This window comes from Mustela nigripes, chromosome 8 (assembly GCF_022355385.1).
Source record: "Mustela nigripes isolate SB6536 chromosome 8, MUSNIG.SB6536, whole genome shotgun sequence".
Taxonomy (NCBI): domain Eukaryota; kingdom Metazoa; phylum Chordata; class Mammalia; order Carnivora; family Mustelidae; genus Mustela; species Mustela nigripes.
Genome location: NC_081564.1, coordinates 81,842,261 through 81,914,349, shown reverse-complemented (window position 1 = coordinate 81,914,349; position 72,089 = coordinate 81,842,261).

The following is a 72,089-nucleotide window of genomic DNA, read 5'->3' as shown; positions in this document are numbered from 1 at the left end:
TATTAGCTGTCCTTCCCTCCTCCGCTTGTTTTTTTCTTTAAGTTGACCACATTGATTTTAAATTGTTTTTAACCAAAAATTCATAAGTGATATATTGGGAATTTCTTAAAGTTCTGTTTGTGTTATCTTACTCTGATAAATAATAAAAGCAGAATAAATTAGAGACTGAGCATGAATTTCAATTATGACAGGAAAGATATACTTAAAGCCCCATACAAATTATTTAGAAGTCAGTAACAAATTGTTTTGCTCAAATTGTTATTAAACTTCATTGCCCTAGGGTGGACAACACTGTTGAACCCAATTAGTGTCAAATTTCTAAAATGAGGAATTTAGGAGTAAATAAATCAATGAGAATTTATATACCAGTTTCTGTTGTAAAACCACTTGGAGATATAACAGCAAGATTCAGCAGATACTCCTGAAAATAGAACTGGGGTCGGGGAGGGATATGATACCATATGTGGATAGAATTCAGAGGACATATTGTGACAGTGGCTGCTGTGAACACCCTGCTTGTTTGCATGAGACTGATAGCCATCTAAGCCATGGATCTTTTCCATTTTGAATAAGCATCAAAGCCTCGATCCTGGAGATGCTGCTAGCATTTTCTCAAGTACTTAAAAGATAACACCTAAAACTGGAATGAAGGGGAAAAAATTAAATGTCTGGGAGTTGGGTGCCAGTGATTCCTTCTTTGTTTTGTTTTAATATAATAAAATACTTTTTCTTTATAAAATCTTGGGATTAAAAATGTTCAATTCAATCAATATACAAATTGGTTGGGGGAAAAATATAAAACCACCCGCACTGATATTCCTTCCCTGATGATAATATCTCCAGCTAAATCAGAGATAAGTGGCACACCTAGGACACACAACCTGTAACTTCACATGCCCTTTGGAATAGCTCTTAAACCTACTTAAATTAGTTACACTTTGCCCCTTCCAGTGGCTCTGGGGACTGTGTGGTAGTGTGTGGTTGTATTTGCATAGATGCACAGGTGTTTCAAAAATTGTATTAAATTCCTAAAGTCCAGTATGTTCTAGTATAATGTTATCATCCTAATTCCAGTTATTTTACAATGTTAAGTGTCATAGAAATAACCAAAGTTCCTTGTCAAGTCCATTCTAATGAACTCTGATCAAATATTTAATAATAGATTTTTTTTAAAGAGTCCTTTTATCACATACAGGAAGTGATATTTTACTCAGATTTTTTTTTTTTTTTTGGCAAAAATATCCCTGAAAAGGTGCTTCTTCAAGGAAATTTATGGAAAAGACACTGGCAAACACAGAGTCTTTTAAGATCATAAAAATAAACAATTTTCAAACAGAATGAAAATTAGTAACATGGGACTGAATGAACTGAAGAGTAGGATATAGTATTTGTGGCTTCTTGATGAAACATTGCTGATCTTTAACATCTGTTTTTCCAAATTAAGGAAATTTCTTCTCTAAAGCTATGTATGCCTCACAACAATTTAGTAATTATACCTGTGTAAACAAGAGGAAACGTTCACTTTTTCTTCCTACCTGATAATCTGCACAATTCAGAAAATCTTGAGTATTTTTTTTTTTTTTTTTTACAAAATAGTTATTTACATAGATTCAATGAGAATCTACTTTCCACATAACAGGACACAATTGGAAATTAGATTACTAAGGCTTTGACTGGAATGTTATAATTGAGAGATGTGCATGGATTCAGATATAATCAGGCAGTTTTAAAGAACCAAAGTTGCTTTACAGAGTCAATAAAGTCCCTTGGGAAAAATCGACCTGTTATATTGCTTATGAAGTTGTAGCAAAGGAGTCTTAAAAAAAAAAGGTTACATGGTCAATCACTGTTCTTGCCACATCTACATAAATAATCAGGCCAAGTTTAATGCAAACCAGATTAGTTTTTCTGTGATTATCCTTGGGAAAAATGGGGCTAACTGTAGAGAGAAATATTGTGTTTATACCTTTGTAGATACTAGATTCTAATCCTGTTAATTGGCTTTGAGGTTTTGCACTATACCTGTCTTGAATTCTTCCAGTTTCCTCAAATATTTGGCTACAATCCCCAAACCAATGTTTCCAATTTTCTCTCACTCTTCTGATTTGAAATCACTAAGAACAAAGACTACCTTTAAATCTTAAAAAGGACTATACCAGTTTTCCTCTCTACCCAGAAAGCGGCCACACTTCAGGGACTAGAACCTCAGACATATAATTTACAGTGAGAAAAGTCTTTGCCCGACATCTGGTCCTATGCAAACACTGGAGACCTTCAAATGAAATTGACAAGGATGAGAAGTGGTTGACATTGATGCAGACTGCTTCCTCCAAGACACAATCAAGACTTCATATTATAACTAAACCTGAGACCGTTTGTTATTCTATTTCTTTTCTTTACACTGGCATTTCCCTGAAAGATACCACCATCATCTGTATGTCAAGGCCATTGTTAAGGGCTGGGGGCTGTCTCTGTTAGCAATCCTAAACCTGGGAAAATTGGCATCTGTACAAAGGAAGGGACATAACATGGTCAGGGATAATGAGAGCAAAACTTCTTCTGTGGTCCGCAGACCCTTAAATTTTACTAGCCTCCACGGATGTCACCTTTCTGGTGCTCAGTCATATATGCATATAGGAATTACCAGGAGGCATTCATGATTCAAAATAAGTTTCCTTTGGTTGATCACTGCTCTCCTGCCTAGGAAGAAATGGGAATGAGACTCTGATCAGCGAAGGAACCGTTCCTCATTGTGGAAATCTCTCGTAAAACAACTGCTGTTCAACAAAAATACTTAGACTTTCTGTCCCAAGTTGTTCTTTAACTTAATTATCTTTTAGCTGAGGAAGAAGCTGTCTCTGCTATAGCTAACACAACCTACTGCACCTGGAGTAGCACTTGTAGGGAAGTTGAAACTCAGTTCCCCAAGAACTGAGATCCCAAGATTATGGAGCAAGCCATTTGCATGTGAAAGGTGACTCCTTTGGTGGGGTTTTTCTTTGGCTTATTAAATTTTGACTGGTTTGAAGCTCAAGACCATGGCTCCAAAGTACACTCCGAACACTGAGAAGCATCCTGCTTATAATAATTATATTAGTCTCCCTGATGTGTTCTCTCATAAGCTTTAAGTGGAGGTTTGTGACTGCTAACAACTGAGCAAATCATGTCCCCAAGACTGAGATGTCATAAGAGGAGCAAAAAGAACAACCGATGTCAAATTGTGAACCTAAAGCTGTGACCTGTGAAGATCACAGAGATTAAGGAAAAATCATTCCAACTTGTAAGTATCACACAGAAGGTCAAGAAAAACTGTGAGAACTCCAGAGAGGTAACTGCTAATGTCTTACATTTTGATCACATCCCTCAGTTAAGCTGAGAGTCTGATCAGAAGGCAGAAATTGTTAAAAAAAAAAAAAAAAAAAAAAAAGACCACAGGCCTAAAATGGAATCATTTGTGCTAAGCCCCACATCAGCAAACCAAGACTTAATACCTAAACTAATTGGAGTTTTAACCTCTCCCAGGAATGGAATTTTAAAATAGTAAATCTGGAAATTCCTGGGCAGCATGGCATGGTAATCCACCCAACAGACCCCTTCCAACCCCCAAAGAAGATGAGGGAGACTGTTCTTTCCTTTCCCCGCCCCATTCTGCAGATAAAAGTCTTTCATTTTGTTCAGCTTTTCAGAGCTCCTTTCTATTTGCCAATGGGAGGACGTGCCGTTCATGAATCATTGAATAAAGCCGAAATGATCTTTAACTTTATTCAGTTGACATTTATGTTTTAGCAATATCCTCTACTCTCTATTTTGAAACTGCTTTTTTTTTTTTTTTATTGTTTTTGTAAAGGGACTGTCTAAAGGCTAAGGTTTGTTGTGGGTAGTTTCACAATAGAAAATGCTCATATTTTCTTGCCAGGTGGGCAGCTCTCTTAATAAATATTAAATCATTTTTAGGTCTTTTGTTTATGAAACATTCCTGGTGGGATCCTCTTCCGTCCCCTTTTTCTGGCTCTGTCTTCCTCTTTTCCCGGGTCTCAGATAAAATAGTACCTTGTGAATTAGAGCCTCTCACGGCTATGCTCTATCAGAGTCCTGTACTTATGATTTCTAATTCTTTTTAATAATCATAAATTAATGTCCCCACTTCTACCGCCTACAAAAATGCACACTTTGAAAAGTAATTTTTAGGAGAATAGGAACCACCTCTCTCCTGTTTTTCATTCTCCCTAGACCTCAGGGCAGTGCCTGGAAACCTGTTAGGTATTCAACACATATTTATGGAATACTTAAATGAATGAAATACTTTCTAAATATTTTCCTACTTAAACACCAATTACTTTGTAAAGCAATTTAGTAATGTGATTCCCACATTTGTTAATCTACCAGTTCCTATAATTAACTACTATTTTCAACATAAGAGTTCCATTTTTATAAATGATACTATGTTTCTTATTTTCTTGGCATTTCTATTGAGTGTTCTCCATCAGGACTCTTCTGCTATCTGGTGGTTATACAATGAATTATAAGTGAAAGTTGTAGGGGGCATTTGGGCTATAATATAATCTCTTTCTAGAGAATTTTCCATCTTTATCTCAATGAATCAACAAGGCATTACATCACATCTGAATCTAATTATGCATTTTTCTTAATTGGATATAATGTGTGAACATTTATAGAGATTTATTAAGTCATTGCTGTTGATGTTAGTAAAGATTTAATCAAACATATGATTAAGGCAATGCTTGCAAATTCAATGCATAAAAAAAGACAAACTATTATTTTTCTACAAACTTAGGAATAAGTTTGCATAGTAAAAATCAACATGTTTTGGTGAAGAAATTCTTATTATTTTACCATGATACAATAATATAGCTACGATTTCCCCAAACTTGTGGAATCTGTTGAAACTCTTCAGAACAGACATTTATGGCAACAATTTTTTATAAACAATTCACAACACATATAGTACATTTTACATAGCAGGCATCTAAAAATAACAACAACAAAATCACTGAATAAGTGCCAGTCAAGAGAGCTGACTTCCTTCTTAGGTTCTACATATTGTACTAGGGAGGCGATTGCTGTATCTGCCCAGTCAGTATGGAGTTTAAGATGTTATGTTTACACAGAGGTCAAATAAAACTAGCTGCCAAGCAAGTTAAGTTTTTCTTCTTTCTTCTTTTAATCATCACATAAGAAGGATTTAGAACAATAAAAGCAGTGGAGGTTGGCTTTTCAATCCACAGCATGGTAATTCAGTAACAGCAAAAATGAAATCTGACATTGTTGACTATTAAGATTACTGGGTCATCAGCTAGATGGGAAGAAACATATAACATGTTTTCCTACCTGACTTATGTTTCTATTTCCTGTAAAATGTCAAATTGAAAGTGATGAGGAGCAACATTCCTACTTCAAAATGTAACAAAAAAGGCCATGTGGCCTGCAAAGACTTGTAGGATATAATTTTTACTGACAGCAAAACAAAGACTTTGGTTGTGTTTTGTTTCCATAAACACAAATTCAAATAAACCTATTGCATTTTTTATTACATTTATTCTCAAAAAGTCAAACTTACTGTTATTATCTTTTGGGGATATAGCTATTATTCTGTATTAACATATATATGAGATATTTGCCTAGATAGAGGAACCCATCTAATACTGATTTAATAGACTGTAAGGGAGCATAGTTCAGCTACTTTGATAAATCATTTTTTTCAAGGTGGTTTAGAACACATTCTTCCTAAACATATTTGTTTTTTTTTTTTTTCACCTATTCCTCCAGGGGGAAAAAAAAAAGGAAAAAAGAGAGATGTCACCAGTTATGCGCTAAGCTTTGCATAAATCTGTGGCAAGATATAATGCAATACAAAGAAGTCGCTGTCATTAAGAAGCTATTTCCTTAAGGAGAAATGTTATCACAAGACAGAGGAAGAAATACTTAAACAGGGGCATATGTGAGCACTGAGGAAGGGCATTAACTTCTGCGGTGCATGAGGGAAAGCTTCCCACAGTTAGTAATGCCAGATTTACAAAGTCATGAGCTTTGCCAGTATAGCAGCTACCAAAATAAATTATGTCCTGTGAGCTTAGACTTCCTTTTCATTATTTTATAATTATTGAATGTTTCTTGAACAGCCATATTTTGACAGCCTGATGGTCTACATTAGGAACTGGTAGAGATTTGAAGACCTTTGTCACACAATGATCTGAGAGATTGGTTTTTGGTTTTATTTAAATATATTTAAAAAAGAAGGCCAGCCATCTAGTTAACAAGATATTTTAAGTTAATTTTTTATTTGTTCAATTTCCATATTTAAACTGATCTTTTATTGGCTTAGAGAATATATATCGATATAATCTTTCAAATAAACTAGACCACAATATGTAGTCTCACATTTAATTTAGGGGATGGGGAAGTATCAGCACAGAATGTTTCAATTCCTACTCTACTTTTAGAGGTAGAGCAGTAACTGTCATGTTGGTTTCCCTTCTCCACTGTGATACCTGCCAAACCCTAGTCCGCTGAATGTGAATCACCTTACTTCTAACAGGATCAGGTTGAATGATGACTCATACACCTGTTTCCAACAAATCCACAAAAGCTTTGGTTCTTCCCCACATCTAATTACCCTGGTGTGGAGGATGGATGTGTCTAGACTTCAATCCTTCATGAGCACAGGAGACCTTAGACTCACCTTCAATTTCCTTTCCCCTGAAATCAGGTGAGGTAGGGCCGTATCACTGGACAGAGAGGGAGAGCAGGCCTCTTCCGTGAGCAACCTGGATTCACTTCCAATCGTTCGCAGCCTGGTGTTACTTACCGCTCAGCCAATAACTGTTCAATGCTTTTCTTGCTTCCAAAGCCATAAATTGGGTGGGTGGGTGGTAACATTGTCATTCCATATATCCTGGATCTTGCCTTCAGGAGCCCCTTAACTCAGCAATCACAACCAAAAACATAGCACTTTCTCTCTAGGACCCTGGAGTTTGCTCCCTTAAGATATTCTGAGTGTGACTCTCACCTTGTTCTTTGGAGGGATAAGCACATTAATCTGAAGAATCTGCTGTCTCATTAGCATGATAACATCTCTTCAATTTATGCCTGGATTCGATTTTGGAGCTGAGGGAATTTCCCAGAGTGGTCAAATCAACAAGCGTTTATCTAGAATTTGGGGGCTTAGTTCCTCAGTTGCCAGTGGCTCACCTTCATTAACCCTGTGAACACAGCCCAAGGGACTACAGCCTAAACACGAGTCAGTGGCTAGCCATTGATTGTTTTATCATTTATTTAAAAAAAAAAAAAAAAAGTCCGAGACTTTTTACTGTAACTGGCAAGTAGATCTAAGGTTGGCATGGTGGATCGCAGGAGGGGCTGAGCCGTAAGACAGCCTCACTGTTGCCATTCTTCCCTAACATTCAGCAAGCCCCTCACTGCCTCATTTCTCTATGGAACCAGACAAAATTCTAATAATGCACCTAGTTACTGTTCACAGCCACTTACAAGTTTGTTGTATCAGTCCTCATCTACTGAATGTTTTGTTTGTTTCTGAAAGAACTGGGAAGCCTTTCTGCCTCCCATGATGAATCTTAGTACTGTTGTTAAAATAGACCTGGGGCCACCTGAGAGTGTGGTAAGGAAGCTTTCACTCACCCGAAAGGGAGTGAAACATGCAGGACATGAGGTAATTGTCTTTGAAACACCTTCTCGCATCTCTCATCAAGAGGACAACTTACTACCTGATTGACCAGATATTTTGGTCAACATGTTTATTACCAGTTCTCATGGACTTTCTTCAAGCCATGCCAACCAGCCTGTGAGTTTCTCATCCTTCACTTTTAGAAATTAATGTTCCTCTCAGCATCGCATCCTCATCACCAAAATTGCTAAGAACTACAGAGAACTGAGATTGTACTTGACCTATGAGCTAACCCAGCAGGCTGCTGCAGTTTCATGAATGAGGACAAAAGACAGGAGAGTCCCAGGTCAAAGACAAAGGACTTTATTACTCACACCCACAGCCATGTATCCGAAGTATTAGCATATCATTATGCCAGTTCTTAGTGCTCCACTTCCCTCTGGTGTTATAAACAGGGCCAGGTGAGCCCTTCACATGAAGTCGGGCGTATTACAGGGAGGGGACCCTGAATCTTTGGTAACAGGCATTTACCCTGACTGTCTTCTGCTCCAGAAGGAGATATTGTATTTATTATACTGGTTGGTAAGCATGTCTACCCGTTGCTTCAGAAGACGACAGTACTTCTACCTTTCAATATTTTCTCATTCCTATCAGTTCAATATGGTAGTGAGCAAATGCCCTTTCTCTGCAATGAGTACCCTTTACCCCCATATTCCTCATTTAAGGTAGACTATCCCATCTTGAACTCTCTAAAAAGGTTGGGGTTTTAGTTGGTCATAGTTTTTTGTTGTTTTTCTGGTTTGTTGTTGTTGTTGCTTTTAGCATCGGCCCTCATCTTTTGAGACAACAAATTGTAAATTGATTTGGTTTCAAAATATCTGCCTAGCATGTTGTAACTATTAGCAAATACTATTAGATCTTCATCTTCTCAAGGAAAAAAAAATGAGGAATACAGAGAAAGTTTGAATCAACTAGTCGTAGAAAACGGAGGAAGAAAATACAAAAGAATACGCATATGAAACTGCTTAAGTGCATAAAGTTCAACAGATACCAAAATGGCACTAATGCTTCATTGAAGCTTGATTTTAAACTAACATTTTTCATCTCTTCAGCAAACATCTCCTCCTTTGCTCTTAGCCTTTTGTTTTAGGAACACGGTACCACTCTAAAGAACCCGCAAAGAAGGTCAGCCCCCATGCTCAACTCCTGTCAAAACCAGCTAGACCCTGTATTTTCTGTAAGACCCCTTACCCCACACCCTTCCTCCTGAGGGTTTGCAGTTTTTGAGGGACTTAGCTGGCTGCAGCTTCCTTTACCTGACAAAGCAATAAAGCCATTGTTCCTCTTTATCCCAAACTCTGTCTTTGAGTTATATTGTTATATTTTGGCTCCAGAAGCACTGGAGGTATGTATTGGACAACACATACAGTAAACAAATTTGTGAATGCTCTGTGTGTGTGTGTGTGTGTGTGTGTGTGTGTGTGTGTAGAGAACAAGAGGAAGAGAGGGAAGAAGGACAGGGGAAGAAAGCAAAGGAAAGGAGATGCAATGATGCAAATCTACTGATGTAAGGATGATACATCAAGAGAATTCTAGAACTGTGTTAAGACTTTTGGTTCCGGATTTTCATATGTATTTGATTCTGTGAAGCCAGGTGTTTGGTGTAAGCTCAGATTCCCTAAAATTTTTCTTTTCCTTAAATGATAAATTCTATAAATGACCTTCTATTATATGAGATTAATCAATAAATTATCATTTCTTCTAGAACCAAAAGAGCTTAACATTGATGGACAGCCTGACATTACCTTGCTTTGCATGCTGCTCTAACTAAAATTGTTATTGTGGGTATTGAAAGGGAATTGGGTGAATTTGTTTATAGCACACACTTTATACATGTAAAAATCCTCAGTTAAACATTGTTTTTTCCAAAGTCCCTCGTGTTTGCATAGTTATCTAGAATTTTTTTTTCTTCCTGTTTTGTTTCAAATGTGGAGTCTTTTTTTTTTTTTTTAAAGATTTTATTTATTTATTTGTCAGAGAGAGAGAGGAGCCAGAGTGAGCACAAGCAGACAGAGTGGTAGGCAGAGGCAGAGGGAGAAGCAGGCTCCCGGCTGAACAGAGAGCCTGATGCGGGACTCGATCCCAGGACGCTGGGATCATGACCTGAGCCGAAGGTAGCCGCTTAACCAGCTGAGCCACCCAGGCGTCCCGGAGTCTTTTTTTAAATATATTCTTGCTCCACCCTTGATTTTCCATATAAATACTTTGTGTTCTTGTGTTTGACTTATAGGGACACTCATTTCTTACTCAGTTCCTAATCCCAATACTTCTGTAGTATAATTTGTTCTAGGTCCTCAGCCAGACAAATGTGTTTCTAGATTCTTCTTGGAAGGCAGTTGAGAGGTCATTAGTATTATTTCAGTCTTGTGCTACTGAACACATCCAGAGCATAATGTCACAGTATTTCTTCCCAAACTATAGAGCTTTTTTTTTCTCAAATAGAAATTATTGAGTATGAAGTTCTTTGATTTCATTATCCACAAAATTTCATTTAGCTTTGAACGTTCAGTGAAATCATGTAATTTTTATTTAAATAAATATAGTTTATATTTTACAAACCATATAGTTTATATTTTATAGTTTACACTTAGGGTTTATATTTTATGTGGTTCATATTTTAGTAACAGTTAAATTATCTATAGTTTATAGTAAAGAAATAGTATTTGTAGTTTAACACATATTTTAATAAAACTAAAATTGGAATATTTGCAGAGAGTATTTCAAAAGGAGTGAACTTCAGTGTACTGAGTAGAAAAAAATAAAATCCCCTCATCTGTTCTATACATTTATAAGAAGTTAAAAATGAATAAAACTGAATAGCAGACCTTGGGAAATATACTGATGCTGAGACTATTTGACAAAGATGTATTTGAACTGTGTGAAAGGAAACTAGAATCTGGTGGGAATTTCTCCACTGGGAGAAATATGTGCTACCGTGTGACAGAATAGTTTACAAGAAAAAGTAAATACAAAAGAAAATTATTTATTTAAATATTTCTAAGCTACTTATGTATTTCAGTTGACTGAACAAGTGAATACTAAACATGAAAAAGATAAAGAAAAAAGTCCCTTTGATTTGGGTGTGTGGACAGAAGGAAAAGAAAGAAGCAGTATTCTTATCTTACCCCAATAACCTTCCCTACAGTCTACTGTAGAAAGATCTTACCATCTAGGCAGGCATATCCTCTTGGACAGAGCCTGGTGTCTGGGGGCATACTTTTTTATTACTTGCCTAATTATGGTGAAGAATACAGTTTGCTAAATAAATAAATAAATAAATAAATAAAAATAAACAATTTAAACAAAACCAAAACCCTGAGTCTGCAAATTACTTATAGTAGCTGCCAACTTTTAACTCAAGGGTAAAAACCTCTGTTACTTTCGGTCTTTGGCAAAGTGGACTCTAAGGTAGGAATTATTCCTGAAGTAGGAATAAATATATAAGAGATTTATTAGGGAAACTCCTGAAGAAAAGTAAAGTGTGGGGAACAGAAAGTCAAGAGAAGCCTCTAGCCACATGTCCTTGGGCAGAGAGAGGAAAAGAATTGGTTAGAAAGCATCAGACCATAGCATAGCTCCTAGCAAGTTTTTGGCAGGCCTCTGGGGAGTATGAGTGAAGGCTGCCTTCAATCAGTCTCATGTTGTGGGGGACGAGCCAGTCACAGCACTCTTGCTGTGATGCAGCTGTGGCTAGAAGAGCCCAGGTTTTAGCTGTTGGCCATCAGTCAGTTATACCTTCAGAAGCAGGTTCCCTTAAAGTAGATGGGAGTGAAGCCCTTCCAAATCCACCACAACCCACATCAAGAGCTCTCCCTACCCTGTCCTATTTATTATATTAGAACTAAGTCTCCCTTGTGTGATGTTCTGGCTTCCTCTGCTTCTTGATGTTAAGATGTCCTTTTCTGGGGCGCCTGGGTGGCTCAGTGGGTTAGGCCGCTGCCTTCGGCTCGGGTCATGATCTCAGGGTCCTGGGATCGAGTCCCACATTGGGCTCTCTGCTCAGCAGGGAGCCTGCTTCCTCCTCTCTCTCTCTGCCTACTTGTGATCTCTCTCTCTTTCGAATAAATAAATAAAATCGTTAAAAAAAAAAAAAAAAAAAGATGTCCTTTTCTTGTCTTTATCTACAGTGACACAATATAAATCTTTGTCCTTAATCCTCAATGCAAATATCGTTTGCACCAAGCATTTTGGGATTTTTCTACACTTTACACGAAGAACTTTTTAATGGTCCTGAAGAAGATCCATTTCTCATAACATAGTCCCTGGGACCATCCCCTGCCTGCCATATCTATTCTCTATCTCCCCACTTTTAATCACTTCTCTCCAGGTTGGTGTCCTACATTCTCCTACTTCAATTATCTAGAAAACTGTCTCCTCTCATTGGCACAAACCACAAAAGACTGAGTGATAGTCTAAATTCAACCCAAAACTATTATTAATTTGTGCATCCCAGAAAACTTTTTTTTTTCCCAAGAGGACCTCTGTCACAATTGCTAATATAATATACTATCATGCTCATCCAGAGACTTGTAACTTTAGAATTTTAATCATAATAATTTTCACCTCTATAAATTTTATTCAATAGCATGGCTAATTTAAATTCTTATTCAGAGTTTAGACAGTTTTGGGTCCTACATGCACAGGAAAGCAGAGATAAGCGTACTTTTTATTGCTCATTCCAGGCTTGAAATAATTATTTTGCTAATTAAAATTTTATTTCCAACTTTAAGACCTGTTACTCTAGTCCAAATAGCATACATTCTACTCCCTGTTGTGGATTATCTGCTGCTCCTGTTGCTGTTTAAAACATATAACCCGCAAGAGATAATAAGAACAAAATCAAACAGTCCTGTTGGTTTATCATGGAGGAAAGCAGAGGTTCGTTCACTCCAGTCATTGGAGATTTGTAAAAACGAAGTATCGTTAGTTGCTTGGCAACCATTTTGATATTGAAATACTACATGTGTAGTGAATTCACTACAATTCAGTTGTTGTTTGCGACAGAAAATTAATCTCATGGATGGAGGTTTGAAATCCGTACTTTTTAATAAAAGTGGATTTTGAAAGTCAAGGAGGAAAATAAGCTTCTCACCTTTTCTTGTTCTTCAGAGACTAAGGAAGGTTAAGCTTTTTCACCCTCGAGAGTCAAAACAAGCAGAGTTAGTGATGGCAATAGGAAAATCCCCTGCAAGGCATCCTGGACATGACTCCTCATTCTGGCGTACTTCCATGATAGCCACAGCGGGACTGTACCAGGCAGAGAGAGACAGTCCCATGTTCCTTAGTTGCTCACTGTTTTCTAGAACCGAAGGTTCTTTTCTTTTTAGAGGTAGGAAAAGGAGAGAAACATTTGATGATGGAAGAGACTTCTTCAGTCCAGAAAAAAAAAAAAAAAACAAAACCTACCGCCTGTCTTCTTACTCTCTCAAGGGTAATAAAATAAGGAAAAGAGAATATCTTGGAACTTTTTATTTAATTAAAGTTAACCAGTTAAAGGTCACAGTTGGGAAAATCTTTAAAATCCATGGTGTGGGGGTGCCTGGGTGGCTCAGTGGGTTAAGTCTCTGCTTTTGGCTCAGGTCATGATCTCAGGATCCTGGAATCGAGCCCCATGTTGGGAATCTGCTCAGCACGGAGCCTGCTTCCCTGCCTCACTGCCTACTTGTGATCTCTGTCAAATAAATAAAATCTTAAAAAAATAAAATAAAACCCATGGTGTGTTCTAAAATAGTATTTTGCAACTGTCAATTTCTGTATTAATGTTGATAACTTACTCAACATTCTCTGTTATTGTAAAACCTTTTCCTCCTTTGGTGTTATTAATTTCTCATGTGAGCAAAATTACCATTTATCTAAAAAAACCCTCAAATGATGAATAATTCCCTCAAAATTGAGGCCTAAATCAGAAACACAGATTTACTCATATAGTTAATACACATCAGTACCATCATTATTTACTATAATGTACAGTTTTAAAATAGAAATTAAAAAAAACTTACTAAAATGATTGTTACAAGTAAATTTCAGACATCATATTATTTTCTACTTATGATAATAAAAGGCCTGGTGCCACCATAGTTGAACAATATTTGGACATTTAACAGATATTTGAATGCCTTCATGTTGCTCAAAAGAAATCTTTTTCTGGATATACCTTTCGACTGGCTAGGTGATAAGGGCTAGAAAAACCATAACCTGAAGATAATGCCTATCACCTGGAGATATAGTTTTATTATCATGCATGTGACTCAATAAAGTGAAATTGATGTCTTCTTGACAGATTATTCTCTAATTTAGAAAATAAAACAAAAAAATCTTAGTAAATTATCTGCTTTAAGAAATTTACATTTTTAGGGGCGCCTGGGTGGCTCAGTGGGTTAAAGCCTCTGCCTTCAGCTCAGGTCATGATGCCAGGGTCTTGGGATCAAGCGTGGCATCGGGCTCTTCTGTCTGTTTCCTCCTCTCTCTCTCTCTCTCTCTGCCTGCCTCTCTGCCTACTTATGATCTCTGTCTGTCAAATAGGTAAATAAAATCTTTAAAAAAAAAAAAAAGAAATTTACATTTTTAAAACCTGAGCTCACATCTACTAAAGACATTTTCAGCACCCATAAGTCAGAGTGGAAATTTCCATTTTGCATACTGGAGTGGTGGCTTTGAGTGAGGGAATGTATTTCAGGCAGTAAAGGAGGCATGACCCGGTGTGGATAGGATGATGCTCAGGACTTGATGGGCTCTGTTTGGATGAGAATAATGTGTTTGGACCATAATTTCAGAAAAAAGTAACCACATAACTATCATGTGGTTTAATCACCCACTTTAGAGGTGAGGAAATTGAGAGAGTCTAGAATTAAGTAATGAACCCAAGGTCATTGTGTTGGGTCCATTTATCAAAGGAATGAGGCTGAGACAAAGTGAAAGTTATGTAAAGCTTTATCCTATGCCACGCATTAGAAGTCAGACTGACCAGCCAGGGCCACCTCCAAAGAGAGCTACGACCCCTTGGTCTTACAGGCTAGTTTTATAGGGCATAACCACAGACCTCTACATATGTGGCTTTGGCTGATTGGATGTTTCCACCTGTCCGGCCTTGTTTTAGGTGTGTGTTTTAGTAACAGATACCTGGAACCGATATCAATAACTGTTGAGGCATTTATTAAACAAAATGGCCTTGTTTTAGGTGTATGTTTTAGCAACAGTTACCTGGAACTGATATCAGTAACTGCTGAGGCATTTATTAAACAACAAAATGTCTACCTAGGCAACATGGGGTCACTATGGCTAAGTAGGCTCAGGCAGGCCCTAGGGGTTTAACAGGTTTAATGTGGAATTGGCCCCAACAATTGTAATCAGTCATTGCCAAAAAAGGAATACAATCAAACTCTTCAACTCCCACTGTAGGGCACAAGTCTGAAAACTGACGTCTTTGTGCATCTGGAGAATCAACCACAACCTATTTTTCAGTATTGTTATCATAAAAAATGATTTAATTCCTATCAAGACAACTGTACTTATTGAATGACAAAATATATTATTTGGATTTCGAGAAGGGTGGACATTCTCAACATTTAGGAACTTAAGACTGGTTTTAGAGTCACCAGGCTGTGGCAGGAGTTGGGGTGGCAGAGGGTGGTTGGTCGCAGATTAGGGCCAGAAGAGTAGGTGGAGTTTGCTATAAAGGAAATAAATGAGGCAGTAGGAGAAGGAACAACACACATTTCTGAAATACTAGAATAAAATACAGTAGCACTTACGATAGATAGCAAGAGAGGGAAGGCATCCACAGGGAGTAAACTTGATGGAATAAAGTCTTTTGCCAGACTATGTTATAGAATATCTATATCTATATCTATATCTATATCTATACAGATACAGATATATAGAGATATATATAGGAAGCAATTGTATACTGCTTTTAAGAAAATGACTTTATAATAGAAAAGAATCACTGTTATTATCACATCTGATAATAATTGTTTAATGGAAGATAATGAGAGGTAATGTAAAACTGTTAGAAGTAGAGAGATTTAGTGGTCAGTTATAAATAAGTAAGTAAATAAATAAGTAACCAAAAACTTCCCCCAAATTCTTTAAAACACTACAGGAAAATAAAACAAACAATGACATTCATACTAGAAACAGATATAAAAATCCCTCAAATAAACTTAGCATGAGGCTTGAGCAAACGGAGAAAATATTTTATTGGATGATAAGATTTAGTATAATCATTATATAGGTTAATCTCAAAGTGATATGTAAAAGAAAAACAATTAGAAGAATATTTCAAACAATTTTAAATAAAAGTGATAACCACTGTACACCTGTTAGAATGGCCAAAACCCGACAACACAAAACACACAAGGATGTGGGGTAATAAGAATTCTCATGTAGTGCTAGTTGGAATGCAAGGCTACAGTTACTTTGAAAGTCAGTTCGGTGGTTTCTTATGAAACTAAATATACTCATTGTGCAGTCTGGCAATCACACTCCTTGGTATTTCTCCAGAGGAGCTGAAAACTTAAAACCACACAAAAACCTCTACACAGATGTTCATAGAAGCTTTACTCCTAGTTGCCCATACTTGGAAGCAACGAAGAGGTCTTTCAGTAGGTGAATGAGTCAATCGTGTTGTGTCCAAATAATGGAATCTCATTCAGTTCTAAAAAGAAAGGAGCTATCATGAAAAGATGTAGAGGAAACTTAAATACATAGTAATAGGCAGAAGACGCCAATAGCTACACTACAACGATAAGCGAAGCATTAATTGTGATTTTGATCATAAAATATATTTATGAGGTGTGAGCAAAAGAATAAGCTCACCAGCATTATGTAAATTACTATATCTTTTCTGTAAAGTGAGATATGTTAAAATAGTAAAAACTGTTCTTTGTGGGTAGGAATTGTAGGGGTGGAATTTTCTATCATTCTGTTTCTTCTATGCAATTTTTTACCCTTAAATCAAACATGTACTGCTTTTATATCAGAAATCATGCATTTTAATTAAAAATAGTTTTATTTGACTTATCAATTGAGAAACTAAATGAGATCACTTGAAGCTTTAGGCACTCGTAAGAGATATTATATTAACTTAAAAAATATATTCATGATCCAGAGATGCTGGTGGGTGTTCCAGGTGAGAAAATTAAAAAAAAGAAAAAAAAAAAACAAAAACGAAAAAAGTTGAATTATGGGAGCTTGGGAAAAAAAATCCATACTTGAATCTGACCGATAAGCCAATATGTCAGTGGAAATTAAAGATATTATAAAGTATCATTCAAGGGTACTTGGGTTAGAAAGAAACAAACAGCAAACAGCGGTGGAGTTCATAAAAATCCAGTTCCACACACTCAAAGATAGACTTGCTGCTTCTTCTTATCACTGACGTTAATTAAGTGCCGATTACTCTGCTCCTTCCCAGTTAAACATAGGTTTCTTCAAATACTGATTTATACCACCTGCAGCCTAAATCAAGCCCTCATCTGGCAGTCTGTCTTCTTTTTAAATAAAAATCAATTGTTTCTGTATGGAAAATGATTATCTACTATGGACCAGGGATAGGGTGAGGCAAGTGAACTCATCACCTTGGGTACAAAATTTTAGGAAGGGTACCAAGAAATTCAGTAATCAAGGTAAATGGAACTTAATTTAATTTAATTTAAGGGAGCAGGACCGAAGGCCAGGGAGAGAGATAATCTGAAGCAAGTTCCATGCTCAGCACGGAGCCTGATGTAGGGCTCGATCTCACAACCCTGAGATCATGACCTGAGCCAAAATCAAAAGTCGGAAATCAAAAGCTTAATTAATTGAGACACCCAGGTGTCCCAAGGTAAATGATATTTTAATTCAGTTTTTCTTAAATCTAAATTATTCAAATCTCTGTAATGAACAAAATATCAACATTTCAAATAAACTATTAGCTGAGTGCAGATAGTTCTGATTCCTTTCCATTTTTTTCATTTCTATGGCTAAAGAAACATTGCAAAGAGAGGCTCCCACTTACTTAGAAAGTCTGTAGCAGAGCATGTGCTGGTACTTTAAAGTATCGGGGGAGAGAGCACACATGTCTCCCCTAGTATGCATGCTTGCCACTCTGTAATGGGATTTTCTGTAGCATCACAGTTGCACATACCTGTGTTCTGTGTTTTACTACAAGATCAGACCTATGGCAGGTTTCATTGTGTCCCCACCTATATGTTCTCTAGCAAATTGATACTTCTTTCAAGGAAGAGAAAGTCTAAAAGTAAAGTAAAAGTCTATGGATAAATTTTGCATATTTACATATTCGTGGATTAAAATTATGTCTAACAAGTTACAACAGCTTAGAAAAAATTAACAATGATCTCACCAAAATTTCAAATCTATCACATGAAGTAAGATTATTCACAAGAAGTGAATTAGCATAACAAAGGTTAAACATAACCAACCTCATGTAATAACTCACTGAGAAAGTAGCCTTAGCTTTATTATTAAAATTGACATTAATCTAATTTTCAATAACATTTTTTATCTAATATCTAAACGAATTGAAATTAATCTAATAAAATGTAGACATGGATACATTTTTAATATATGCATCAAAATGATGCAAGCAATGGTTAATTCTTAAATTAGTTTGATGCTCTATTATTTGAAATTAGTGATAATTCACTTTTTATCATCTCTTTATACAAAACTTTTCTAGGAGAAAGTTAAAATAGTTAGCATAACACATTCCAATTATTGAGTCATTAAAGCATCAGAAATTATTCTGAAGAATAAACTAGATCTCTTTATATTATCTGTATTTTTTAAAAATTCTCTATTTCATGGATGCTTCCATTATTTTGAGAAATATGTATGTATTTAAAATGTGTTTGTTTAATAAAATAGATTTTATTTTTCCTCTTAATTTTTTCAATCATCTCCAGAATCTCACTTTAAGGTTTTTCTCACAAATCAGATATAAAAACAACACTTACTTCTGCTAAAATTATTTAAGAAGTATCTGTAGATATGTTAAATGACCTAATGGACACAGAAAAATGACAGATCTTTAAATTATGACATGACCCTCAGTGACTTTTTGTAGAACCCCAAAGGTATTCAAAGACTTTGGCGAGGAAAACCTGTCCTGAATGAAATAGGATGGCAAATTCTGTAACTTCACAATTCACATGAAAACCTGATTTTATTAAACAAAAATGTTATGAAAAAATAGTTCAGTTCAACTGGTGAGGAAATGTCGGGTACTGCCTATCTTGATCTATACCATAAAATCACGTTTTTATCTTACAATGGTAATAGAACTGGACCTTGATTATTTCTATTTCCCACTTGTTCCTGTTTTAAAGTAAATCTCTATCTTGGTTCTGTCTTTTGTTTGTGATTCTTCCCACAAACAAAAGTTGATGCATTTGAAATGTTTCTCTCATTTCAGCATGGATTTTCCCTTCCAGGATTCCTCAGTTTGAACAACTTCAGGGTATGTGAAAACTTTGGGTTCACACTTTGGCTTAATAGGAGGGAGTCACTGAAACTGTCTCACTCAATTTGAGGTAGAGCTTTTTGGGCTTGAGGGCCATCCTTCCATGGACCCATGAAACTGTGTAGCTCCAGTGACATATATGTATTTTGTAGATTGCACTGAAAGTGTTGAAAATGATATTAGTGTTCATTTTATTTATTTTTATTTATTTTTTTAAAATATTTTATTTATTTATTTGACAGACAGAGATCACAGATAGGCAGAGAGACAGGCATAGAGAGAGAGGGGGAAGCAGGCTCCCTGCTGAGCAGAGAGCCCGATGTGGGGCTTGATCCCAGGACCCTGAGATCAAGACCTGAGTGAAGGCAGAGGCTTAACCCACTGAGCCACCCAGGCACCCCATTTTAAAAAGCTTTACATCTCTGAGACACTAGAACCAAGGAGAGCTGCTTCTCAAAAAATCTTTTATAGTTTCCTCATTGGTTTAGAAGTTGTGGAATTTGGTTATTTTGTTATTGATAAGAGCTTTAAAAATTCATGATCCTGGTCTGGGACTGATACTATGGTGCCATTTTCCTCTTGCTCACTAGAGTGGTTCTCTACAGTGGTCAAAGTGATCTGGTCAACATGGTGATCTTTCTGAAGTTGTAAACATCAAGTCAATCCATCCTGCTGAGTTCTTTCGGAAGACAAGTTTTCTTTCTCAGGAAGCTTCTCGGCCACATGGTGTCGAGGATGATGGTAACAATTTTGCTGTCTTGGACAGTGAGAAGATTTTCCAGTGGCTCCAATACTCTAGTGTGGACCTGCTGGATCAACTGGGTCACAAGCCAGGGCCCCTTGGCCACACAGTTCAGGGTCCAGGCTTGCCTCCTCTGGATCGAGGACTTGCAGCACACCATCACCAGCTCGAGCAGCACGCTCATCATGCCTGTGTCAGTGGCGCCCTGGGTCTGGTGATCCATCCCAGTGACAATGTTCCCTACAGTGTGAAAAGAGGGGGTCAAAAGGTCAAGTTCTAAGAGCTGTTTAATAGGTGGCCAGCCCAGGCAGGACCCTGTGCCAAATACTTGGACTAGTACTTGTTGAAGCCATAGGTGAGGTAGGATAGGGACCAGCAGGTGCCCAAGAGAATATTGCTATCACAGGTGTGCAGAAGATAGAAGCAGATTGGCAACATTTGCTTCGGTGTTTGTTTGTTCATTTGCTTGCTTGTTTGAAAGGGTTTGTGTTCGTACTTTGACACAGGGTGGACAAAGTCCATGTGATTTTCCACAGAAACGTGAAACTGGGGTCAGCAAATGAGGGAAGCATTGCTTCAGACCAGTTCTCTCAACTCTGTGCTGTCTCCTGCTTTGTTACCAAGAACCCATCCTATGAACATATACAGTTTTGTGGAGGGAAGACAGGAGTTCAGTCAAGGACCAGACAGCTCCCTTCCACAATGGCTCTGAAGTCCTGATAACAATGTTAGTCAGAATCCAGACTACCTCAAACTGCAAGCAGGGGTGAAGTGATGACTCCAGGAACTTGACCAGCCTAGGAATGAGCCTTCCTTCTCAGACCATGTTAGAAGACGGTTCCTTTCCCAGGACGGCATTTTCCTGGCTGTCTGGATGGCCTAGAAACTTAAGTCTGTATGTGAGGCATTCACACCATTGATTACTTCATGCATGGTGAGGCTGACTGGTTTGTGGCTCTTCAGAAGCTGGATCAGGGGAGAGATTGCTGATGTTCCTTCTCTAAAGCTTATTCACGTTTCTCAGCCTTCCAGAACTTCAGGCTGACAGCCATCTGCTGGTGCCATCTCACATATACATCTCTGCCTTGCTACTTCCATTTTCTCAGCTCTCTTCTGGAGCTTCTGAAGTCATTAGTATTGACAGGAAGAAGTAAATCACCTGACAGGAAGCCATTGTGATTGATGAGATAGAAAGAAAACAATATTCAAAGCCCCAAACTCAAGTTCTAATGTGTAACTGAATAGAATGTAAAATTTACTATCTACAGTGTTATTTAACTTTCTCAGGGATCAGTTCTTCCATCTATAGATTAATGGTAATACCTGACTCTTCTAAAGTTATAGGCTATTTTGAAGGAAGAAAATTATTCAAGTGCATTAAAAATTGAAATATAATTCCCATTAATATTACTTGATTCCCAATAATTTCTATTAATAGTCCATTAATAGGCAGTGCAATGCATTTTTACCATTATGTCAGCAAAAATTCTTTGAACTAGACATGCTAAGGGTGACTCACTCCAGAAAAGAAAGGTATACTCTTACAGTGATATTTTTGAGCTTCTCAGAAGTCTTTCGGGGGCTGTACTCAGGGACTCAGTATTTACACTTGCACTTATATATACACATTCTCTCATCTCCCATAAAATATTGATTAAGCATTTATATTTATTGAGTAAAGTAATACATAATTCTAACAGTACTATCGATTTTCAAAAAGATCATAATTTACATATAAGATTGTACTGTCAGTCATTATATAGCCAATGACATTTTTCTAAATTTAGTGTGAGAAATATATTAATGATTGCTTAGCTATGCAGTCGCTAAGCAATCTCTCCTCCCTTTTTTTTTTTTCCTGAGACCATCCATGTCTCATAATTCTAGAACAGCTATGATTTTATGCTCTCCTTTTTATTGGGATATGTGATCAATACTAAAGATATTTCAGAGCATGGTAAAAGCATGACACAGAAAAGCATGTCTAGCAGAAAAGTGGGCATTGAAGATAAAGAGTCAGAGAATGGGTAATGGAAGAGAGTTTTCATTGAGTTTGATGTTGGGCTAAATCATGTTTAAAAGAGAAAGGACTCTAAGTAGATGATCAACAAAGATAAATCATCCCAGACATGGACAAGAGAGGGATGTGATCCTTTGTGTCGGGAGGGAAAGGAAGTGAGTAGGTAAAAATGATTGTCCATTTAGAGATCTGTTGACAGGAAAGAGAGGTCACAGTTGATGCACTTCCCGGGGAGGTGGAGAATATCTCAGATATGCACACATGCTTTAAAACTACTGAAGTGGAGAATGGGAGAGAGGCTGGCTAGAAAACATGGCAGGCCTGATGGAGCACACAAGTCTAACCTGAAATTGTTGCCTTTCCATTTATAGAGGATCTGAGCTGCCTGGATTGTTGTTTTTCTTCAAGAAAACTTGATACACATGAAAATATGGAATAGTGGTATTCATTCAAGGGGGATGCATGTGGATGGACATTAGGTCATGAGATTTGAAGGAGGCCATTAATTAGACCTCAGGAAGAAAGAATGTGAAGGTCTGAAAGCCCCTCCCGGGAGTGTTCAAGCTAGCTGTGGGAGATCTCCCTCAGGGATGCCTTTGGTGGGAGAGCAGGCAGAGTCTTTGCGGAGTCCAGGCAGAACCTGAAGAAGAGCATAGAAGGAAAGCTGCTAGGCACTGCAGAGCTCAGTATTAAAGAGTTAACTAAAAATTAAAAAAAAAAAACCTCATCAAGCTTAAAAAGCAAACAGTTATACTATTAAACCAAAAATTTACCTTTTATCACTCTTTTTAGACTGTAGGCTTTTATACTGAAAAGAAATTAAATCAGTTTTTAAAATTATTTTAAAACAATTTTATCCCTTAAAGTCTTTTGTTTTATTGACATTTAATTTATCCTCTCAAACTGTAAAAATATTTATAAACAAAATTAAAGGCATATTATTCAGTCGGAATTGTCCTTATCCAACATCCCTCAGTTCTTACAACAGACTATGGAAGAACAGATCTTGCTTTGTCTCGAAGGAATTTTTCTGACATTAAAAAAAAGCTGGCATATTTTATCCATTTCAGTGTCATTTTTCCGTAACAGCTGTTTCAAGAAATATCAACGGAGTTCACATGAAATATTTTGCCTCCTAGCATCAGAAAGCACCAGGAGGATCTTCTTCTGTCAGGGCGCTTGACTGTGAAAATATGATCTGGTGCCAACACCCCAAGGAGAAGAATAGTGTCAATATTCTCGTCCTGGCTCTACTACTGAGAGAACAACTGCAGTCCAGCACGATAATAGCACTATATTCCATAGGCTAGCAGCATTTTACCATACACCCCTATAACACACAGCCTTAACGAGCAGTAGAAACACTCAACTGCTCTGTTCTTGGATTCTGATGGCGTCTGCCTTTGAGCATATGTGACTCCCTCCACTAGTTTTGGAATCCTGATCCTCCGTGGTTCTCTATGGCCAAGAAGTCTGCTTTTGAATTCCCAAGCCAGCTAGAAGAACAGGTTTCCAAAGTCCATAAAGTAGAGAGGAAGCATGTATTTACACAAGGAATGAGATCACAAGGTTCTAGTACAAAAACTAGAGAAAGCTGCCCATTTCGCTGAAGCACTCTCTGAGTAATCCGTATAGCACAACATACGCAATTCTAAGCTACATTCATATCATCTGAGCCAGGCCTTCCTGATACAAAATATTTTATCTGTTTGGAAATCAAAATGCAAAACAAGTTAAGAAACTTGGTTCCAAGAATTCCAGAGGCAACATGTTTTTCAATTATAGAAATATGGCTTTTCTCCCCCTTTCCTTTAAAAACATAGTCAACGCATTATATTAGTTTCAGGTGTACTACATAGTGATTCGACAATTATAGACACTACAAAATACTCACCATGATGGTAAGTGTAGTTACCATCTGTTACCAGACAAGGTTATTGCAGTATTATTACTATATTCCCTGTGCTGTACTTTTCATCTCCATGACTTATTTATTCTATGGAAATAGAACTTCTTAAGCTCTCTTCTTATTCTTAAAGTGCACAATAAACCTAACAAGTGTTTAAACCACCTCAGAAAATATAGCTACTCTTTTGATATCAGCGAGAATGCAAATAAAATACGTGTTTTCCTATATACAAAGAAAATAGTGATTCCAAGGTTCTCATATTTGTTGGATTTTTGTGATGCTGTCAGTTAAATGTATTAAGATGTCTAGACATAATTACAGGCAGTCTGGGGTGAGTCAATTCACTGCAATTTTATATAGCCTTTATTTTTTAAAATCCTTGAATTAGAATGCAAAATTTCTATTTTATATACGTCATCTACCAGGGAAATAAATATGTGATAGACTAATTGACCTCTACTAGTTTACCTTTTCTGATTGCCTGAGACTCAAGATTCTGAGTGTTTGTTCTTTCAGAACTGTATCTCCTGCTGGGACTGTAATTTAACACATTACACCCTCATTTATATAATGTCAAAAAGATTAACTGCCACCAAATCTGTGATGATAACTACAGCACAGTTTCTGAAGTATTATGTGGCAATCGCCATTTTGTCAGACCTTTTCTGCCACTTTTGAAAGCAGAAGGTGTTTGACTTTCACGGTGTTACTCTTGGTTTTAAGAGAAAGATTTGCGTTATTGATAAGGACATATAGCAACACATGTACACACGCTGAGTAAAATCAGATGTTGGGGAACGGTGGCTTCATTAAAAACAAACCGAAAGCCATTTATTTTGATCCTGTTGTTATTATGTGAGGCGATCTGAGGGAAACAAAACTTCAGACAGGATTACATCCTGCTTTACAGATATTAGTAGCACTCACTTAAAAATGGGAAGGGCGCTTATACAGAAGGCTTGTGCGATATTATTTGTAGAGGTGAGAAGGGGTATGTTTAAAGAGTTTAATTCCCTCAAAGTGACCTTTTTGGAATGATCCTCTGGAGAAGTGGGCAATGGGTTGCCTTTTATCGTGAAGTAGTGTAAATTGCACCAACCTTGACCCCAGCTGCCTTACAAGAATTGCTGAAATCCATTCCTCCTAGGTGCCCCTTGTCCGTCTCTGCTTAAACCAGTACACTGTCAATGCCGATTGGGTCGGGAGGGGTACTTTTCTTCAGGTTTTGAAATATATATTGTACGTTTACATATGTAGGTGTGGGTGTGTGTGTAGATATGTACACACACATAATAAACTATACTCTATTTTAGTAAGTGTTGGCCACCATTTTGTCCTCTAGAAACCACAGACTGACATTTCTCCAGTTTACAACCCCTGAAAGAGTTTGAGGTCTGTGCACCTCGGGGTTCAAAGGCACTGAGTTAAGTGTATTCTGTTCTAATGGTTAAGATCTCACTTCTATGCACAAAGAGATGTGGGTTCATTTGCTAACATGGTTATGGTATTGACTCTTATAAAACCATTGAGATATATTTAATATTGCAAAATGAAAATAATAGTTGCATCGCATTATTTTGGTCTAATCTTTCACATCTGAGGTTTTGAATCTCTAAATATACTATTAGTTCTCTGCCAGTTTTCTTGCTAATTCTATTTGCCTCTGGACTACTCCACAAAGTTTGATTCATATTATCGATGTGCATTTATTGCAGATGTAAACAGGATCTCCAAAGTGTCAAAAACTGTGCAAGAAAATGTGAAACAAAGTCTGGAGCAAAACTGTCACAGTCCTTGCTCTCATGGAATAAACATCCCCTATCCGTTGTTCCAATTGCTTACATCTGTTCTTTTACCATAGAGGTAGGCAAACAATGTTCTTTCAAAAGGATTCTCTCAAAAGGATTCTTGGGAATTAAAATATCAGAGAGTTTAGTGTGAATCCTTTCGGAAGATGGATCTACAAAAGCACCTACTTGCTGAATTATCGCCCCCTTCCAAACTTCAGACAGTCTTATCTGCACCCAGCAATCGTATTTTGTCAACTCAGCTCCCTCTCCCCATCCGTTTCCCAGATTTGGCTATATATGGCTTGGCTCCAAAAATGGACAAGGTTTGGTAGATTTCCCATGTCCTAATAACCATGTGCACCAATTGAATTGTATTTGCATCCTTGTTATTGATGAAATATTGATGAATGTACATTAATATACACTGAGGTAATATGTCTGTTGTGATCCAGGGAGTTTGCTTCTAAACTAAACAGAACACATCTTATAAGTCTGGGAGAGCAAATGCCCGGCACTGTGTTACTGTGGGGTCCTTTCACTCCCTGGAGAAGAGCGACATCAGAGATGGTATAGCAGCCAGAAGCAAATGTGAAGCTAGTACCAGTCTAGCAACCAAAAGGAAACCAGGGCAGGGAAACGGGAGTACTGCAGAAAAACAGGAAGTTAGTTATCCACACATCTCATTTCATTGATAAGAAAAGACTTTTTTTCCTCTGGCCTAGAAAGACACAAAAGACAATTATACTCTTTTTTATTCTGTATGAAGTATATTGATTATACTTCAGTAAACTTTGTTCAAGAAAGGCATCTCTGTTAGGGTCTTTGGTACTGATGAGTAAAACACTGCAAAATGTGTGGCCAGGTGTATGAGTTACCTCAACTCAAGCTTGGCTAACTTTTATACTTTCATTTTTTTAATGGTACCTGCACTTCTTAAGTATATGAAGCAAGTCAACATGTTTCTTGTGACTAAGAACAAATCTATGGAGACAGGGAGAAAAATGGGGGAGGGAGGTTAAATATATAATTTTTTTAAAAATCAGGCAAACTTTAAGCAATCATACTAAGACAATGGCATAGATAGGGAAATACAAAAATTGCTACAAATATTTTCTGAAAATATTTCAGATGTGTGTGTGTGTATTTTTTCCTTCATCCATTCATCTGTCAGTGGATACTTAGGTTATGTCCCTGTTTTGGCTATTGTGAATAATGCTGTAAAGAACATGGGGATGCATATATCTCTCTTCCAGATACTAATTTCATTGCCCTTGGATGTATACCCAGAGCAGGATAGCTGGGTCTTATAGTAATTCTATTTTACATTTTTAAGGGAATCTCCTTATTGTTTTCCATAATTTCCATAATTCCATAACTAATTTACATTCTCAGCAACAGTGTACAGCATCCTCATCAACACTTACCTTTGAACATTTTGATAATAACCATTTTAACAGGTGTGAGATGATAGCTCCTTGTGGTTTCGGTCTGCATTTCCCTGATGATCAGTGATGTTGAGCACCTTTTCATATACCAGATGGCCATTTGTATTTCTTCGTTTGAGAAGTGTCTATTCACGTTCTTTGTCCATTTTTCAAAATTGGCTTACTAGTTTTTAGCTATTGAATTGTGTGAAGTTCCTTATCTACTTTGGATATTAACCCTTTATAAGACATATCACGTGCAAACATTCTCTCCCATTCCGTGGATTACCTTTCACTCTGCTGATTGTTTTCTTTGGTGTTCAGAAGCCTTTTAGGTGAATGCCCTCCCATTTATCTATTTTTGTTTTGTTGCCTGTATTTTCAGTTTCAACCTTTCCAGGCCAATGTCAAGAAGACTTTTCCCTGTTTACTTTTAGTAGACTATGATTTCAGCCTTATATTTAAATCTTTAAATCGCTTCAAGCTAAACTTCATTTTTGGTGTGAGATTAAGCCCTTGAGTGTTTCTCCCACAGTGATAAACTCACCTTTTTCTTTCACTTTCCTTTTTTCCTCACTTGGAGTCATCCATATGAGAATAAGTAATTTATTTGCTTAAGTTTTCAGAAAAATCTTAATTCTCATGTTTATGATATCCAATATCCTTACATCTTGGGGACTACAGTCTAGCTCTGGTCAAACTTGAGGAATGACTTCAGGTTATGATTCACTCCTTTTTTTTTTTCCCCCTTTTCAGTAAGAATTGCTTTCCTAGTGACTGTACAATTTCTGGGTTTCCTCCACTGTTGGTATAACTGATAGAACAATCTAGATTATAATTATAACTAATTACTATTTCCTGAGTTTTTGAAAGCTATATATGTTTTCAAAAGGCTCTAACACAGTTTGGCCATGATTACACTATAGATAGAATGAAATATGTACAAATTTATTGAAAATATTTTAGTCATTTGTTAAGATATCCCATGATATATCCTGCTGTGAATGAGGTGATAAGAATTAAGACAAGAACTCTGGAAAAATAATAACGTTTGGAATAATGTTCTAATGAGATGTAAATAAAAGCTGACTATGGACTAATAAAATTTGTAAGGAAGAAGGGGTCTAGGGAAAAGAGTAAATAACACTTGAATAAGGAGGGGAGGGGAAGAAGTGTTCATAGACACCACTTTATATCATAGTTACAAATAACATTTATATAGGAATATATTTATACTATATATATGTGTGTGTGTATATATATATATTTGTCCTATATTTTTTAAAAATTAGGTTGTTTATAGTATTTAACCATATATTAATAAAGTATGTGAATTACATATATATGATATGCATATATCTTTATATACTTTATACTTTATTTATACTCTTAAACTTTCAAGTAAAAATGAACATAATAAAGTACATTAATATTTAGAAAATACTTTCAAAACCTTAAAAATCACTCAATTCTCACAACTGTTATTTTATGGACACATATTTAGCTGGATATAAGGATTATGTTTCCAGCACAAAATAAAATACCTGTCAAATGCTAAAATTTAGGAACCATGAGGTATTGCACAATTGCAAAATCTTCAACGTCTTCAAAATGAGCTGCACATTACTAGCAAATGGTATTTTGGAGATGATTCAAACATAAAAGAGAGCCTGACCTCATAAACTTCCTAGCGTCTTGGAACACTCCAATTCTTTAATTATCAGAATAAAACACTCTCTCTTCATGGCCCCTTGGCTTTGCATCAATGTGTAAGTGTTAAAATCACTAATTCCACTATATGCCAGATGGTACTCGTGGGATCATTTCCTAATTAACCTGGCTCTTACATGGCATTCATTCCTTTCTGGTTTTACGGACATTTTATCAGCTTAAACACATTTTATATGTAAATAGCTTAGCTTATCGGCTGCATTTTAGGTAAACTGGTACAACAAAGATAATATTTCTTATAAAGAAGGACTACTACATTTTTTGTACTTCCATTTCAACCTACATAACTGCTGCAGTAGTAGGATGAACACTCTATATGTTCAAAGGTTTTATAGCCACAAATCTAGATGACTTTTATAGTCACAAATCTAGATGACTTCGTTCACTAGTTCTGAACATTTTATATTTAAAACAAATTAAAATCACTGAGTGTTGAAATTACAACTTTTATAATCACGTGTATGATTTAATTCAGGAGAAATATAACAGTGAATAAGGATATAAATCTGTCAAAAAGAAATCAGCTCCCTTCTAGAAGACAGTATAATGTTGATCACCACAGCCCTCACATTTTATGTCCTGGATCAAGTTACAAAGCCTCCTTAAGTCTTAGGACTTTTTGCCTTCTGCGAAAGAGAATACTCATAGTACTTTCCTCATTTAACTGTTGAGGGTATAACTCAAAATAAAGCAATTAGAATACTTAGTACTGTGTCTGATATAATAGCAATTACCCAATAAATGTTATCTGGAAAATGTCCCAGAAAAGAATCTAGAATCGGGCCTTTGATCTTGTTCAAAAAGTAGCATTGTCCTCTATGCTAGATCAGCCCTATGCTGTGTTAATTGGAAACAAAGCTGGGGAATCTGTACTTCCCCAATACTATTGTGCTATACTCTGACAGAGAGAGCCTTCAAAGATTGTGCAAAGGCAGAAGTTAGTGTCTTTTTATCACTAGGAGGAAGACTTGCCACCGGGCACATACTAGGTTTGATGCTAGTTCCCACCTCCAGGACATTCTCTTCGAACTACCCAAGGCTTCTCTGACCATTCAAAGGTATTTTCGGAGTCGTGTTCTGTAAAACCTCATCCCTGGAAGTATAGCTCTCCGTAATGAACTTGATGAGGAATTATGTGCAGAAACTGCTGCAAGTGTTAACTAAATGGGAATATAAAGGATTTTGAAGTCAACACCACTGACACTCCCATTAATGACTTAGGTGCCTATATAGGGATTGTGGACTCTATGGGCCTAACTACAGAATTTTAGAAAAAATTTAATTATAAATTTAAATCCATATAGAATGTCTTTCACAAACAAATCTTAGACTGTATTTCCTTAAAAATGTCATGTTTCCAGAGTGCGGTTTATAATGAAGAAATGTATACTCTACTGAGAGTTTGAAATCAGTTACTAAGATTTATAATTAACAATCCACAAAGAACTAACTCTCTTTTCTGCAATGTTAGAACAGACAGAAGATATATTAGAAATTCCCAGGCTTATAGATAGAAAGTAATTATTCACCTGAATTCATTTATTTCAGAGTGGTGCCATTTCTCTAAATATAGTTCACTTTCACATCTGTATGCTGACATTGTAATTTAGCAGCCATCAGAGTATAATAAATGCAAGGGTTTTTAATTTGATTTAAAAATGATTTTAGATTAGTTTTCTGGAAAGTAGACTAGGTGAAAGTGAATCACGTATGAACCATGGCGCATTCGTGGGAATGTGATGGAAGCCTGGCTGAGCTTTGGCTGAAATGTGAGCTCAGCCATTCACTGCAGAATGTTGATCCATCGATTAAATCAGTCATTATTCAGGGAGAAATAGAAAATAAGTATTTGTTCTTGAGAACAAAAATGTTCTTCACATTCAGTGGTATACCAGTTTATAAATTAAATTCAACATGTTTGCATTAGACATGATGTGAGCATTGTCAATATCAATATGGGTAAGACATGAGCCGATCATTGATGTGGTAGAGAGGGAAGAGACTTCAAAGTCAGAAAGAAAAAATGATTTTCGGTTGGTTGCTTTATTCTGTGGTCTTGATGTTTAATCTATTTGTGCTCAATGTCCTAATCTGTAAAGCACAGGCAATTATTATAATAACCACTGTGATAATAGTACAGGTGCCCAAGATATTATGAACCCCCTTAGTATTAGGAGAGAGAGATGAATTTGTTCTATTTTTAATTAATTATATTAACATATAATGTATTTGTTTCAGGGGTACAGGTGTGTGAATCATCAGTCTTACACACTCACAGCACTCACTGTAGCACATGCCCTCCCCAATGTCCATATCCCAGTCACCCCATCCCTCCCATCCTAGTCCCCTCCAGCAACCCTCAGTTTATTTCCTGAGCTTAGGCGTCTCTTACGGTTCGTCTCCCTCCCAGGTCCCATCTTGTTTCACTTTTCCCTCCTTTCCCCTGCGACCCCCCCCCCGCCATGTCTCTCAAATTCCTCATATCAGAGAGATCGTATGAAAATTAGAGATAGATGAATCTGAAACTGAGGCATAGGCCCAGGCATATGGAGAATCCAGTTGGCACCATATATGTGTTTCTGAAGACAATGCCTCTGGAAATCCAATGCCTTTCGTTGACATGATGCCATTGACCCATACGTGCATATATATTCATCCATATGAGGGGGTGCCATTCATCCCTTATGTGTTCACGTTTCCATCACTATGATGTCTCTGAACAGAGTATCCTCAAACATCACTCATGTATGCATAAATCCATGCAAATATACATCTCTTCTCAGTTTGGTCACCATGGTTATGTTGCCTTTTGCATTAAGCTTTCCCATTCCATCAGAAAATAAAGGCAGAAGTTCTAGCAAAATGCTTGGCACTTTCTAGCCTCTTGATCTAAGGTGGAAAGTATGTAGCTGAAAAACAGAAGGCTGAGTCCAAATATGTTTTACAGTTCTGATTTCAGAACTTGCTGACAGATTGGCTTTAAGGGGTAAAGGAAAGAGAAAGATAGTAAGACTCTGATTTTGGCATCAGAACTTTGTGGATGGTGGAGCCATTTGCTGAACAGGAGAGGCTAGGAGATCGCGCGTCTGGGTGACAGGGTAGAATTATGAATCATAGTTTACACAGACTAAGTCTGACATGGCTCATGTGTACTGAACTGAGAGAAGTGGATGACAACAAGATTTACAGAATAAACAAATATTCTTTAGGAGCTCGCTGGCAGAAAATTCATTCATAGGGAAATATTGCCCAGTCTTAGAAAAGAAAGATATCCTGCCATTTGTGGGTGGATGAACCTGGAGGTTGATGAACCTAATAAGGCTAAATGAAATAAGCCAGAGAAAGACAAATACTGTACGGTAACACTTATATTTGAAATGTAAAAAAAAAAAAAAAAAGTCAAATTTGCAGAAACAGTAAATGGTGGCCACCAGTGAGGGGAATGGAGAGAGGTTGGTAGAAGGTAACTGTCACTTAGAAGATGAATAAAATCTGAGGATGTATGGTGTGGTGACTGACTACAGTTAATACCATATAGTTACTCTAGTTAATACCGTATTTTATAATAGAAATTTTCTAAGAGAGTAGATTGTAAGCGTTCTTACCCCCTCCAAAAGGTAAATGCGTGAGATGAAGGATGTGTTAATTAGCTTCATTGTGGATCACAGTATATACTTTCAACATGTCACACTTTTCTTTTTCACTTATGCCTCAGTAAAGCTGAAACGAATTATGTTACAAATAATAGATTATTTTTCTGGAAAGTAGACTAAGTTTTGTTTTATTTTATTTAGATTTGCACCTCACATATTTGTTTTATTTTATTTAGATTTGCACCTCTACAAAACATCTGTAACCTTAGTTATTATGAAAGTAATATTTGTGATCTTAGATTAATTCTTATTTTTTTCTACCACTGTCTTGGAAAAATCTTCTGCTCAGCAAAGTAGATTGCTGTTGTTTACTAAAAACAAGTTAATCAAGAAATTCATTAACAATTTATACTGAAGATAGAATGGTTTTTAAATTGTGGTCTTAGCCAGAAAATACCATTATTAGAAACTCAGTCCTAAAACTTAATGCAATTGAACTAAACTATACAGTTCGTTGTTAGCAATCTTGTTTTGGAAATGAATATTCCATTCAGATTTAACAATGACTATTTTCCAGTCTGTACACACTGATTAAGGTAATCATTTCTTCATTAGAAATGGCATGATATTTGGGGCAATGGTGTTCCTAAATACCATTTTTCCTATTGCTAGGTTTTAATTTAATAGCATATCACTTATTAACTAAAATGAATGATCACGTAAATGACATACCGATTTCTTTCATTCTGATCATTTGCTTTAGTTAGTGATGACAATAAGAAGTACGATAAGCTAATGGGGTGGGATAATTAGGAGAGTTTATATGAGGGAGACCGCAAGGAGAAGGGTCCTAAAATCTGTCCCTGCAGGAGATCGTTTTCCAACATTATCTTAATTGGTTGACCATTAGATCAACATACCCTTAAGTATATACATTTATACACAAGAGATACTTTGGGAGAATTTTTCACGTTGCATTTTGGTAAATCAAACCTTAATGTAGTCAGGAAAATCAGAAGTGTGGAAGCATTAAGTCATAGAAACAAGAGTTCTACTGATGGGCATGTATTAAAGCAGATGCATCAAAGCCATGAGAAAGCTTAGTGGTTAACACTACAGGTATTAAAGCCAGACTTCCTGGGTTTGGATCTTTGCTAGTAAACTGATCTTGGCCAATTTAATCAAGATCTCCATATCTCCCTTTATTGATCTCTAAAGCAGAGATAATAATTGTGCCAAATTTGTAAAGTTGTTGAGTGTTAAAATGTGTTAATGTATGTTTGAAAAAATAAGAACTATGTCTGTTAAGTGCTAGACATGTCCCAAGTAATGCTATTATTAACCAGAAAGCCCCTTCATTCCATCTAGTTAAAAAGCTCTCTGTATTTCTTTAATCCGAATATTCTCAACAGTGTGTGATGAATTCTACTTATTTTGTTGCCTGGATGAGTTTTGTTAATGAGAAGGATGATTTATTCCAGTATACTACTAGTGTGTTGAATAATTATAGTGATGGTGGGTATCATAATTATTCTTGATTTTAATGGAATTTCTTCCAACCTTTCATCATTAAGTATTTTGTTTACAGCAACTTCTGGTAGATAATTTTCAGCAAGTCAAGAAAATATCTTTCCATTTATAGAAAATTAAGAGTTCTTTCCTTGTTTAATCAGAAACGAATATTCAGTTTTAACAATATCCTATTAGTAGGTCCATCTTTGAGTCTCTTAAATGAGGATGGCATTCTATTTTTATAGGGCTGTTTTACATATCTCACACACTATTTATCTCTAACATGGATACACTTTATACTTTTCTCCACTTGTACCACACAAATTCAAACCTATTAAACCATACTCATCTGAATTGCAGTCTCCATTGTCCACCTTGCCAGAATGGTTCTGATATTATTTGTTTGCTTACATGGCAGGACCAACAACAGCCAGGGGGAGATTAAAGACAATCTCCCTGTAAACACAGTGATATAATTTCATTTATAAATATGCATTCCGGTTTTTATCCAAACAAAGTTTTTGAAATTATGAATTGGATAATATATGTCCTGCCCCACTTTGTCTTCTCCACGCTGCACATCACAACAAAACCTCCTTCTCACCTGAGAACACCTGCCCCATCTCCTCTGACAACACCTCCTGAGGGGGCTGCATAACTTAATAAAACCACACACACACTCCAAACAATAATTTTGAATTTTACTTTGTTCACCATCCTATCTTTAGCACATCGTGATCCTTGCAGCACAACTATCCAACCTGCTTCTTAAGCAAAAACCTTAAAAGTGAAAACCGATACCCTTATTCTTCCTCAAATCTTTGTACCTCCCCACTTCTACTGCAGCCCATCAAGAACCTTGGTGATTTAACACCAAAATGTGTTCTGAACCTAATCACCTATTTCTTCCTGCAGTCCTGTTTCCCCAATATGCTCTAAGGCCTCATTCTCCAATGCCTCTCTGTTCCCGCACCTCCACCCAGACCCCTGCAATGGACCAATGCTGACCTCTTTGGTGCCTTTCCATCTGGTTTACAGAGCAACAAAGTCATCAATTTGGAATAAGAATCAATTAATGTCTCTAGTGTGCTTAAATTGATGTTTCTATTAAACTGATGTCTCCAGTGCACTTTTCTTACAGCTTACCCAGCCCAGCACAACCTGGTCTCTACATAAATATTCAACTTCACCTCTTGCCTCTTTCATTCATTTTCATCATAATTCTCATTTATAAGAAATCATGGTTTTTGGTGTATGCATGACACCACTTAAAATTTTATTATATTTGATTTTCTGTTCCCTGCTGCCATTATCCTGTCCTTACTCTTCCTGACACGCCCCCCACACACAACCCCCTTATACATTACACTCCGCACTGGTATTAGATTTTTTTTTTTACTTGACATTATATTTTTGAAATCTGCTTCTATTTATACTGAAATTTTGAATTTGTTGCTTTTTCAACTGTATAATATTTTATCATTTGTATATGGCAAATTTCCCAAGAAATGTTCTTCTTGATCAGATCATATTCTTTCCTGAGTCAGGTCCTTATTGTTTGCGTTTCTCACTTCCTGGAAGCTAGCTTGTCCAGAGACACTGATCTGGTCAACAGAAATATAGTCAAGGCACTGATCTCTACCTTTAATTCAATCAGATACATTGTCAGAAAATCATCCTAAGAATGTTAAAAGTATAGTCCCAATGCAAGTACTTAATGAACCTTGCCAAAATTTCAACTTAGATACTACACTAGATATTTCACATTGGATATTGCACTTTTAGTACTTTCTATCATGCACAGTGATTTGTGTATTTCAAGGCTGAGAAATCAAAACCAAGAAATTTATCTTCACTGGGTTTTGCTTACAGAAGTTTTAATGTGGGGGAGTTGATCTCTCTTTGCATATCCCCAAAGCTGCTGTGCCAGGAAGTGACTTTCCTGCTTTGAATGCTTCAAGCCACCAAAGAGATACTATGCCAGTTTCCTCAAAGGGCCTCATGGGCACTGGTCCCACTAAGGATTTACAATAGGACGCATAATCGTTAGTTTTCCAAAGAGGCTTATATTCCAATAGAATCCTCAAGATATGCCCACTAGTGTACAATTAATTTGTCTAGTTATAACCTGGCAAAAAAAGGGGACAGATTCTTACTGAATGCATGCAAATGACTACATTACTGTGAAAACCCCTTACTTAGTAGATATAGTTTGTGACGTCAGTGAGAACAAGATATGAATCAGTGTTTCATGTCAATTCATACAAGCAGAGTCTACTAAAGTTAGAAGCAGATCAGAAAGAATATAAATGATGTCCTCATATGCCTCTCTGAGTATGGACAGTAGCACAATAACAATAATATTCCAAAACCAGATAACCAAAATTATATTCTCCCATTATTACTATTATTATTAGTCCACAGTTATCTATTTTTCCGTAAGATTTGGATTCACAATCAGCTTTCATGACATCTTCTACTTTGAAATTGAAAAAGAATCTTGGAAATCCTCACTCAGGCCCTTGAAGGATTCTGAACATCTATTGAAATGATGATACCAGCTCATGCAGAAAAGTCTATAGCCATGAGCCCATTCCTTGGAGTATGTAAGATGATGACAAGTACTTTGTTGTGGTCCTTTATGCTGGTCTCTGAGATTGCTCTTTCTCATTTGGAAGAAACAGATGCTACATGTTGATGAAAAGAAAGATGGCTCCAGTTAACTAATTAGAGTAACTAGCAATATCTGAATGTAAATTAGTACAATTTCTCTATGGAGAGGAAAAAACAGAAGGTGATAAAAAATAAACAGAATACTAGAAAACACATTTGAGAAATTTTGCTGTGAGGGAGAGCAAAAAGACCTGAAGGTAGGAATGGGAATTCAAGGGTTAAAGAAAGGGGTTTGGATGCTCTGCTGCTTTTTTCTCCTTGGTCGCAGCCAGTTTAATAACAAGTGGGAAAGAACTACTTGAAAGGCTTAAACTATATAAGAGATAAGGGATATCCTTTGGGTAAGGTCTATGAAAGAGAGAGAGATACAAGTTCCTGAGCAAAGGGATTAGCCTTTGATAGGAAGAAAAACTCCATTACTTTATCAGGTGAAAAGGAAAATAGGTTTCTATATTTGGTATCATAAAGTGAGAGCCCTTCTGTCTGGCCCATCCATTTTTCTCTATGCAGTGAGAAATGAGGTCATTTTCTGTGAAAAATAGATGAGAAGGTTTAGAACTTTGAGGAGAGTAGGGAAGGCTTGAAATGGTCTGTGTAGATGTTTGGTAGTGAACTAAAAAGCAGATATTAGAGAGTCAGAGGGGAGTGTGGGAGCTCAAGTGAGTTTTATAATTATGAAATTTTAAATGCAGATAGAATATTCATATATGTCTTCCATAAATAAATAAAAAACAAGCTATGAAAATAAGTAACAACATATTTAAATACGTTAGTATCATTTAGAGTAAAACCTTTGACCAAATGGAATGAAATTAGAAATAAATAGAATGATAGCCAAAAAGTAACTAAACACTTAAAAATTAAACAATATAGCTTTATATAACACATGAATAAAAGGGGAGTCACTTAGTAAATTAGGAATATTTTAATCAAAAGAAAATGAAAACACAGCACATCAAAATTCACAGTATGCAGCTAAAGCTGTGGTTAGAGGGAAACTGGTCCATCAAATGCTTATAACAGGAAGAAAGAAATCTCAAACATTTTAATCTAAATTTTGATCTTAAGATGCTAGGCACATAAGAGAAAATTAACCTCAAAGTATAGAGTAGAAAATAGTAAATAAAGTAGAAATCAATTAAATAGAAAAGAGAAAAAATAGAATTAATAAACTCAGAAAATGTTTCTATTGATAGATGTATAATTATGATAAATAACTTGATACAGGAATTTTTTTTTTGAAGTAGGATAATTTCAATATCAGGAAAGGAAAGGGCCATCCCTAAACATTGTATAATTATTAAAGTTATAATAAAAGAAAATTATGAAAAGCTTTATGGCAATAAGATCAACAACTCAGAGGACAAGGAGAAATCAAACGTCAAAATTTTTAAACTGACACAAGAAGAAATAGAAACTCTGTATATCTTCATATCTTAAAGAATTTGAATTTCTAATGAAAACATTTTCCCTGAGAAAATCATAAGGCACAATGACTTCACTGATGTATTATATAAAATATTTTAAAAAGATGGAATATGAAGTGTACACAAATGCATCAAAAGTAAGTAATTGCATCTTTAAGAAACCTATTTCCAAATAAGGACACATTATGAGGTCCTGTGGGTTAGGACTTCAACACACCTTTTAGGAGGGCACAAGTCAACCCATGACAGATAGCTATACTGATACCATTTGACAGAAAATGTTAAAATATAAAATTTGAAAGATAAAATATAAAGTTTAAGCTTTTTGTAAGAATGCAGATTACTCAGACAAAATCTCAGTGGAGACATAAAATGAGATGCCAGCAGCTTTTTTGGGCAGGCTCAGTTGATCTCTATTGGGCATACTCATGTACTTGTGGTCAGTTGACAGACTGGAGCTGCATGGTCTAGTGTGGCCTTCTCTCCTGTGTGACCCTTGGTCACTAGCCAGCATGTTAGCCAGTCTGGCTGCTTCCAACAGCATTAGGTTACCAAAAGAAGGTGAGTCCTGACGTGCATTTTTCAAGCGTCTGCTTGCATTGCATTTGCTGTTACTCCATTTTCCAAAGCACACAAACAGAACGGAGGCCAGAATCGACCCAAAGGAATAAACAAAGTGGTGAAAACAAATTGGGATTCCGAGGCAAACACACCCTTAGGTGAAAGCCAGAGAATTCCACCCTGAGCAAACCACTACCTGAAGACATGAATTCTAAAAGAACATGGAAAGGATAATAGAATGCCACTCCCTTGGTAGTTTACCTTATATGACAAGTTTGATCACTGCCATGAATACTTGTCTTATCTGATGGGAGAGGAACCTTTTCCTGCTGTTCTGAAAGACTCAAATGGCAGTCTTGTGAACTGTCTATGAAAGAGGGCCCCAGAGCAGGGGACAGTAGATGACCTCAGGAACTGAGGCAGGCATCCACTATGATAATGAATTTTTCCAGCAACCAGAATGAACTTGGAACTAGATGCTTCCCTATGTGGAGACTCCAAATGGGCCTACAGCCTTGCTGACATCTTGGTTGCAGCCCTGTGAGATGGGAAGGAGAGGGCCTCCACACACTATGCCCAGACTCATGACTAAAAGAAACTTAGAACTAATAAACTGTGTTGCTTTATGCCACTAAATGTATGGTGAATTGTTACAAAACAGTAGAAAACTAATACAAGATATTACTAAAAAATATCCATGACAGTTATCAGTCCAATCCTCTATCATTATCTGCACCTCTGTTCTAAGGTAAGTCTTTGCTCTCTCTTTCTCGCCTGCATGTCACAACAACCGCAGCTTACCATGCAGCCTCTCTAGCGAGGGCTGTTTTCTCTCCCTCATACTCATTATGTTCCACATACATAAGCCTGGGTAAATCTAAAATTTATTACTTCTCTCCTGCACATGCAGCTGGGAAGAAACAAAAAAAAATCTTGCTAATTGTGATCATAATTAATTCATGAATATCAATAACAAAAGGCCTCTTAAAGAAGCCCAGCAATACTACATTTCTGTCATCCACTCACCCCTTCACACTCCTACTCCTTGTACTCCCAGGTCAACTATTTCATGATGTTTCTTTTTTTCAAACACCTAATACCCTGTCCCCTATCTCTCCTCTCTGTTGATGACCTGTGTCCTACATCACTGAGAAAACAAAGAAATTGAAAAATCTTTTTATACGTTCACATTTCCAGAATCTGTGCATACACACTCTACTTCAGAGAAACAATTAACCCACACAGTGCCCCTATGTGATTCAGAATCTCTCTCAAGCAAAGTTGTTTTTTTTTTAAACTAGCCTAACTTTTTTAATGATAGCCATTACAGTAGACATAAAATCTTTGTTTGCATTTTTTGAATTAAACCGTTAAATAAAAATAACAGAAATCCAAAATTTGAATCAGCATTTTAATCTTAATATTTTATTTGGAAATTCAAGTCATTGTGGGTTTGTTTGTTTGTTTGTTTATAAAACACATTTATGGATGTTGAACTGTCTAGATGGTCTTAGAAAAATGTAATAAAAGAGGCTATGAGTCAGGAACAGAAAATTAAAATGATTTTTATTTGCTTTTTTCCCAGCCTTATGTTATACTTAGTAGTTACTTTTTATTATTTGCAATAACTTTTTCATGCTACGGTAGAGGGGACATTTGCAAAGGTATCAAGAGCTGTGTGAGTATTTGATATCTCAGAGGCCTGGTCTGAAACCTTTTTGGTGGAAAATTCATTAGCAGTTGCTTAGCAACCAAGGTATTTGGATGTACTAAGAATCACTTGACATGTTTCCATGGAAAATATTGCCACAGGGAGTAAAAACTTGAGATTCGGGATTTATCTCTGAAATTTGAAAAAGCATTAATTGTTCCCTGCTAGTAAAACACAACATTTGAAAATCATTTTGGAAGGAAGATATTTAAGATTGAGACTTACTGGATATTCACACACACACACAACCAAATGAAACAAGCAGTTGTCAAATAAAAAAAGAAAAGCATGTATTTGCTTATGAACATCCTGAATCTATATATAATATCAGTTATTTTTATAGAAAATAATACCTTAAAATTCAAAATATAACAGGGAAGAGTTACTGTTTTAGATAGATGATAGCAGTAATCACATAAAACCACCAAAGGAGTAGAATCTTTCTGTAGATAATTTCAAAGAAAGAAACTTTGTTTTCAGGAAATACCAGATCTTGAGATATATAGATATAGATACAGATATTTGTTTCTGTTTCTTAGAATAAATAGATATATCTATCTCACTTAAAAACAAATTAATCACCATGGAAAATTAGTTTGAAGAGAACAGGAATATAGAATTAAGGCCCCAACTTGGAAAGAAATGTTGAAAAGATGAAGAGGCTCTTAAAAATTCGTAACTTGAGTCCCTTACATAGTTGTGCTGATGAAAAATAGATTCTATTCTAACGGATGTTTTGTCTTTTATGTCTAACTTGTTACAGTATTTGCAGAGTCAGAAGAGAGAGAAAACAAGCAAGTTCAAATTACCTGTTAGGAGAAAAAAATAAGCATCCATTTCTAGCAGGATTATCACTTGATCTCATACTGGAGGTTTATACAGAGTGTGAGAAGTCCAGATAACCTGTCAAAAGAAGAAAAGAATAGAGGTGCTGTGTTTTAACAGATCATCTCCAGAAAGAGGAAGTCCACTTGAGTACGTAAATGTTAGAAATAGTTGTGGTTGATTGGATCACTACCTAGAGGAAAGCATTTAACAGTAGAGGGAATCAGAAGCAGTCATGCAAAAGCATCAATTCTCAGACAGTAAAGGCTAAATAGCAATAAGAAAAGGGAGAAAAGCAATGAAGAAGGCATATCATCCCTCCCCATCCTCTATGAAATGCCTTGAACTAGGAAAATTGAATGTTGCTACAGCAATAGAAGAGCATATTCTTGAATGAGGAGTCTTGTGCTACCAATTCCTGTCCATAGCATGAAAACACAAAAATATACACACATGAATAGTCTTTACCTATGCAAAGCTACTATGATTAGGAAACAGAAAATGAGAATCAAAACACTTGAGATAGTAAAATTTCCTTTTCCTTCTTACAAAAAGGAAAACATATCAGAGAATAAAATGGTAAATAACACAAAAACTTTAATTGAATATTCTTTAAGAAGCTGGAAATATGAAAGAAACCTTGAATCAGAATTTCGAAATCGAAAATGGAAATGTAAAATGAAAGAGAAAATTTAAATGAGATTCAATTAATTAAGGAAATGTGAAGCAGAATAAACCATTATAATTTTAAAAATGAAGAAAATGTACAAGGCATCCAAGACAGAATAGAATTAGATGCATATTTAATATGGGAAAATGAAGAAAGTCAGGAAGGGAAAACAGAAAACAAGGAAATAAAAATGAAGAAACTCAAGAATTAATATATTTGATAAGAAAATGGTTAAAATGGAAGACAAATAAAAGGATAGTCTAAGTGGAGTATTCAAAGAAATTGAAATAAACTCTATTAATACTTATAATCTATTAAAAATTTAAATTTAAAATAAAAGGTGTCTGAATCAACACCTTGAGAAGACTGTTGGGAACAATTCTCCAAACTGTCTTGTTTTTTCAAGGATACCTATATAGAATACAGTATGGAAGTTGGGTCTTTTTACAGAACAGGTCAGATATGCTTACTGCCCATTATACAATATTTTTTCAGGTTCCACTCCATAAGAGGACCCACTGAAACATGCAGGTGCCACCTTGCCTCTTTGTGTCTGGGTGACAGGAGCTGTGGCTGTGGAAAACAGTGTAAAAATGTTGATACTCTACCTACTGCTATTCCTGAGAGTAATGAATTGTCCTTCCTATCCGACCTAGGAATCTTGTCTTCTGATAGCACACAAGAAACTGTGGCAGCCTAATTCATTAGCAAATATGCAAATATGGTATCTTAGAACATTTACAATTCTTGATGTAATAATTATAAAACATTTAGACTTTAAATATGAGGGGGATAATTTCTATATCTTAGAAGGTGAAATGAATTCCAGATATGCAAAGTTGATTTAACATTAGGAAATCTTCTAATACAAATTATCATAATAAAAAACCTAAGAAAATAAAATATATGGCTTTTTCCACAGTACAGAAGAATGTCCTAACACCAGGATTTTTCTTAATGAACTACAGTAGATAAAAGTCCACCAAGATTAAGAACCTTTGACACTATGATTGAACATTTAAGGAGAAGGGTTATTAGGTGATAGAATTAGGCAAGATAAATCAAATAGTAACATAGGATTTTGAAGAGAAAAAAAATAACACCATTACTTTTTGTGGATATATTTACTTTGAAAAAATATTGAGCCGGCAAGATATAAATTAATGTATAAAAGCTAATAATCTTCATATACATAAGCAGTAACCAATTAGAGAAGATAAAGAGAGGAAAAACCCCATTTCCAAAGGCAATAAGGAATGTTAATACTTAGGAATAAATTTAAGGAGATATTTTCAAAATCTGTAGAAAGAAAATGTTAAAACACTACTGACAAGAAAAAGTAGTGATGAACAACTAGAAACACGTAACTGGTTCTTCAACAGGATGGCTCAGCAACATAAATAGGTTAATTTTCCCAAGTTTATTTATAAATTTAATATAATCTCAATAATTTATACAAACCAGATTTACTAGGTAGCAGGAGGTACTGAGAGAGTAATGTGGATCCCAGTCTGCTGTTGTGAAACTTACTAATCTAAACTTCATGTTTTAGATCCTGGTTTGTCCTTTTCCCACTTCAGCACCTTTTCTTCTTGACTGTCTGCCCAGCTGACTTCAGTACCCAGCACCCAATGCAGAAACAACGGTCTCTCAACCTGTTCTCACAATTGCTTAAGTTCTAATCATTTCATAAAAACCCTGTTGTATATCACATTCTATGATCTGCTTCTCATAATCATGATTCATGATTCTTGCTCACACCCTGATACAACATAATTGTAGAACAATGAAAAGGTTTGCATTTATTAAATGACTAAATGACCAGTTCAAAGTTGTTCTCAGGATTTGTAAGGTATGCTGATTACTGCAGGATGTGTTTGAAAAATCCACAACAGTCATCTTCTCCTTGTGAATTTATAATCTGTAAGCATATACATTTTACAAAGCAGGTGGTCAGATCTTTTTTTTTTTTTTTTGTCCACATGACTTAATTTCATTCATATAGCACATGTAAATTTTGTCTAAATTTCATGTTTATACTTTAATTGCACCTGATATTTTCCAGTTGCTCTCAAGTAATAATTTCTGAGATAATAAAAGATTATTTATTTCAACATTACTTAACAATCACAGATTTTAGGACAAGAGTTTTTTAAAAGAAAACTGAGCAGGAAGATGGAGTCTAGGAGGACCCCAGGCTCATCTAGTCCCATGAACACAACTAAGTATCTAGCAAATCATGCTAAATATCCCTGAAATCAATGTGAAGACAGACAGAACAAACTTCTCAACAAACAACTCAAGAGAGAGAAGAGGCCACTTGGAGAAGGTAGGAAAGACATGGTTTAGGGGAGAAACAGATCATGGCTACTGTGGAGGGGAAGGAGCCAAAGTCATGGAGAAGAATGAGAGAGAAAGAGGAACACACAGGGAATACACAAAGAGAATATTCCCACAGGGCCACCAGCTTTGAAAATGAGAAGAGCTGAATTTCATTAGTTCTTGCAACCAGTGGGGTTTAGAGTGTGGAGTTTTAAAGGTCAGCAAGCTTGGCTGGGTCAGAACCCAAATGGTGCTGTGCCACTTCTGGAAACAATGCAGGCTAACAACCTGAGAACAGACAGCCTGTAAACAGCAATCTAGAGAGCACCTGGGGCACAGAATGGGGAAATTATTTGCTCTTCTGGGAGCATGTCCCTTAGATATACCTCTTTAGTAACAAAGGAGCTGGTCAGCACCATTTCCCTCCCCTGCCCCTCAGCATAAAAATAGAGTCACCTGTGGGAAGGAGCACAGTGTGCAAACTGGCTGCCCAACTTGCTTAAACTAAGTACCACCCCCCTACACTCTGGTGGAATATCCCTTTTCAGTCAGGCCTGACTCAGTCCCAGTGCAGCAGGACACTTCCCCAGAAGACCAGCACAAACCCCAGCCCACACCATGTCTCCTCACCAGAGAGTTTTGCAGGTCTTCAGTTTCAGTGAAGGTGGTGACAGGTCTCAGTTCACAAGCAGACCAGGCCACACTTAGTTACAATTCACCACATTCAGGCCAGGGACCAAATACTGCCCACAGCAAGCCAGGAGAGCTTCTGCAGATGATTGGCCTAAAGGATAAAACAGCCAGAACAGCACAGCAGAACACATATAGCGCATACCAGAAACACTTCCTGAAGCACCAGGCCTTCAGCACTACATGTCCTCTTCTTCATTAGGCCACTACTTTCAGAAGCAGGACACATAACTGGCTTTCCTAACTCAGAGAAGAATATATCTCAGATGAAAGAACAAGATAAGACCATAGCCAGAGATCTAAGTGAAACAGATATAAATAATATCCCTGATGCAGAACTTAAAGCAATGATCATAAGGATACTCATTTGAGAAAAAAGTCACTTTTTTGTGACATCAGTGATATCCTTACCACAAAGATAAAAGAGTTAAAAAAATAATCAGAGATGAAGAGTGTGATAAATGAGATTGGAAACATGCTTGATGCAATGGACAGTAGACTGGAAGGAGCAGAGAAATTGATTAATGACCTAGAAGACAAAGTAATGAAAAGCAATGAAGCTAAACAGAACAGAGAAAGAATAATTGTGCAAAATGAGAATAGACTTGGGGAACTCAATGACTCCATCAAACACAGTAACATCTGTATTATAGGAGTCCCAGGAGAAGTGAGAAAAAGGGGGGACACAAAATTTATTTAATGAGATAATAGCTGAAAACTTTTCTGATCTGGGAACTTTTCCCCTCTGAGGAAGAGGCATAGAGAATTTCCCAAAAAATCAACAAAAGCAGCCAACATCAAGACATATTGTAATTAAATTTACAAAATACAGTGATAAAGAAAAAATATTAAAAGCATCAAGACAAGAAGTCCTTAACTTACAAGTAAAAACTCGTATGGTAGCTGGAGATTTCTCAACAGAAACTTGGAAGTCAGAAAGGAGTGGCATGATATGTTCAAAGTGCTGAATGGGAAAAATCTGCAGCCAAGAAAACTCTTAACAGCAAGGCTATCATTCTGATTAGGAGGAAGGATAAAGAGTTTCCTAAACAAAAACTAAAGAAGTTTATGACCACTAAACCAGCTCTGCAAGAAACATTAAAGAGGACTCTGACTGGAAAGGAGAGAACAAAAGTGACAGTATAAAGGCAGGAGACATGAAAGCAGTAAAAATTAAAATTTCTGTAAAAATCATTCAAGAAGCTACTTCAAAAAAACACATCAAATAGAAGAACACATACCAAAAGTGTAGAGAGGAGAAGAGAAAAGAATGGGTTCAAACTTGAACAAACATCAACTTAATGTAGATTGCTATTTGCAGAAGAGTTTATGTACAACCTTAGTGGTAACCATACCTCAAAACCCACTAATAAGGGGCGCCTGGGTGGCTCAGTGGGTTAAAGCCTCTGCCTTCGACTCAGGTCATGATCCCAGGGTCCTGGGATCGAGCCCCACGTCGGGCTCTCTGCTCCGCAGGGAACCTGCTTTCTCCCCTCTCTCTCTCTGCCTGCCTCTCTGCCTACTTGTGATTTCTCTCTCTCTGTCAAATAAATAAAATCTTTAAAAAAAAAACCCACTAATAAATGTGTGAAGAATAAAGAGAATAGAATCACATATTCACTAAAGAAAATCAGTAAACCATGAAAGAGAGAAAGATAAGAAAGGATTAGAGAAAATCTCCAGAAACCACCACAGAACAAGTAATAAAATGGCAATTAATGCATATCTATCAATCATTACTTTGACCATAAATGGACTAAATGTTCCAATGAAAAGGCATAGGGTATCAGAATGGATTAAAAAAAAAATAAGACCTATATATGTGCTGCCTACAAAAGACTCACTTTAGACCTAAAAACGACTGCAGGTTAAAAGCGAGGGGCTAGAGAAATATTTATCATGCAAATGGATGTCAAAAAGAAAGCTGGAGTAGCCATACTTATATTGGACAAAATAGACTTCAAAACATAGACTGTAACAAGAGACAAAGAAGGGCACTATATAATAATAAAGGGGATAATCCAACAAGAAGATATAAAAAATGTTAATATTTATGTACCCAACATAAATTTTGGAGCACCAGAATTATAAAAGAATTAATAATAAACATAAAGGAACTACGATAATAGTAGGGGACTTTAACATTCTATTTACATTAATTGACAGATCATCTAAATAGGAAATAAACAAGGAAACAATGGCTTTGAATGGCACACTGTGTCAGATAGACTGAACAGATATACTCAGAGCATCCCATTCTAAAACAGCAGAATACCTATTCTTTCCAAGTTAATAGAATATTCTCCAGAATAGATCACATAGAAGGTCATAATACAGACTTCAACAAATACAAAAAGATTAAAGTAAAACCATGCACCTTTTCTGACTCCAGTGCTATAAAACAAGCAGGCAACCACAAGAAAAAAATCTGGAAACACAACAAATACATGGAAATTAAAGAACATGCTACTAAACAATGAATGGGTCAACGAGGATATCAAGGAAAAAAGTTTTTTTTTTAAAAACAGAAATAAGTGAAAATGAAAACACAATGGTTAAAACCTTGGGATGCAGTAAAAGTGGTTCTAAGAGGAAGGTTTAGAGCAATACAGGCCTACCTCAAGAAACAAGAAAAATCTGAAATACACAATGTAACCTTACACCTAAAGGAGCTAGAAAAAGAACAACAAATGAAGACTAAAACTAGAAGAAGGGAGGAACTAATAAATCTTAGTAGTGGAAATAAGTAATATAGAAACAAAACAATAGATGAGTGAAACCAGAGGTTGGTTCTTTGAAAAAATAAAATTGATAAACCTCTAGGCACACTTATCAAAAAGAAAAGAGAATGGACCTACATTCATAAATAAAATAAAAAACGATTCATGATTAAAACCCATAGCTAATATCATCCTAAATGGGGGAAAAACTGAGAGCTTGTCCTTGACCATCAGGAACAAGACAGGGATATCCACTCTCACCACTGATGTTCAACATAGTACTGGAAATCCTAGTCTCAGAAATCAGACAACAAAAAGAAATAAAGGGTATTCTAACTGGAAGAATATAAAACTTTCACTATTTGTAGATGACATGATGCTATATATAAGAAACCCAAAAGTCTCCACCAAAAAAACTGCTAGACTTGATAAATGAATTTAGTACAGTTGCAGGATACAAAATCATTGTACAGAAATCTATTGCATTTCTATACACAAATAATGAAACAGCAGAAAGAGAAATTTAGGAATGAATCCCATTTATAATTGCACCGAAACAATAAGACACGTAGGGATAAACTGAACCACAGAGGTGAAAGATCCATACTCTAAAAACTCTATTACACTAATGAGAGAAATTGAAGATAACAAAGAAATGGAAAGACATTCCATGCTCGTGAATTAGAAGAATAAATATTGTTAAAATGTCTATACTACACTAAACAACCTACACATATAACATAATCTCTATCAAAATACCAACAGCATTTTTCACAGCGTTAGAAAAAACAATCCTGAAATTTGTTTGGAGCCACAAAGACAGCAAACAGCCAGAGCAACCTTGAAAAAGAAAAGCAAAGCTGGAAACATCATAATTCTGGACTTCAAGTTATATTACACAGCTGTAGTGATCAACACACTACAGTACTGCCACAAAAAACAGATACACAGATCAATAGAACAGAATAGAAAACCCAGAAATAAACCCACATTATATGGTCAACTAATCTTCAACAAAGGGGAAAGAATATCCAAAAGGAAAAAGAATGTCTCTTTAACAAGTGGTGTTGGGAAAACTGGAGAGCAAAATACAAAAGAATGATACTGGACCACTTCTTTACACCATACACAAAAATAAATTCATAGTGAATTAAAGACCTAACTGTGAGACCAGAACCCTTACAAATTCTAGAAAAGAATACAGGCAGTAACTTCTTTGACATCAGCCACAGTAACTGTTTCTAGATATGTTTCCTAACATAAGAGAAACATAATAAAAAATAAACTACCTGGACTACATTAAAATGAAATGTTTCTGTACAGCAAAGGAAGCAATCAACAAAACTAAAAGACAACCTACAGGATGGGAGAAGATACATGCAAATGACATTATCTGATAAAGGGTTAGTATCCAAAACCTATAAAGAGATTATCAAACTCAACACCCAAAAAACCAAATAATCCAATTAAAAATGGGCAGAAAACATGAATAGACATTCTTCCAAAGAAGACATACAGATGGCCAACAGACACATGAAAAGATAATCAAAATCAGTCATCACTGGAAAAATGCAAATGAAAAACTACAGTGATAGGAGAACACTACAATGAACACCTATAATGACAGGAGAGCACTTTTGCTCTGTTGATGGGAATGCAGACTGGTGCAGCAATTCTGGAAAACAGTATAGAGGTTCCTAAAAACTTAAAAATATAACTACTGTAGGTTCCAGTAATCATAGTACTGGGCTTTTACCCAAAGAATACAAAAACACTAATTCAAAGGGATACATGATGTTTATAGCAGCATTATCTACAATAGCCCAATTACGGAAATGGCCCAAGTGTTCATCAACTGATGAGTGGATAAAGAAGAGGTGATATATATATATATATATATATACACAGCATAATACTACTCAGACTAAAAAGGAATGAAATTTTGCCATTTGCAATGACAGGGATGGAGCCAGAGCATTATGCTAAGTGAAATAAGTCAGAGAAAGAAATACCATATGATTTCACTTATATGTGGAATTTAAGAAACAAAACAAATGGAAAAAAGGAAAAGAAAAAAAGAAAAAAGAAAAAAAAGAGAAAAAAAGCAAACCAAAAAACAGACTCTTCACTATGGAGAACAAACTGAGGGTTACCAGGAGGGAGGTGGGTGGGGGATGGGTGAAATGGGTGATGGGGGGGGCAGGGAGTGTACTTGTTGTGATGTATGAAAAGGCTGAATCGCTCTCCTGTAAACCTGAAAATAATATTACATTGTATGTGAAGTAAAAGGGATTTAGAAAAAACTTAAAAATTTGAGAATGAATTCTTACGAATATATAACACTTATTTTATTTTTACAATTTTTCTTTTGGGGGACTAATCTTTTCCCAATATGTTACAGTAGATCATTTAAAGTTTTATTCTTTAATATAATCCTTAACTAATAGTAACTATGTAGCTATAAATTTATCTATTTTATAAATATCACATATTATCTTATATTAATATAAATATTATATTATAAATATTATAAATAATAACGTGGTTTATAGTTACTGAAATTCAAATAATCCCCCAATTTATATATACTTATTAGTGTGCGATCTTACTACTGTTAAAAGAGAATAACAAAACCTCCTACATGCCCAACACTTCTCTAAATTATCTGGGGGTCTTACCTTATTTAGCCATCCACGTGGCTTCTCAAGAAGACATTGTTACTGGTGCTAGCTATCCTGTTTGAACTGAAGCTTAGAGACATTAGTAAATTGCCCAGGATGAGACAGCTAATATGCAGTAAGCTTGGCATTTGGGCCAAGGTCTGTGATTTTAAAAGCTTTGCTCTTAACCCCTTCAGTATAAAGCATTCTCAAAAAATACACTCCAATCCCAACACCTGTATACAACTCCTTTGACTCTCCTTAAATAGTTCCAGTGATGTCTCACTCCTGGCCAATACCAGTTGTTAGAAAATACTTTCCCATAAAGTGTGTTCTCTGTAACTTCTTCCCGACTTTGCTCTCACTGCCCTCCGAAGCATCACAGAAAATCTACTCTGCTTACACACGTGCGAGTGTTCCCAAGGCAGTGGGCATGCCCCGCTTCACTCTCTCTTCTGTAAAGAATTACAATCATTTCTTCAGATGTGCCTCTCCCGCTCTAATCTCTGTAACCCTTACCATCAAAACTGTAGCTTGCACCTCATTCTCAAAGTCAATGGGACACCTCTTCCAACGAATTAGTAATAAAAATGAAAGTAAACAAAAGCAACAATAATTTAATGTTCACTGGTTGTCTTGTAGGACAGCAACTGCCACTTTTTAAAACGGAATCAGCCTGCTTGTGTACACTACTGCCATTGCTCTGTGTGGTTGCAAGTGGGGCATGGTGTCCCCAGGGCTCAGCTGAGAAACAAGAATCCCAGTAAATGCATATTAACTCACATTAAAAACATGACTACACATTAAGTGAATATACTTTCACAGAAACTTTTTTTTTTTTTTTTTCACAGAAACTTTTTATGAAGGGTTTTTTTATGAAATAAACTCCAAAAGAGTTTATTTCCTGTAGTTTGGAAATCTCACAATGGTCTGTGTGTCTAGCCTGGAGCTATCACTTAGCATTAAACTAGTACTGTCTTCATTAAAGTCGGATATTGTCTTTCAATTGCCTGAGGCTGTTACCTTGGGCATCATCACCTTCCATTTGGATCACGTTAGTTCTAGTTTGTTACAAGTTCTGAGCAACAGTCTCACAATGGATTTCATTACTGTCTTAACTTTTTTTCCTCATAGCTCTGGAAAACAAACTTTTAATCATACCTGATAAATGCAGCAAAGCTTAGGAGTTACACTTATCCAAAACCTGCATTTATCCTGGGCATCTGGCCAGTTGAGCTTTGTCACACGTGTGTGATTCATAGACACAGACACGTTGTCGATGAGTCTGACATGTCACAGTGCCATACTTCAGTGGTGCACACGCTTCTGTCCATGCTTCCCATCCTTCTCCAGCGCCCACACCGTCCTAGGAACTAGTGGCAGTAGAATCCTCCAATTGTTCAACACACTTTTTATTATCACCTTATTCTTGAAATCATATGGATCAAGGGAAAGAGGGTCACTCTTACAAAGATAATGTAGGTTTCTTTGTAATACCCTTAGAACGTTATAAGTTTAGAAAGTTTCTTTCAGAAAGAGTCTCAGGCAGAATCACATAATGGCGGTCGCCAGGAACCCCCATGCTCCCACATGCCTCTCAGTCATGCTTCACAAAGTCACATTCTCCACGGCTGCCCAAGAACCCCTACAGAAGGCTTATGCCTGTCATAGTTACTGTTTTAAATTCCAAATGCCCTCTTTAAAATTTTATTTGTTTTTTTTTTCATGACTGTTTTTTCCTGAAAATTTTAGTTTTGTTCAAAGCTAATATATTACTTGAAAAGAATGCTTGAAATAATGATTTTATTTTATAATTTTTATATTTTATTTTATTTTCAAATCATCTTAATTTAAAAAGATTGAAAATTAATGTTGAAGATGTAGTTCCTCTAGGGAAATAGCAGGGTTTCCCGGGATGATAGGGTCTTGCAAAATTCCTCATGCCATTCTCTATGGCTGTTCGAGATCTACGTTAGATACACATGATCTGTGTTAGTGTTGTTTTCCCAAATGAATATTGATCACCAGAGTTTAATATTCCATAATTACTATTCCCTATGTATAGAACAATACACTCACATGTCCTCTTATTTTAAGAGGAACTCAATCACTCACTTGAAGAGGGTATTGTGTGTGTGTGTGTGGTGTGTGTGTGTGTGTCTATTAATTTAAATATCTCTTCTTAATGCCTTTCTGCTTGCACAGGAGAATTTGAGGATTAAAGACTCTGCTGCCAAGTTGTATCCATCCATGTGAGGAGCAGTGGTCAGATTTTATAATGATGTTCTTTGCCTCTAATTGCTTGTTGTTCCATACACTAATCACCCTCTGCCTGAGGACATTTTTCATGAACTCCCTTGGTGTACTCTTTTCTTAGCCTTAGCTTTAGTTCATGGCCCCTTATTTTTCAGTCCATTACCTCCTCGATAATTTGTGGCTTGCCACTTTCTATGTCCTTCAAAATTCTAGTCAACTCAAATAACATTTTACTTATTTTATATTGGCTTGTTTTAAGGTTCTCTTATTTTCTTCGAGTAGTTCTTGTCTATAGGTAAGGAATTAACTTTCATTTTTTATTCTCTTTCATGACATATGTTTAAGAGCCTGTATAATGCCACGATTAGGTACTAGTTCTCTGTCTGAGATGCATTCAGTAGGGAGGTAAACAAGAATTAAATACCACCAATGAAATAAGCTAAGTGATTTCTAGTGTACAAAGCCTTACACCTTCTATTATATCTTTGTTTTGTTTTGTTTTAGGTGGTTGGAAACTAGAACTGTGGTAAAGACACACAACCTCTAGCAATGTGGTTAGGTGGGGAAAAAGTCTAACTAGAATATTTTGCAGTGGTAAGAGATTCAGTTTTGTTCTGTTGATGATGTAGTTCAGTATCTATTTTTCTCATATAATCACAGCTGAATATGTGAATTTCTATTAGAATTTCCTTGCCTATTAGATCTTGGCAAAACATATAAAAAGTAAAAACTAGACAAGTTCAGGAAGTCATACAATAAAATTTCTTCAATTAATTAATCACCAGATGACCCAAATTATGTCGTAAGGTTAAAACAAGAAACTGGGTGTTGGCATATAGGTAATACACACACAAGAGAAACTACTTAGCTTAAACAATTTTTACTTATTTTCTTCAAGAGACAGAATGGCAACTGTGAGCAAATGAGCTGGTAAGGCGAGTGGAAGTTCCAGGCTACCTATCAAAGGATCCACTAGGAATCAGCCAATCTCTCACACGCTCTCAGCACCTCTCATTCTTGGCTCTCTTGTTCATTGGTCTCCACTTACAAGTGCTTTCACTTCAATACGTAGAAGGGACTGGAATCCATAGGATCACCGTGTAGTGCTCTGCAAAAAGCTCAGCACACTCAGGAAAGATGCACAGAGTCGGAGTTTGATGCTTTCTGGCAGGCCAGACCTTTCCACCAGTTGAAGAAACTGAATATTCTTAGTAGGCTTCAATGTCTATGGGTTCAAAGTTGCATCAACCATATTCTGATGATACACATACATAGATATACATGCACATGTGTGTATTGTTTTCAGTTCACACCATTACTTATGAATACACTCTGGAATTTTTCAGTACTGTCCAAACTTATTAACAACTAATTTATAGTGTTATTTAACTCTACTAGGCAAAGAAGTCATACGCTTGAGGGAAAAATAAAGGTTTATAGCTATACTCTAAGAAAACATGTTTATAAGCAAAGGAACACTTTGTAGTGGGAAAACTTGTTTGCTGCTTTCAAGTATAGAAAACATGTTAAAATTCACCCTCATTCAAACATAGGAAGAGACACCCTTCACAAATTTCACTGCACAAACATAATATATGTTACTTGTTGAATATTGGTAATAAAAATTTTTAAAGGGTCAATTCTAAAAAGATAAATTAACCAAGCATTTTAGAACTGCCATTTGAAAACATGTTTCTGCTGTTTTCTGGTGGATTAAAATATTTTTATAAAAATGTTTGTTTTCATAACCTATGGTCTCTACAAACAAATGTCTATGACAATTAGGAATTTTTTAAACATGGAATAGACAATTTTTTAGATAAAAAAATATTTCTTTAAATTATCAGCATCCAAATGATTTTCATTTGAAGATATCAAGCTACTTGTGGCTTCCAGTGGAGGAAGGTAGGGAAAAGAAAAAGCTGAAAAGCATTAAAAAAGGGCTTTCAGTAAAACTGAATGGGAAGGCAGATCAAATTTCAAAGAAAAGCCTCCTAAAATTGGAAGTTTCTCATTTGAATTCCAACATTCTTCTCAGTAAAATATTGTAATTACACTCTGATTTCCCCTCCCCCACCTCATAATTATCCTCTTAGAGTTTAGATATTTTTAATGGTGAGTAGGTATCTCAGTTTTACATTTATGGAAAGAAAAATAGAAAGAAAGTGCATTGCATTTGCCTCACATCCAAAAATACAATATAAATAAAAAGTCCTTTTTGGGGGGTGCCTGTGTGGCTCAGTGGGTTAAAGCCTCTGCCTTTAGCTCAGGTCATGATCCCAGGGTCTTGGGATAAAGCCCCACATCAGGCTCTCTGCTCAACGGGGAGGCTGCTTCCCTCTCTCTCTGCCTGTCCCTCTGCCTACTTGTGATCTCTCTCTCTGTGAAATAAAAGTAAAATCTTAAAAAAATCCTTTTTTGATGTGCAATAAAACGTTATGAGTAAAGATCATAAATAAAGTTTAATTTTCAGCTAAAACCAGTATCAATGATTGACTCTTTATAAAAGAACTATTCCCTAAGTCAGAAAATAATTAGGTACAGAACAACAACAACAACAAAAAAAAATGAGAAGGATATATATTTCTGGAGGCCATGTCATGTCAGACCCAAAATAACCCAAAATAAAATTGGTCCTTATGTGAATCAACAGTTATATTTCAAAAGGAACTCTATTATATAAAAGGAAGTATAACCAAATTTTCTTTATGAAGGTGAAGTAAAATAGAAATGCCTCGATGTTAATCCATAGTTTAAAGATGACTAAATGGAGGCAGAACAAAAGCTAAGTAAAAATTTTATGAAAGTCTCTAGTTGGGCTAATTACCTGCTGTATGTTCCATGCCTTCTAAAAACACTTTTGCTATAGAATTGTGAAGTTTAGAAAATGTTTTGATGTGATACAAAATCCTGGTCATTTGTGTGATAGTGAAAATTGCCAGAGAGTAGGTTACCGTTTTCATTTCAAATAAACTTGAGCACTAATAAACTGCCCCAGAAGTGGCTTTGAAAATCTTCCTTTAGATGTGACACACTTCATTTCGGCTCACAGGCTGTTAACCTGAGCAGGTCAAAGTAGAGAGCCCTCCATGTGGAGATAGGAGCATCATCTTCCTGACGGCAAGGCAATCCAGCATGTTATGTCTTGTTCCTTCTTGATTTCATTCAATTTGCCACACCTAGCATCTGTGCCTTCTCATGATGTGCAGAAAAGGTCATTTTTTGAGAATTTATAAACTTAAAAAATATCTTTATCCTGTTCTGATAGATCAACAATGAATTGGATATGTAATGTGAAAGTGAAATAATTTTTCATCCAAATATGAATGAATCATTTCAATGGCCTCATGTTTTCACTGGTATTATTAATTAGTACCAAATGATCTATAACTTTTTGCGATGGCTATATTTTAACTTAAGAGCCTTTAAGCTTTACTCCTCATCTCAGATCTGTTGCAATTTTAAAATACTGTGTTTTCTTATGGATCTGTCTTCGATCTTTGTTTAGGGTATAGGCTTGACCATTCATTGGAGGATCCCAAATGTCAATCACTAGTAGTTGTTTTCTCTCAGGTTGGTGATTTCCATGGAGAGAATACTCCAATCTTCTGCCAGGGTTTTTGGAGCTAAAGGAGGCTTTGAGAGTAGAAAGGCTCATCATTCAATGTATTGACTTTAACTTTACAACCCAGATATCTGTTTTTAGTATTTCATCTCTACCTGTTCTTTCACTGTGAGCTTTGAGTTTCATGGCTTTCATCTTTCTACAAAATAATCCTGCAACTTTTGAGTAGGGTTAAAATACTACGGTTGCATGACATAGTATTTACTGTGTGTGTGTGTGTGTATGTGGAGTGGGGGAGAAGTTCTAGTGATTTTATATGTCCTTTTCTCGTTTCCTATAAAGAGTTTCAACCGACCCTTTGATTTCAGCCTCATCATATTCCATAGGTCATAACTTTTGATTTTGTCTTACTTCTAAGTCTGTGACTGGATGCAAGTAAAATGCATATCCTACATTGTAATCAGTATTGGAGTTTTGAAACATTGGGAATAAATAAACACTAGAATTTGGAGAAACTCAAAAGCCATCTCTTTTCTTTAGATGGTAGTAAGATATACTCTAGTAGAAGAGATAACACGTAACCAATAAATAAAATAGGATAATCTATGAGGGGAAAAGTACTGATAACAAGAAATTTAGAAGATAATCACAAGGAATAATCTTCAGGTGGCTGAGAAAAGTTGTATCAGTATAGAGAAGAAAAGTGTGCTATAACTACCATTTTGACCTATGCAAAGAATCCTACTAGTAATAGAAAATCACTCTTTATTGTCAGGAATTGCTTCCTCTTCCCATTTCTTTGTGTCATCCTCAATTTCTTTCATCAGTGTTTTACAGTTTTCAGACTACTAGTTTTTCAACTCTTTGGTTAAGAAGATTTCACTCATAGGTGGAATTTAAGGGGAAAAAAATGAGCAAAGGAAAAAAAAAAGAGAGAGAGAAAGGTAAACCAAGAAACAGAGTCTTAACTATAGAGAACAAACTGATGGTTACCAGAGGGGAGATGGGGAGGCGGTTAAAATAGGGGATGGGGATTATGGAGGACATTTGCTGTGAGGCTATCAGGAAGTATTGAATCACTGTATTGTACACCTGAAACTTTAAAAATTAAAAAAAAAGAATTGAGCTTTCTCATTGTAAGTGACAGTTGCAGAAAAAAGTACATAACACTAAACAAAACAAACAAACCACAAATAAACAGCCTCTGTCCTGACCTGAACACTGAACAAACATTGAAGACTAAAACAAAATTTCCAAAACTTGTGAGAAAGTTTTATTGCAGATCTGTCCTCCGGGCCGCCTTTCAGGTATTTCTGCTCTCGGGTTACCCTCAGGTTACCTATGGCTTAAACCGCTTTGGTCACACCATACCCATTATTCACTTTAAACATTGATATGCAATGTTCTATCTTTCAATTAGAATGAATGTTCGTTGTAGCGCATATAGATTTGATTCACATACAGGAAATACATTAGATAGAAAATCAAATTGAGAAAGGAGAAGCGAGTTGAGGGAAATTGGAGGGAGGTGAACCATGAGAGACTATGGACTCTGAAAAACAATCTGAGGGTTTTGAGGGGGGTGGGAAGTTGGGTGAGCCAGGTGGTGGGTATTATGAAGGGCACATTTTGCATGGGGCACTGGGTGTGGTGCATAAACAACGAATTCTGGTACACTGAAAAGAAATTTAAAAAATTAAAAAATTTTAAAAAAAGAAAAAAAAGAAATGGGACTCCTAACAACAAAACTTTTATTTGTGTCAGTTATGTTGAATGTGAAGACAAGGAATCCTCTGCCTCGCTTTTCTCATCTGCTAATTGCTTTTTGTTTTGTGGTTTATTTCCCATTCAACAGTATATTTCACCTTCAGCTCCTACAGCCATGTCCTGTAAGTTTTCAGAGGTATGCTTTCTTCAGTTTCACATAATTATTAGTAAGTTTCAGTAACAAATTCTTATTCATAAGAATGAAAGGAAAATAAGAATACATTGCAAATCATCTTCAGAAGACTCATCATTCCCTTTCCAATTTTCATTTTCTGCTCCAAGTACTTCCAAATATCCCCATCTCATGAATTCTCAGTCTCAAAATTTATTGTCTGCTTCTGCTAAGTGGTGTCGTATAAATTATATGGAATTGCTGGTGCTGCAGGACGGAGGAAACATTTCATCCCCCAGGAGAATAAAACCCTGACCACACTTTCATAAACACAGTGCAAGGTTTACTTTTGGAACAACTTGTTTCTAGTGATTTCTGTGCCACAGGAATCCCAAATACTGCTCCAGTTTTCAAGTGTGAAATATTTTTGCACTCTGTAGATGCTCTGTACCACTCGGGTCATTGGCTGTGTATTCTTCTATAGCAGTTCTGAAGCTCTCCAATTACATAGTAAACGAGAACTGTATTATGACCTAAACGAGTCAGGGTGGAATATTTCTTCATTTTCCAAAGCAAGTGATCTCGCCAGCTTCCAGACTGTCCCTATGAGTCATTCTTTGAACAGACACACAGAGGAGTGGCTCTGCATCAGCTAGTAACCCTAAGAGCCCAGTATCCAGAACTGGCTATGGACTTTCTGTTCTGAAATACAGTTTGTGGAGTTAAAAAAAAAATACATATATATATATTTAAGTAAACTGGTGAGCAATAACAATAGAGTAGGCAAGGCTTATGTGTAATCCAAGGGCAGCAATGAATAAGGGACAGCAATAGCAGAATGATCAATTATTATGAAATCCACAAAAGTCCTCTTTAGCACATTTTAATGTAACAACACAAGTTAAATATTATTTCTAAAGCATCATTCCTGTATTTATGACAACAAAACCAAACTAGATATGTAAGAAAAGGCAATTCCCATACTATTTATGAGTTGGTATTGGGCATGAAAAAGAGGTCTTAGAGGAACTAAGGTGCATTCAGAAGAAAAAAAAAATGTTGACAATTTTAGACTCTTTAGATTGTCTTTGCCCACAAACTCACCATAGGGAAAAATATCATACAGATTTTTTTTTTTTTTGAGTCCACAGTAGGTGAATTTGTATCGACTATAGTCTGACAGATGTCTGAGGAACAAAAATTCCTGTTTAGATGGAACTGGTGTAAGGAAATGAAAATGCAGTTGGATCAAATTGATTTTTCCCTGTAACATACTACACAGACTTTATCTCACTTAAAAAATAGACACGTTACAGATAGCTCACAGAATGTTTGAGCTCTATCTTTACTAATTTAGGAACCCTATTTGGTAAATAAGAGGACCATCTGGAAGATCAGGCTAAATCAATAAAGATCGACCTCCTGCATAAACCCTATTTGAAGTTTAAAGATCATTTGCCTCCTTGGAAGGATAGTAAACTGTGCAGAAGGAAAAATGCAGTCTGGTCTAAGTGGTTTGTTTAGTTAAGAGAAAAGCTTGATTAGGTTTCTCTACAGTATAATTAAAATAGATAGCAGTAAATGAGACCTAGTGAATAATATCTCACAAGCAGTGGGATTTTCTAATAAAAGTTATTAAGTATGCTTTCAATAACAGAGTAGCCCTCCAGAAACTCATATCATTTTTAAGTATTATTAAAAGTATATCTGGATATATTTTAAATACCTATCATATGGCATAAATATTAATTTTTTTAAATTTTCTAATTTCTGTTAGCATTTTCAAAGATCTAATTTGGTAGCATTCATTAAAGCATGCATGATTTTGCAACTAAAATGACTGTAAATTTTACTAGCTTGTGGTTAAACTAAGTCCATTTAGAAGAGAGTGTGTTACACTGCCTTCCTACATAAGTCTTAGAAGAAGCAATACAAGAGGTAAATAACATCATCCAAAATGATTTTGTTAGTACAATTACCTGGAGTTCAGAATCCCACCTAACTAAAATTAATATTGTATCTATATAAAACCTACACTGTATCATATATTTCTCAGACTTTTGATTGGTAAGAGTATAGAGCGTATAGAGAGTATGAGTTAATTCTTTTGTGTTACTTAGTAAAATAATGAGTATAACTCAAAAGTGTAGTGTGCAAAATTCAGTATATAAAGGAAAAAAATCATTTTTACTTAAACGATTTCCTGAGCCTTCTCTTACATTCTTGCTCCCCAAATTAAATCTGACCTGAAATTCAAAATGCAGTTAATTAAATGTTATATATATTTAAATTCACAAGTCACAATATGGTATCTTATATCAAACTTTCACAGGCTCAGTCATTAACCATCTGCCTTCATGTTCAGGTCATGATCCCAGGGCCTGGGATCAAGCCCCGCATCGAACCTCACATCCAGCTCCCTGCTCAGCAGGAGGCCTGCTTCTTCCTCTCCCACTCCCCTAGCCTAAGTTCCCTCTCTTACTGTCCCTCTTTCTGTCAAATGAATAAATAAAATCTTAACAAAAAAACCAAAACTTCCAAACATGGAAAATTTTTGTAAAAATATTGTAATGGTTCCCCAAATATAATGAATTTGATTTTCCTATATTTAACCTCAGAAAAATCTCTCAGAGTATGTTCACATGCAGTGTGTATATAGATCTCCAGATAGAGACAGCAGCAATTTAATGTAACTCAACAAAGTAATATAGGAGTGTTCTTTCAACAAAATATAGACAGATATGTATAACGTCCACCAGAACACTAATAACAATACACTGAATGATAAAAAACGATGGTGTTTTCAGTTTAATTCACAAAATAAAATAATTTCCTTTTGATTTTAACATTGAAATCAACTTGTAATTTTTTATTAATCTTATTTAAACACTAGTTATTTAAAAATGCTATTATTTTTATAAAATCTTTCTTTTTTAAGTTTTAGCATTCCATATATTCCTTAACCTAATACATGTGACCTTTTTTTTCCTCTTGTTTTTTTTTTTTTTTCAGATTCTCAAACTGGTTTTGTTTATTTCTTGTTGTCACCCACCAGAGAGCCTTTTAAAGACTTTTATCCTAGTGGTGGTTCCTCAATGAAATTTTAATAACATAGATATACTGTACTTTATACATACAAAAGTATGGGGGTTTTTTACATCATATGATCAAATTTTCTCCCTCTTGGGATCAAAATTTTCCCCATAAGGGAGGTCTGTCTTAAGAGGACTGGAACATCCCCATTGAAACCACAGCTCATGCTGAGGAAGAGAAAACGCCATGTTGCCAGAGTCCAGTCTGGGCTGCCCACTGGGGTCTTCTGATCAATAACACATTCCCAGGTCTGCAGCAGCTCTGACACATGATCATGTGACCTTTTTATTCCTGATTTTACTGTTAGGCTTTCAAGGATTTTAAAAAGTTAATTAAAAACTAAGCAAATACCTACACAAATTGTTGTTTCTTTTAAAAATTTTACTTTCAGAAAATCGAGTTACTTATGTGAGAAAATACAGATTGAGCAAGCTGCTACTGAAAATGAAAGAATATCGTCACCGATGCTAAATATTTTACATGAACCAGGAATTATAATAACTCTTCCTTTAGTCATGACATATCAGAATAATTATATAAGATGATATCATGTTCCACTTCTGTTTTATACCTATTTGAAATAGTATCTGTGCATGTGGCTAAAGGAAAAATAACATGTAATGAAATTATATGATAGAGGTAGAATTTTGAAAAATACTCAACAAGATTACACTCCAGAATATTTGTATATTCATCTGTCTATGTGCCTATCTTCTTCCTCCTTCTCCTCCGCATCTATCATTCCATCCAGGTAAGCATGTGTGTGTATGTGTGTGTGTGCGTGTGTGTGTATGTGTGTTTTAAGATTTTATTTATTTACTTTAAAGAGAGAGAGAGAGCAAGGGGAGAGGCAGAGGGAGAGGGAGAGGGACAAGCAAACTCTGCACTGAGCACAGAGTCTGATGTGGGGCTCGATCCCACAACCCTGAGATTGTGACCTAAGCCAAAATCAAGAGTCAAATGGTCAATTGAATTAGCCCCCCCAGGCGCCCCTGTGTGTGTGTTTGTGTGTGTTTCTGTGTGCAAAACATGACAATGTGTTTATCAAGATTTCCATTGGAAGGAAAGCAGAACATACTTATTTCCCTTAGATAACCTTTATATCTTATTACCTGACTCACAGCTTACTCATTACATTTTTTGAGCTGAATTTTTCAAAAGAAAAACAATTCATAAGAACATAAATTTGGGCTTTGTACCTATAAAGTGAGCATTTGAATTCATGACTTAAGAAACAGAAATTAAGAGCTATTAGAGGGACTGGAATCAGTATCAACTATATAATGAAGAAGTCCTTTAAGATGCTATAAATCACATCAAAATGAAGATAAACCATTTAAATAGTGATGGTTTTGTTTAGTACAAATAGAGTAACTTGTACTGTATTAGTATAAAGCAGTTTAAACAGCTTTGTGAATAGCAAGTTGCATATTGGGTAAATTATAGAAAGTAGGGTGTTTTAGGTGTGTATCGTCATTGTTTGAAGTTGATACTAACACACATTAGCATCACAAATTTTAATACTTTAAATTCTCTATTTTTTTGAATTGTCTCAGCTATATGTTCCATCAAAAAATTAAAATTAAAATAGGAAAATTTACACTTGTTTACATGCTAACTGCTAAATAACAAATCATTTCCAAGGACCAGTAGAAAAAATAAAAAGTAAGCATAGGTTAAGTTTACAGATAGATAAAAATGTCTTCTCTCTTCTTTTAATAATCTATTATTTCTCTGATTTCTAGATAGAAATGAAAAAATGATCATAGTTCAGCAACAATTATGTAATGTTTAATATGATGGATTACTATGTGCAAAATAGTTATCTTAACCTATGTATTATTTGTAGATTAATACACTTTCTTTGATAAACGTTATGGAAAAATAACTTGGTAGATATGCATGCATAGGTTTGTTTAATTTTCTTGTATTGCCCTTTTCTGTGTATTTTTTAATCTTTCTAATTTTAGGTTTTGAGACCTTTAATTTTATAATTATATTGTGATCTGGGGTACTAATTTTAGAAGTCCTTCAAGAAAGTAAATTAAAATAATTTAATTATATTAAAGGAATTTAATGAGTACTTCTAGATCACAGTAAAACTGAGTCTTATATAGTATTGATTTATCATTGTAATATTTTTGATTCATCATTTTAGCTGGTATCATCAAGTAAATAACTGCTGAATAGTCTTATAATTGGTTTATTTGATACTAATTTAAAAAAAAATCATAAAAGAGTCATTTAAATCCCAAGGTGCAAGAATTATGTGACTGCTGTTTATCTACACAGAGTGGGAAAATGATCATCCATGCTTTATGCTAAGTCTTTATTGCATTTGATTTTCTTAATTCCAGTAACCGAACTTCAGTACATATTTTCTGGCATAGGTTTTAGTAGGTTTCCAAAAACGCATGTACATGAAATAGTACATGAAATATTTTTGTACATGAAATATCTTTATTTAGCACACAAAGTATTTTTACTGTATAGAATATTGTTGAAAAAGTTATGCATTATAGTTTTGAATTTTGAATTATTATTTCCTCATATTGGTTCCTGGGGACAAAACTAACTGATTAAATGATAGCTTCAATAACCAAATTTGTTATCAAACATTTTGGAATGCCAGCATACAAACATTAGAACACCCAAAAATATTTTTATAAAAATTGTGTTTTAATGGTAAGTTCCTTGGTAATCATGTAATCTATGAAATAATGTAGGATTTTAACCACACAAAAAAATCAACCTACTTTTACTAAAAGGAGAATGCAGTCATTTTGCCAATTGTATTCCCTTAAAACAGAGGGAGGTTAAAGCGATGACCTTCAAACTTTGGTATCCATTGGAATTTATCAAGAGACATCTAAGCATCTGCATTTTCCTAACAACAAAAATAAAAGAAAATCCAGAGAAGTTGTCGTTACTACTTCCGGGGTAAATGGAAAAATGATATCTTGACAAGTGATTAGCTAGGAAGGCCATTTAGAACAAGCATGGTATGTTGCTGGAGTGGTGCACAGCCTGACTCACTGGATACGGAGCTGCTGAATTGCACTGGAAAGGCTCCAGCCAGAGCCCACCACACTGGTTGCTAGGCTGAGTCGTTAGGGGAACTTAATACCTCAAACTGTGGAAATCTGGAAGTTAGAGAGGCTGGGATGTGTTTGGGTTCTTTCGATCTAGAAATTTTTATTAACAGGAAAGTAAAATATTATTTAATCAAGTCTAGGGTGTATTTGAGGAGAATATATAAACATAATGCCTTCTACGATTTTGATAACTATTTGTGAAGGGAGAGTGGGGCTTTCAGTAAAATATAAAAGTGTAAATACAAAATGGGCCGAAAATTCTAACACGCTTTTAATAGTTTTGTGTGTTTAAAGATGAGAAATATATTCTTTCAATGTTTTAGAATAAATTGTTACGACTAATAATAAATAAATGGATAAAATTTTCAAGAAATATGAAATTACTGTAATTGACATGAAAATTATAGTAATCAGTATACCAGACTTTTATACTTACTAAAAAAGAAAAGTTTATTTAAGAAAAAAAATCACATTTCATGCTGTCCTTGTAAAATTCTTTAATATCCCTTGAAACTAACTTTAGGTACACAATGAGCAAATATATTTACAACAAAAGCCATTTTGAAGTACCTTACTAAACCATTGCTTTTAAGAGGGATGGGGCTTTTGTTTCTAAAAGCTTTCATAAAAATAAAAGCCCTATCAAACTGTCCTTATTTTTAAGATCTACACTGTACATTATATAGAGTGGATAATCAATAGTTGCCACTTATGAATTCATTTCTTTATCTTGACTTTGTTATTATTTTATAATCCAAATATGATTTTACTAAATGAAAAAAGAAAACTGAGTATTTAAAACAGAGAAAATGTTACATATTCCCATAATAGAAAATAAAACAAGATATATTATTTTCAGAAGTAAGCAATTTTAGATATATTATGTTGTGTTATTTTAATATGAAAATCTTATAAATAAATCACCCACTTCTAACATCAGAAGCTATCATGCTGTGTTCCCTTTCAGTATTTTTCTATACTCTTATTTTTCATGTTAATTCTACATTACATATATGTTTACATTATTTCATAAGCATTTTCCTACAACATTAACATTGCCCATAAACATTATAATGCCTACATAGTATTTCTTGTGGTGCATATGATCTGGTCTGCAGCCCCATCAATTGCTGTGGTTGTTTTGGCAGAATATTTGATCAAATGCCTTTAATCCATTCTCTTATAGAGAATTCAATTTATTTTCTTTTCAAAGTTCCTGTCATATATAAGGGTATAATCAATGTATTTTGATCATTTGTCACATCCTTTCATACCTGTAGTGCTGCAAATGGAATTGGTGGTGACCACTCTAAAAGTTCGTGATACATACTGCCAAGTTTCCTTCCACAAGGCAGCAATCTAGAATATTCCTTTTAGAATGTAAATACCTGCCAGTACCATACTGTCTTGATGCTTACAGCTTCATAATAGAGCTTGAAGTACAGCATTGTGTTGCCACTAGCTTTGGTTTTCTTTTTCAAACTTTCCTCTGGGTATTTGGGGTCTTTTCTGGTTCCACACAAATTTTAGGGTTATTTGCTCCACCTCTGTGAAAAATGCTGATGGTATTTTGCTAGGGATTGCTTTGAATGTGTAGATTGATTAGGCAGCAGAGAACAAACTTTGGAAAGAGTGGAGATGTCCACTGACAGATGAATGGATAAAGAAGTTGTGGTATATATATACCACGGACTATTACTCAGCTATCAGAAAGTTCCATTGATGAAGAGGGAACTGGGGGGCATTATGCTGAGTGAAATAAGTCAATCAGAGAAAGACAATTTTCCTATGGTTTCACTCACGTGGAAAATAAGAAACAGCACAGAGGATCATAGGAGAAGGGAGGGAAAACTGATGGGAAGTCATCAGACAGTGAGAAAAACCATGAGAAACTCTTCACTATAAGAAACAAACTGAGGGTTGCTGAAAGGGAGGTGCATGGGGATGGGGTAACTGGGGGATGGGCATTAAGGAGGGCACGTGATGTGATGAGCCCTGGGTGTTATATGAACTGCTGAATTATTATACACTACATCTGAAACTAATTATGTATTATATGTTGGCTAATTGAAGTTTAAAAAAAGAAAAAAAGGGAATGTAAACACCTGAGGGCAGGAATTTATCTCGGGGTGTTTCCCAGATCTACAATATAGAAGGAACTCAATAAATACATATGAAATTTATGAAAGAAGGAATGGAGTAATGCAATTTGTAATGCCAATATTATAGCCTCCTCCCAAATAAAAAACTATATCCTCTGTTATCATAGATGAAAACATACTATGTCTTTTAATTTTATTTCATATATATAGCTGTGGGCATTGGGGTTTGTTTGATGAGTGGTGTGAGCCCGATTCCTTGCAGACAGTGTGGGTTGCAAGGGTTTCTCATCCCAGGACCACCCTGTATCCCAGTGGAACTCCTGAGACCTCACAAGATAGGACTTCCTCTGGGAAAAGTTGTCGGCAGTGCCTAGTGCTTAATTCAGCCATTCATGAAGCTGCTCCTGATACTCAGAATACCCCAGCTCCTCCTCTCCTTCCCTCTCCATCATTAGGATTTGCACTCACTCCCTACATATCCTAAGCCACTGGTGGCACCCTATTTACCTTCCTGGGAAACCCTCACAACATCCACCCTGACCCTGGCCCACATGCATCTCCTATCATGTTCAAAAGAGAACATTTCCTGATGAGGGGGTTTAGGTGGAGGGGAGAGTTCCCTCAAGTCAGGGTGCTGGCAGCTGAGTTGGGTCATAAAGAAAGAACCAAGTCTTTGGGGTGTTCTGAGGGGAAAAGCTTCTGGGTCTGGGAACATGATCTCTCAAGGAAAGTTCTAGATACCTCACAGTTGCTGGAAGGAAAACTGGCCTTTGAGGATGGGCAATGGGATGTAGCACTCAAATTACTGCAGCCTTGGGCCTTGGCAGATGTCAGACTGGGGCCCTGGGACTGTGCCACAAGGCCACGTCCATTGTCTATGGGCTCGTGGAAGCTATCGGTTCCCAGCTGGTGGGTGTGCAGTTCTTTCCATTCTGGCTTCAGCCCATCCCACCTCTCTACAGCCTGTGCCCAGAGCCTCTTCCCTGGCACTTGGCTAGGCCCCGGGACAAGATGCCAACAAACTGTGACTCTGAGTGTGGGTTCAGAGTCCCCTAGGACATAATCATAAATCGTAATTGTTCACGATGTAAATTTTAATATATAAATTAGGAAGCGCAGCCTTGAAATGCATCAAAAGGTAATTGAGTATAGAACATAAAAATCTGAAACTAAAAATTCTATTTATTCTAATTTTTAAAATTCTAGTAGGAAAGAAAGCCGTTTTGTGTGATACCTTGATGATTTAGGGGCTCTCTGTCTACACTGGGTTCTAACAATAGATCACAACAATGATGAAAATTTTGATGAATAGTGAAGAAATACCTCAACTAATGGAAGTACAACTGGCTGTAGAAAAGAAAAACTACTAATGTTGTGCATAGGCTAAACGTATTCTAATATTTTGGTTTTTGCTGCTTGTATTTTATAACAATACACTTAGAGATATTTATGGGAAAAAACTAGTGCTGACATTCAGTGAAAAAAATTTCCCCATGATATTGCATATCTAATGTACCCTAGCCTTATCTTTTCCATGGACATCTATCCTATGTAATAATTTAAAAATAATATTGAATAGCTAGTGTTAAAATAACCATGGAGTTATATAAGAATGGATACCATAAACATCCATCTACTTATTTATTCAGGAATAAATTTTTGGTCATTAAGCTCCATCCATAAATCAAGGTTCTGAATCACTTGCTGAGATTACACCATTATGAACAATAAAGTAGGAGAAAGTATAGGCTTTTTTTTTTTAAGATATCCACAAATTTAGGTAATCAGGAAAAGAAGATAAAAGTGTTAATGAATATCTCAAAGGGAAATTTCAGAAAGCAATAGACACTCACCGGAAGGACCTAAGGTAGATGAAAATGAGGGCAGGTCCCATCAAGGGAGATTTATGATGAGATGTGGAATTGAGTAGAATTGAGACAAATGCGAAAAAAAAGATTCTCAAGGAGAAGATACAGCATGCTTAAAAATTTGGAGAAGGATGAGAAAGTTTTGCTTATTTAACAAACAAAAGGGAAGTCAAGGTAGATGATAAAATATTGGTAAGATAAGTTACTTTCTATACTAGAAAGGAAGGAAAAGAATAAAAATAATTCTGCAGATTTGATGGTGGGATGAGAGTGTTTTTGTCTTCTAAAATTATTTGTAAAAACACACAATAAATACATATAATAAAATTTTACAAGGTATAGAAATATATAGAAGTAACACACACATAGAACAAAATTAAAATATGTAATATAATACCTTTCAAAGTTAGAACTTTGCCTTCATGTTAATTACTTAAATTACTCAATTTGGAGAATATAGAGAACTCATTTGATTTGTATGTATCAGTGAAAAATACTACTTTTCAGATGTTTCAGAAGAATCTGGTGTAGGTATCAGGGGAAACTCAGCTTCTCTTTGACAAATCCCAAATTAATTATTAGTTTTTAATTATATTTTAAAGGGAATAAAAGAAAGGTTCAGAATTTCAAGCAGCACATATCAGCCTGAGGGAATTTTTAATAGAGTCTGTGTTTTTCTACCCTTGCTAATATAAGTAACAACTAAATAATATTAGGTACAAAAATAAACAAGTAAAATGACCATCCTGTACTGACTGGACACCTTTTGAAACTCTTTAAAAGATCTGGAAACTCCCATTCTTCCCTCAGCTACCTCCTCCCAACCGTGGAATGGTAGACAAAAATGATTTGCCAATTTCCAGCCGTTGGGACAGAGTCTAGTCACCACTTCTCTCCTCACATGGATCAACCTCTCTTATTTCTAAGAAGATTAATATTTTCCAACCTTTCCTTTCTTATTTGGGGCACTGAAAGAATGCCTTTATGATTTTTTTCCATAAGTATTTCAAAACAGTAACTATACAAAAATTCTCAGGAGAAAGCATTTCAGGCCTTCCTTTTTTTTCCTTCTTTTTATGATGGAAAATTTCTCAAGAAATTAGGGTATCATTGGTCTTGATGCACCATGGTTTTCTTGTGGCAATGTACCCATTCCATATGTTCACAGATGATGAAATTATTGACATGTGGAAATGGCCAAAAGTGAACATGACATTTAATAGTTCTTTCTCTCACTATTTTTGTTTACAGACACTGAAGCCCCACTCTGATAATATAGCAACTTAAGTTTGCCTTCGTCTTCTTAGCTATGTGATACTTCATTAATATCTTTAAAGAGTCAGTAAGAAAAAAGTCGATTAAAGCTTCAGCATTCAGGCTAAAAATGATGATAACATGGCCTCTGTAGCCCACGTATGTGAACAGAAACATACAGAATATATTCACTATTTAAAACGTTGATGACGTTTTCACTGGGCAACTTGCATTCTGTCTTTTTTCCTACTAGATGAGACTCCATTTATGAGCAGGAACAAAAGTTTTATTGTGAAGCAAACACATATTTTACTTGAAGTGAATTCATTTCATAACTTAGTTTAACAGAAATGACATTAAAAAGTATATTCGTATAGTATAGTATAATATAAAGCAGATCTCCAGAAACAGAAGAAAAAAAATACATACCAGCGCTGATAGACAGAAAGAAAAAAAGAGCAAAGAAGGCGGGAGGGGGGTACGGAGGAGGGAGAAAAGGGAAAATCCACTGAGGCAAATTCTTGATTAAACTTTCCTTTTATGTATACAATTTCCTTTATATAAGAAGGAGAAACAAAGACCTGAAACACTGTGGCAATGTGAATTATGGTCAGCACTCAGTCAGGCCTTAGAAGGAAGAAGGCTTTTGGAGAAGCTGCGGGAAGACAGTCAGTCTAGAATCTAAGAAACCTGATGAGAGCTTTATGAGTGGCATGAAGAAACTCTTTAGTAGAAGATCTCTGACAGAAAGTCATAGTGGATACTTAAATAAATAGGATCAGCATAAGGTAAAAAATAAAAGTCTTAACATCTCATCTGTTTGATAGCAAAGATTTAGTAAAGAGTTGAGTGTTCTTCCTCATGTAACTTATGTATCCCTCAGAGGCTTTGAATTCTTGGAAGTGCTATCAAGATGCTTATCTCTTTCTGGAAAATGACTATCATTTCTTATGAAGATCAATGACACAATCTAGGTGTCTAGGTTATAAAAACCTAATATAAATATTCATTTATTTAGGATTAAGATAGAAATATAAGATTTTTAAAGAGGAATATAATTTATATATATGTATATATTCATATATACATATATATATATATTTAAATTAATTTAAAGAAATTTGACTTTGGACACAATGCCAATTAGTAACAAAATCTGAACCTTACAACTCTTGTCTTTGAGGCAGAGTTTTTTGTTTTTGTTTTTGTTTTTTAAGTGAGTCTTACATGGACCTCTCTATTTAAAATGTATGCCTCTTACAATTTGGCAGAAGATATGTTTGAACACATCTTACCCTGAATAATCGTAATGTTTTTACTATAAAAATGGTTCTCTGAAGAGAGATGTCAACATTGCTAAATTGAAAGCCATTTCATTTGTATTAATTTATATGAAACTGAGTTTATTTTTGGCTTCCACTTAGTGGAAGGTCATTAGAGTGTAATTGTCCCATTAGTGACAGTCTGAAAATGGAGGCATGAGGCCATAAACTATAAATTCATTTCGCTAATCCTCTGGGGATTGTTTTAATGCCTTCTTGTCTGTTAGCTTTCCAACAATGTTGGGTATCGTAGAAGAGATGACTCTGTCTGTACTGTATGAAAAGAGGCAATGACTGGTCATATTTATAGCAAATTAGCTTTTTTTTTCCTGCTGGTTCCCAAGTGAATAATTAATATTAACACGAGTAACAGAGTTTCATGCCTACTAATATGAAGGTGACATTCCTGGTTTTGTTTTTGTTCTTATTTTTCTCTCTCGGTCATTTCAGCCTAGAGATGCTTGTGGTAATAATTTAGGAAATGGAATTGGAAAACACTTTAAAAAAATGGTTTTCACCAAAATCCCTGAATATTGCTTTCTTTTTCTAGCTGACTTCTCACAATGGAAATAATAAATACTATTGTAAGAATAAGAGGTTTTTAGGAATGTGAGGTACTCTACAGAGCACTGGACCAGGTTTGATCTGCAAACAAAATCCTGATACTTGTCATGCCTAATGTGTTCAGATTCCCCGCTGAAAAGAGTGGCCACGAAAGGGGGTGCCTGGGTGGCTCAGTGGGTTAAGCCTCTGCCTTTGGCTCAGGTCATGATCCCAAGGTCCTGGGATCGAGCCCCACATCGGGCTCTCTGCTAGGCGGGGAGCCTGCTTCCTCCTCTCTCTCTGCCTGCCTCTCTGCCTACTTGTGATCTCTGTCTGTCAAATAAATAAACAAAATATTAATAAACAAATAAAAAAAGAGTGGCCATGAGGGATTATTTATGTATAGGAGTCATGCGACCTGCATGGCTTGGGCCAAAGTGGACTGGGACTGGTTCTTAAAATAAAGGTAAGTCATCATAGCCCAATAGGTGGCATGGAAGTCTTGCCAAAGGACATGCCTTATTCTGATTATGACTGATTAAACCAATCTGATCTTCAGGAATTTTGGCCAAAAAACACACAGAAACACATATAAAGAACATAAAGGCAAACCATAGAAGCCTTGAGGTTATAGAAATTGTGAGCACAAAATGTCCTAAAGTGGGAGAGTCAAGTAAGAAGTCCTTGGAGGTGTTACCTGGTGTTAAGTAAGCAGAGAGGAGAAGAGAAAAGCCACATTACAAGCGTAGTCAAGTGAGTAGTGCGGGGCTGCCACTCAGCGGGCACACACGGATGGGACCGTGCCGTCACTGAAATATCGAGGTAAGTTCAAAATGTAGCTGCTTCTCAGAGGCACTTATGCGTCTAACCCTTGCTACCAGGGGCTCTGGCTACTCTCCTATTTCCAGAAACTGAAATGTTAATGTCAGGAGCCTTTATTCTGGTGGACTGAGGATTGGGCCTTACTGA